The following is a 72089-nucleotide window of genomic DNA, read 5'->3' on the forward strand; positions in this document are numbered from 1 at the left end:
TGAATGAATGAATACATCCTTATTCTTTGCTTTGTCTTAAATTACATTTGATGAAATTCTAGAAAATAGAGTAATTTCTTAATAGAAGAACATGCAGCAGTTTGGTGATTCAACTAACTACAATGGGATAAGGTTATTGTGGTCCTCTGTAATTTAGATTTAAAAGGAATAGTTTTCTGAGAGATGTCAGATGAAAAGGCTAGCCCCAAAAAAGAAACCATTGTTTCTTTGGCATTTTCTGCTCTCACACTACAAAGCTTCTCTTCTGCAAATGTGGAAAATATATAAAAATGATTGTCTAACAAGGAGGCTATGGTTACTTTGCTTAAAATCATATTTTGTTGGATACATCCATGTAAGAATTTTCCAGTTAAAAATGAAGTTACATTGAATGTGGATTTAATATTGACGACCCTTAGATTTTCCTATTTATATGTTTCAAACCAATAAGACCTAACCCAAAAATAGTGTGATAGGAAAAATAATGGCCTCCCAAAAATATCCATGCCCTAATCCCCAGAATTTGTGACTACGTTCTGTTACATGACAAGGGGAGATTAAGGTTACAGCTGGAATTAAGTTTGCTAATTTGATTACTTTCAAATCAGATTATCCTTGGTTAAACCTGGTGGAACCAATGTAAATATAGGATCCTTACATGGGGAAGAAGGGGTAGAATTGTCAGAATTAGAGAGATGGGAGAGAAGGAGGCTCAGAGAAAATGACCACTTAATCTTGCTGGTGTTGAAGATAAAGGAATGTGGCCACAAGATAAGGACTAGGGGTGGCCTGTAGAAGCTGAAAAGGCAAGTAAATGAATTCTACCCTAAAGCCTCTAGAATTAATGCAGCCCTACAGGTATGGTGAGTTTAGGCAGTAAGTCCTAGTTCAGAATCCTGACATAGAAAACTGAAAGATAACAAATTTGTGTTATTTTAAGCCACTATGTTTATAGTAATTTGTTACAGCAGCAATAGAAAACTAATAACCTGGGTAGCTTATTTAATCTTAATAGTAACTATAAATGGTGAATGCAGTTAACAAATGTCACATTATGATAGGAACATATTGATGCAACTGAATTTTATTTCAATATTCTGAATGAAAAACTATGAATTCCCAACCATCAATAAAATGTATGTACATATCTCCAATCAAAATGATCAGTAAATTCCTGCTCTGACAATAATCCCCTATGTCTCAACATATAATGTTTATTTAAATGCAGTGAAGAAAAATACCTAAGACAGCTGAGCTACAGAAAGGAAAACAGAACTGTATATGACAGAAAAATTCCTACAAGAGTTGGAGATAAGATTTTAAGGTCACAGATCTCTGAGCTATAATTGTGCAGTGGTTGTGCTGGTTTGCTTCCCATGGCCAGAAACAGGATTAAAGTTAAGCTCACTGCATGAAGCCTGGATCCGATGGAGACCCACAGAAACCCTACCTCATGAAAAGAGACTGAGAAAACTCCTGCCACATACCACTTTTTTCAACCAACATGTGCCTTGGTCGACTATATACTTAGTGACAAAGAAAGACACAGACACAAAACATTTAAATCTAAACCATTCAGTTTCTCTGAGGATGGATCTCCATTTCCCAATTTGTCTTTGCATAGTGAACCTTAACATTAATTATGAGGCATCTTTCTGAGTCTGAGGCCTGAAGTGCTAAGTGAAGGCAACAACTACAGCATCAACAAAAACTATTAAAAAGCCTTGATGGTATTAGTAAAGGAATGCTTTATTTGTTGTATTCAAAGCATGGATACGTGTATAGCAATCCCAGGGCCTTTTGAGTGTTTCAGAGTTGTGGCATTAATAATAATCTCAACTCTATCTGACCTCTGAAGTTAGTTAATATAAGGTCAGTGGCAAGCAAGGAGTGGGGCCTTGATACATGGAAGGGGGATGTTTGTAAAGAATCAGATAAGATTAAAAACCGTGAGCCCCCCAGACACTTGAAACTCCTTCCTCAGCCAAATAGTCTTTGCATCACTATTGGAGGGAACTTGCCATCCCTGCATAACAACTTGCAAGGACTTCACCAGCTGCAGTTGCCACACAACCAAAACTCTTCAGGATCCCAACCCACAAGCCCTAATTACCTCCAGCCTAGAGTGTGATGTAGATCTCAAAATATCCCAGTCACATAAATACAAAACATATTATGGAAGAAGATAGTCTATAAAAATAAATTTTTAAAAAAGTTGTTTGCCCTCACCTATTTATATAGGCAAAGGTAAATTTCTCAGAAGGAAACAGATGACAAACTGAAAAGGAGTAATTTGGAGTGAATATTTCCAAAGGCATTTGAGCATCCTTGAAAAGATGTACAATTACCTCTGAGCTTACTGACTTCTGTAGGCCATAAAGGATGTTGGACGATGTTGCAATGAATTGAGTTTCCAGCTATCAATGGGAATAATGGGATCCTAGCACAGCAGAGGCCAAATGATCCTGTTAACTATGCTGCTCAAGCCTTAAATATCAGATATCATGATTCTGATACTCTTGATGTGGAAAAATCTCTTGACAAAATGCAACATTTTTTCATGATAAAAACCCTCAACAGGCTAGGTATTAAAGGGACATGACTGAAAATAATAACAGCCATCTATGACAAACCCACAGCCAACATCATACTGAATGGGCAAAAGTTAGAAGCATTATTCTTCCGAGAATTAGAACAAGACAAGAATGCCCATTTTCACCACTCTATTCAACATAGTACTGAAAGTGCTAGCCAGTGCAACCAGGAAAGAGAAAGAAATAAAAGACATCTAAATAGGAAAAGAAGACAAACTACTTCTCTTCACAGACAATATAATTCTGTACCTAGAAAACCCTAAAGACTCTGCCAAATGGCTCCTGGAATGAAGAAGTAACTTCAGTAAAGTTTCAGGATACAAACTCTATGTACAAACCAGTAGCACTTCTGTACATCAATAATATTCAAGCTAAGAATCAAATCAAGAACGCAATCCGATTTAGAATAGCCACCAAAAATACCACCTAGAAATACATCTAACCAAGGAGTTGAAAGATCTCTACAAGGAGGAAAACAAAACACTGCTGAAAGAAGTCACAGGTGATACAAACAAATAGAAAAACATTCCATGCTAGTGCTAGATATATATTCAAAAGAAAGTAAATCATTCTACCAAAAAGACACATGAACTCACATATTCATTGTAACACTATTCACAATAGCAAAGATGTGGGATCAACCTAGGTGCCCATCAACGGCAGATTGGATAAAGACAATGTGGTACATATACTCCATGGTATAACAATGAATGAAATCATGTCCTTTGCAGCAACATGGATGTAGCTGGAGGCCATTATCCTAAGTGAATGAATGCAGGAATAGAAAATAAAATACCACATATTCTCATACGTGGGAGCCAAACTTTGGGTACTCATGCATACAGAAATGGCAACAAAAAAACGGGACTACCCAGCTAATTTTTGTATTTTTAGTAGAGACGGGTCTTCACCATGTTGGACAGGCTGGTCTGGAACTCCTGACCTCAAGGGATCCACCTGTCTCGGCCTCCCAAAGTGCTGGGATTACAGGTGTGAGCCACTGTGCCCAGTGTCCTATTAATTTCTAAGGAATTTGAAGATATTTATTTGGAAATAACTCATTGAAAGAGTCTATCTTTAGAGTGAAGTGTGAATCTTACATTGTCCAGGTTCTTCAATACTCATCTTTGGAAACCTCGCTGTGCTTGTGTTAGGTCAGTCTGTGTCATCGTCTGAATCTCTGTGCTTCCCCCAAATTTATATGTTTAAACCTAATTCCCAATATGATGGTGTTAGGAGGTTGGGCCTTTAGAAGTATTTCGGTTAGAAGGCAGAGCTCTCTTGATAAGAACTATCCTTCTGTCTATTTAAATATATATGTGCTTACAGATACATGTATATGTATACATATGTGTGTATATATATATATATACACACAATATTTTTCTCATTTAATTTTTACAAAAGTTGGTGAGGTTGGTTTTATTACTTGCATTTTGCAATAAGATTAATTGTACTAGACATCATTTGTTTTGCTGATTACGTTAACACTAACTTTGGTCAGAGGGGGATTCACTTCTGTCCCTTAAGTGAAGGTGTCCTGGACATTGGATTCAGCAGTGCGTGGTGCTGTGGCTGTTCATCCCTGGAAGAATGAAAGAGATTTAGTTGTTCCCTTTGGAAATTTTGAGTTTAGCTCTTAATTTCCTGTTTCAGGCAGCTTCAAACTCTGGCAAATGCCTGGACAGGAAGACTGGCCATGTGCTTGTGGCAGAATCCCTCCCTCTGTGGGGCCTTTGCTTGCCAAGCACTATGAGACTGCAGAAAACTTCATCTTTTAGCTTCTAACCAAACTCTTCACCCACAGCCTAAAATAAGGGCTGTGTTTTGGGCAAAGGAAAATATGAGTATAAGTTTGGCCTCGTGGCTTCTATTTTCAAATGACAGCTAGCTCTGAGTGATTACCACAAGCTCTGCTGGTTTCTCTCCCTTTCAAGTGGAGTCTGTCTGGGGGCACCAGATCAGCTTACGACTAGATTCTGCAGTACTCCTAGGAACAAAATAACTGGTGATTGCCAGATCACCTAGAAAGAACTCTTCCTTCTCTGGAATTCTTGTTCATCTTGTCTTTATTGCTCCTTGACTCTTACATGCCTTCACACATCAGATTTTTTAAAATTTAATTTTTAATGTTCCTGAAACAGAGTGTTGCTCAACATTTAAACCAAATATTTTGATCTGTGATTATTTCCTTTATTGTTTTATAAGCTCCATGACATATTAATTTACCCAGCATCTTGAAGGCCATAAAATTCCTTTCTTCCGCATACTTATTTTTCTATTTTTATGGACGAAAGCGCCCCACTTTTAAATTCTGTCTTTCCTTCATTCTCCCAATCCTATAGTCTTCTTTTTTTCATTTTCTCCTTTTTCTGCCTTTGACTACATTTATATCACATCAACTATTCTATACTCCAAAGAGAAAAATTGTGTTGTGCTCCTTCACCTACAGACTGTATCAATGTTCCTAAATCTAGGTCCTCAAAACACTTTGGAAAATCAAAAGCAACATTTCGTTATGTGGGTTTGTGAAGCTTCAAGTGCATCTTATCCCATGACTTCTCATTTCATTTTAATTGCCAGTTTTCTTGTTTCTTCCTACCTTTTTCCTGTCTACTAACAATAAAATTTCACTTTTCCTCAGATATCTATCCTAACTATGTCACTGCTATTTGCAGAGAATATTGTTTTCAAGTATCCTCTCAAGTGTTTGTATGCACATGTAACCACTTACATTTTTCTTCCGTTTCTCACCTTTCAGTAAAATAATATCCTCTTTCTAGCTAAGCCTAGTCTTTTCCTTTATTTCATGAATCAAAATTTCACCTATTCCCTCAGAGACCTAACTGCATGTATTTTATTGCTTCTACCAAGAGTAATTTTCATTTCTGGATCTTTATTTTCAGTTTATAAGCATTCACAGCTCCTTGTGGTGAAAAAAAAATTGTCACCTCAGCATATGTGGGTGCATATGCACTCTTTGTTAATTTTTTTCTAAGTGAATAATGGGGAAAATAGGCTAATAGGTTTGATCTATAAATAATTATATCACAAAAACACAGGAAGAAGAAATAAAAATAAAAAATATATTTTGTAAGTCTAACAAAATGAAAGTATGTTGAAATGATAATGTATTAGTATCTATTGACCCTCATAGCTTGTCAGAAGTATTTGTTTTCAGAGCAGTATATGTAATAGGATTTTTTAAATGAGAATGTATTTCAGGAAAGATATATACAAATTGTTAGCAGTGTTTAAGTTTGAGAATAGAATTCATAATAATTTCTAATTTGTATTTTCTATATGTCTAGAGCAAACATTAATTTTTTAATTTTTGTAAGTAATAAAAAATGTATCTTATAACATCATGTTGTATACCTTAAATATACACAATAAAATTTATTTTAAAAGATACACACCCCAAAAAAGAAAAAATATAAGGAATCTTTACTGAAATCCATGTCCTTCTTAAATATAATTTGATTTTTATCTTTTTATTCTTAAATTGCTTATTCAACATTTATATCTCAAATCAAAACCTATTTCCACATCTACCACTTCTAATGAAATTATTTCTACTCATGTTGAACGTTATCTTTCAGGACATCCCTGTACTAAATGACCCTCTTTTTTAAAAAAAACTTTGGTACATCATTGTATCCTTTTCATACCATTGATCCTTCTATCCCAGTATTGTTTGTTTTTCTGTAATCATTTTTCCTTCCCTTTGCTTTTTTTGAATATCTTCCAGTTGTCTCCCTTAACCCTCCCATGTGTGGGAATCCTTCCTCTGCCCCACCCAACATTATCTTTCTTTTCCCATGATATATGCTCTTAGAGAGGCGGTTGCTGGCTGCACACTATGTTCTCCTGGAAAAAGAAGCTCTCACAGTCCCTGAACTTGTGAGTCTCCCTACCCTGCTGTTCTGTGTGCCTCAGGTCATGGAAGCAATGACTCACACATTCTGCATGGCCGCCAAGGCCTCCTTGATACCAGATGGACCAAACCTGTACCTTCCAGTATATCCCTTTTATGAGAAGTGGTTGGCCTCCCCTCAGTTTGGTATTTTGTCAGATTCCATGGTGTTGAAGGATTAAGCTTTTGCCAGACCTCATGGCTATCTGGGGAGTCTCCTGAGATTACTTGAATGAGTTCTTACACTTTGTGGATAGTATTGAACCCATGAATGTGACAGAACTCATTGAAGAGTTGCTGCTTTTCATTCCTTCTGTTTTTCATCCCATAAATGAGACTTTTCTGATCAAAGACCAGACCCAAATGACACAATTGGCCAAACCTCAGGCACCTGTCAGCGCTAGATGCCCTGGCTAACAATCAGCCCCACCTGAACATTTTTACAGATTCTCGAGCCACTGAATAAAAGTTACCTCCATTAAGGAGAAGAATTCTGGCAATCTCATTCCTTATAGAAACCAAAAATATAAATCAATATAACAAACTTCTCTACATAGGCTACATATACTAAAGCCAAAATACGAGATCTCACCAAAACATATTTGTCTATTTCAGAGTTCTAAATATTATTGCTGTGACCAAGGCACTCATTTCACTTATCGAAATACACAATGCTGAGATCTTAATAAGGCATTCAATGGGAACTTTCACCTTCCTTACTCGCCTTAGGATGCAGGCATCATAGAGCATCATATTGGCTGATTTAAACATATCCAAATTCAATTAAATGCTACATGGCATGTTACAGTCAGCAGTCAAAAAGCAAGGATGAAGCATAATAAAGAATCTGTAACCATGTATTCATAGGTGACTACTATCAGTTTTTAATTTTGCACCACCTTCTTTTCCTTGTTCCCCACATATGCACAAGCTGATGAGAAAGTCTAGGTTCTCCATCCTTTGCTGCTGATGAAAGAATCACACCATCTAAGCCCCTGCCCATGCAGAGGAACTCTTACCCCCAGTTGTACCCCTATTCATAAAAAAATCTTAAGCCATTCTTCTTTCTCTGCTCTTTCAAGACATTTTGAGAGACCTTTGTGTTCCTTCAAACTCAATTATATTTGCAGAAAACCTTTTCCTATCCTCTTGATGTGAGCATGTAGCAACATCAGTCGCAACATCTGAACTGAATTTTCAATGTAGGAGTATCCATCCTGCCTTTTCAGACTGGGCAGAACAGCATATTAACAGAATGTTGTATATATTAGATAAGTAAAATATGTGAAGCACTTAGGACAATGTCTGGCCTACAGTGAATGTTCACCCTACCATTTAAATTATTTTATTAGTAAATGCCACGCGCCACTCCTCTCCCTCCCAGTGTTTTGACATCTGAAACATTATATTAAGGTAAATATGGCTTCTGGCAAGAGGTATAAGCACTTAAAAAATGATTTTCCAACTTTGGAAGCAGTAAATCACTCCTAGGAGAATATTAAGACATAAGATTGGAGCTACAGTAGCAGCAGTAAAACACAGTCACATATCTTTTACATAGTATCCTAACACTATTTGAAAAGCATTAACGTAAATTATGTACATATGCAGATTTGTGGCCCATTATGTACAGCTCAGCCTTTTAATTCCAGTTTTCCAGCTTTTGCCATTCCAAATTTCTGAAGTAAGTCCTGACCATCAGATACATAATAGGAACTGGTACAGATATTGACCTCAGAGCAATTATTCTTTTAGGCATAAAGCAAATAAGGTAAAGAATTTCTATTTCTACTTACTGTGAGAATTTCCCTGCTCTAGCATTCTTTAGTGCCAGTGCTTAGTAAGGCTGTAATGACAGAGAAGCTTACTTTGACACAGTGCTGACATATCCAGCTGAATTACCTGTAAACTGACTCAATATGCTTTTTACTCTTTTTTTCTGAAGTGATCAGGTAAAGCAGATAATTTAGATTGGTTTGCTCAAGATTCCCTCTAACTCTCTTCCAGTATACCAGGATTCTAGATATGATTTATATTCTGTTAAGCTGTTTCACTGGTACATGACTTGAATTTGTAATTGAGTCATGGAGACAGTGAGGAAGGCAAAATGCATTAGTTTTGCTGATATGAATCAGGTCATGGTGGATGTGACTCTGGGATCAGAAGCGGTGATGACATCTTCTTATCTCAACAGGCAGCTTTTATATTCTACAGTTTCTTACACAAAGTAGGCTCCTCTATTTGATAGCTTCATTCTGTAGTGTGGCAATGGAAGAGTTTCCTGAATATTTAATTTAGTATGCATCCCTGTCCCCCAGATCTCCTAATATTAGATTAATAACTTAATTTATAATAGCAATTATGACTCCTTAAAATTAGCTAGAGTGAATTGTCTTTTCAGTACTGACAGAACTGCCTGACAGAGTCATTGTACAGTGCTATTGCAAGCTACAGATACACAAGAAAACAAAAATCTGGGTTTTTAATTTCAGAGATGGATGATTTTGAAAACAACAAGAATTTTGTTAACATTGGTATATGGCTACTGGTAGCCATTACCACGTGTTGATGTTAGGCACTTAGGTACTTATATTATCACTGTGGTTGCCTGAAATAAAGGGTATAAAAAAGGCATACTTTAGTAAAGTGTATGACCTCTGCAATAAGCCATTTCAGTAACAAAAGAAAAAATATGGGGGTCTGTGGAGTGAACTGGTGATTAGTAACACACACAATTTAAGGAAAGAAAATTACAAATGGATGATTTTAAATTTTCAGTTTAAAAATTTTCACTTGGTCAGGAAGCTTCTGTAATTTCCTTCGATCATTTAACCATAAGTCTCATAATTGCAAAAAAATCAGATGCAGAATCTGCCCCTTCAAATTGCCGTTTAAAGCCTAGATTAATTTTGCAGCTTTACAACAAATGCTATGTGACCATCAAGGTATTAATTGGAACAAGGTTGAATATGGAGAATTGGAATAGCGTTTTCAGTGAAAATTGGGAACACTATGAATAAAACAAACTAAAAAATCCTTCTGAACCTTTTGTTGACAACAAAAACAGATCTGTTCCTCTTGTCTGATGCACCTGTTATAATTTTATTTGAAACAACACATATCTTTATCCAAATCCAAGAGTATTACCTTGCAGTAGGAATTCTACACCCTCTGTCATGGTTGCATTGAGACAAATGTCCTGACCTATGATGAGAGTTAGATAAGAGTATGTCCCAGGGGAACAAAACAAAGTCTGGCACCAAAGTAGAAGAAAGAGGCTCAAGCTAAGGAGGAAATAAGTCAAACTTAGATGGAACTATCTTTTTATATGGAAGTACTTAAAATTACTCTTTAAACATATAAATTCAAGAGTGGGTATGGTGCAAATTGTTTCCTAAAGTGAATGATTAGAGTGTGTATTTCATACCTATGCTAAATGAAGTTGAGATGCCAGATATTATTTGTTAAAAGTTAGAAGGAATCTAAGACTTAAGAAGATAGAAGTAGTGAAGGACTTTTACCAAATACAAATCAACAACTTACTTCAAAATATCTGTGAAGGTGTCAGATGACACCCCCTTTCACTACGTAATGACAAATGTATTGGTGTGAAGAAAACTAGTGTCTATGAAAAGTTCTCTAGTAATTTCTTCTTTAAGTCATGGATGAAAGTGGAAGATTCTGCCATTAAAATTGTTTAAAAAATTCCAGAAATAATAATGGAAACACATTGTGGCAGAGGACAAATGACAACAGTTAATTATAAGTGGCAAGGTAGCCTACATGGTTAGGCTTTGTTTCCCTACCCAAATCTCATCTTGTATTGTAATGCCTTAATCCCCATAATCCCAATTTGTCAAGGGAAAACCCAGGTGGAGGTAATTGAATCATGGGCAGTTTCCCCCATGCTGTTTTCGTAATACTGAGTGAGTTCTCATTAGATCTGATGGTTTTATAAGGGGCTCTTCCTTTTTCATCTGGCACTCCTCCTGCCGCCGTAGGAAGAAGGAACTTTGCTTCCCCTTCATCTTCTGCCATGATTGTCAGTTTCCTGAGGCCTCCCCAGCCATGCTGTACTGTGAGTCAATTAAACTTCTTTCCTTTATATATTACTCAGTCTCAGGCAGTTGTTCATAGCAATATGAAAACAAATGAATACAGTAAATTGGTACCACAGAGAGTAGGGTGCTGCTATAAAGATACCTAGAAAGGTCAAAGCGATTTTGGAACTGGGTAACAGGCAGAAGGTGGGAACAGTTTGGAGGGCTCAGAAGAAGGCAGGAAAATGTGGAAAAGTTTGGAAATTCCTAGAGACTTGTTGAATGGCTCTGACCAAAATGCTGATGGTGATATGGACAATTAATCCAGGTTGAGGTGGTCTCAAATGGAGATGATGAACTTGTCGGGAAGTGGAACAAAGGTGACTGTTGCTATGCTTTAGCAAAGAGACTGGTGGCATTTTGCCCCTGCCCTGGAGATCTTTGGAACTTTGAACTTGTGAGAGATGATTTAGGAAGAAGTTTCTAAGAAGCAAAGCATCCAAGAAGTGACTTGGGTGCTCTTAAAAGCATTCAGTTTTATGCATTCACAAAGAGATAGTTTGGAATTGGAATGTATGTTTAAAAGGAAGCAGAGCATAAAGTTTCGAAAATTTTCAGTCTGACAATGAAATAGAAAAGAAAACCCCATTTTCTGAGGAGAAATTCAAGCAGGCTACAGAAATTTGCAAAAGTAACAAGGAGCCAAAACCTCTTTCCTTTATAAATTATCCAGTCTCAGTCAGTTCCTTATAGCAGAAAATAAATAAATAAACAAATAAATCCAAACTAAAACAGTGGCCCTGGACCACTTAATAGAAAGAAGAACTAGAGTGGTAATCAGAATGTTTTAACTAAATGGCTTCTTTTTGGTAACGAACTGATAATAGAGTCCCTGGAAATGAAATACGTAATATATTTAATTGACACCATAGAAAATAATATTGAGTTGTATAAAAAAGTCCTCACTTGAGTCTACATGGAAATATTAACACTTAAGTTAACTAATTCTATAGATGCTTATAATATCTCCTTTATAATCCCAAATAAAATAATGAAAAATACATTAAAAATAATAACCCAGAAGAATAATGAAGAACAAGAGATACGATAATAGCAACAAAATTTGAAAGCTGGTTAGTAGATGATTAAGACAGTATTATCATAGTAGTGGATAAAGTTGCAAGCCCAATTTACAATAAAGAATCCTCAGAAGGCTCCAGAAACAACACAGACAGTTATCTCTGCCATTGGTCTGTGGGAACTGTGTTAAGTAAGGAGACTTGAGTGATTTTTGATGAAAAAGAAGATAGATTCATGTGTTCCCTTTCCAGTTTATGACACTGGATGACTATATCCCACTATAGCATTCTGGAAAGTTACTTTCTAAATTATGATTCATCACATAAAAGGGAACTTCCATAAGATTATCAGTAAACTTACCAGCAAAAACATTACAGGCCAGAAGGGAGTGAAATAATATATTCAAAAAGCTGTTAGAAAAAAATAAACCTGTCAAAACATAATATTGTATCTGACTGGGCGTGGTGGCTCATGCCTGTAATCCCAGCACTTTGGGAGGCCAAGGTGGGCAGATCACGAGGTCAGGAGATCAAGACCATCCTGGCTAACATGGTGAAACCCTGTCTCTACTAAAAAAATATAAAAAATTAGATGGGCGTGGTGGCAGGCGCCTGTAGTCTCAGCTACTCAGGAGGCTGAGGCAGGAGAATGGCATGAACCTGGGAGGCGGAGCTTGCAGTGAGCGGAGATTGGGCCACTGCACTCCAGCCTGGGCAACAGAGCGAGACTCCGTCTCAAAAAAAAAAAAAAAAAAAAACTTAGACTTTTCCACATAATCAAGCCAGAAGTGTTTGTTATCATGTTACCTTCTCTAAAAGAAATGTTAAAGGGAGTCTTACAAGTTGCAATGAAAGTCCAGTGGACAGTGACACAGTCATATGAAATATAAGATTCTCTGGGAAAATTAAACAAATGGAGAAATACAGTAACCTATGCCATAGTAATTTTGGTGTATATAGTATAAATAGCAAAGCATTAAAAATGAGAAATCTATGAAAATGAGTATATAAGATGTAAAGATGTAATTTTGACATGAATAACATAGTATGTGGGGGTACATCTGTAAAAGAGTTTTTGTATGTTAATTTGTTTTCAGTTTAAAATATATTGGTATAACTTTAAGACATTTTATGTAATTGCTATGGTAACCACAAAGAAAGTGTCTTTGAACATACACAAGAGGACATGAAAAGGATATCAAAGTACAGCACTACAATAAAATCGATGAATCATAAAGGATGACAGTAAGAGATAAAAGGAGACACAAAAAGCTTATAAGATCTACAGAAAACAATTTACAAAATGGCAAGGGTAAGTCTTTCTCTAATAGTAATTAATTTAAATATAAGTGGATTAGGCTTCCCAAACAAAAATTGTGGATTGGCTGAATGGATTTAAAAAAATGAAAACAAAAACAGTATCCAAGTATATGTTGTCTACGAGAGACTCATTTTAGATCTAAAGACACACATAGCTTGAAAGCAAAAAGTTGGGAAAAATCAATCTATTTATACGATAGCCAAAAGATACCAGGAGAAGCTACATCAGACAAAAATAGACCTAAATCAAACATTTTTATAACAGACAAAATGATATTATGTAACAATAAAAGAGTCAATTCACCAAGAAGATGTAACAATTGTGAATATTTATATACTAGACCTAAATATATGAAACTATTTTGACATAACTGAAGTTGGAGATACACAGCATACTAATAGTAGGAGATTTTAATACTATACTTTCAATAGCAGATAAATAAAACAGAAGATAAAGAAAAAAAATAGGGGAATTGGGCTGGGTGCGGTGGCTCACACCTGTAATCCCAGCACTTTGGGAGGGCGAGATGGGTGGATCACGAGGTCAGGAGTTCAAGACCAGCCTGGCCAAGATGCTGAAACCCCGTCTTTACTAAAAACACAAAACAATTAGGCGGGCATGGTGGCATGTGCCTGTAATCTCAACTACTTGGGAGGCTGGTGCAGGAGAATCACTTGAACCTGGGTGGCAGAAGTTGCAGTGAGCCAAGATCACACCACTGCACTCCAACCTAGGTGACAGAACAGGACTCTATCTCAAAAAATAAACAAATAAATAAAAATTAAAAAAGAAAAAATAGGGGAATTGAACAATACTACAGTCAAATTGGATATAACACCGATACACAGAACACTCCTCTAAACACCACCAAAATAGACATTCTTCTCAAGTGCCTATGGAACAATCTTCAGGAGAGAGCACATGTTAGGCCACAACACAAGTCTTCACAAATTCAAAAGAAATTGAAATCATATAAAGTATCTTTGACAATAATTATAAAATAAAACTAAAAGTCAATATCATAAAGAAAATGGGAAAATCCACAAATATGTAGAAATTAAACAACATACTCTTCAATGACCAAAAAGTCAAGGAAAAAGACATAAGGAAAGTTGTAAAATATATCAATTGTTCTATCTTCTTGGTGAATTAGTCAAATGAGAAGGAAAATGCAACATAGTAAATTACGGAATGAAGTAAAAATAGTACTAAGAGGGAAGTTTATAACTGTAAATGTATACAAAAAGGGAAAGGGCTTATATCAATAACCTAAATTTACTCTTTAAGAAACTAGAAAAAGAGGAATAAACTGAACCCAAAACTTCCAAAAATCAGAAGGAAGGGAACAATAAAGATCAGAGATTAACAAAGTTGAGAGTAGAAAAACAATTAAAAATTCAATGACGCTAAGAGTTTTTAAAAATATAAACATAATTGACAAAACTTTAGTTAGAATAACTAAGAAAAAAGGAGAGAAGACTCAAATAAAAAACTCAGAAATGAAAGAGGAGATAATACAACAGATGCCACCAAAATAAAAAGGACAAACAATTGTATGCCAATAATTTGAATAGCCGAAGATAAATGAGTATATTCCTAGAAACAGTCAACCTACCAAGACTGTATCAAGAAGAAATAAAAAATCTGGACAGACCAATAATGTGTAAGGAGATTGAATCAATGGCCAAAGATCTCCCTACAAAGAAAAGCCAGGACCAGATGGCTCTACTGAATAATTTTATCAAACATTTAAGGAAGAATTAACATCAATTCTCCTCAAACTCTTCAAAAAGTTTAAACAGAAACACTATCGAGTTCATTATATAAGGTCAGAATTACCTTGATACCAAAGCCCAAGACACTGTAAGCAAAGAAAACTAGAGACAAGTATTCCTTAGAAATACTGTTGCAAAAATCCTCAATAAAATGTTAGCAAGCCCAATTTAGCAGCACATTACATGGATTATACACCGTGACCAAGTGGGATTTATTCTTGGAATGAACAGATATTTCAAGACACGAAAATCAATCACTGTAATACACATAAACATAATGAAGAAAAATAATCCGCATCATAATGTCAATTAATGCAGAAAAAGCATTTGACAAGATTCAACACCCTTTCGTGATAAGAACCAACTACAAATAGCTGGAAACAATTTCCACAGGATGAAGGCCGTTTATGAAAAGCCCACAACTGTCATACTCAATGGGAAAGACTGAAGGATTTTCCTCTAACATTAGGTACAAGGCAAGAATACCCACTCTGCCACTTCTATTCAACATACTATGGGAAATTCTAGCCATAACAATTAGACAAGAAAAAGAAATAAAAGACATCTAAACTGGAAAGGAAGAAGTAAAATTATCTCTGTTCATAGATAGCACAATCTTACAAGTAGGAAATTAGAAAGACACACTCCTCCCCAACAACAATGACAACAACAACAACAACAAAAACTGTTAAAACTAATAAACAAATATAGTAACATTGCCAGGTGCAAAATCAACATGAAGAAATCGGTTGCATTTCTGTACATGAATAGTCATCAATCAGTAAAGGAAATTAATAAAACTATTGTATTGTAATAGAGCAACAGAGAAAAAAATACTTACATGTAAATCTAACCAAGAAGGTGAAAGACTTGTGCACTGAAATCTACAAAATATTTTTAAAAGAAATTACAGAAGCCACAAATATATAGAAAGATATACCAGGTTCATGGCTTGAAACACTAATATAGTTAAGATGTCCATAGTATCCCAAGCAATCTAGAGAATGAATACAACCTCAATCAATTTCTCAACACCATTTTTTTGCAAAAAAGGAAAAAGTTAACCAAAAATTTATTTGGAATTTTGTGGGGCCCAAATTAGCCAAAACAACAAAAAGAGTAACTAAGCTGGAGTACTCATATTTCCTGATTTCAAAACATGTTATGAAGCTGCAGTAATCAAAAAGGTATTGTACTGACATAAAGACAAATAGACCAATAGAATAAAACAGAAAGCCCAGAAATAAAGCCACTTGCACGTGGTAAAATCATTTGACAAAGGTACCAAGACTATTCAATAGGGAAAGGAAAATCTATTGATGAATTAGTGTTGGAAAAACTGTATACTACATGTAAAAGAATGAAGTTGGACTCTTCCTTCACATCATATACCAAATTTAATTCAAAATAAATTAAAACCCTAAACATAAAAATTAAAACTATGAAATTTCTAGGGGAAAAGCTCCTTAACATTAGACTTGGCAGTGATTTCTCAGATATAGCACCAAAAGCTCCAGCAATAAAAATAAAAATAGACAAATGGACCTCCACTAAACTTTTGTGTGTCAACGATAGAATTAACAGAATAAAAGATAATCTATGGAATGAGAGAAAGTATTTACAAATCATACATCTGCTCAGGGACTAATATTCAGAATTTGTTAGAAACAGCATCTCAACAATAAAAAACTGAAGTAACCCAATTAAAAAAATGGTGGTTCAAAAACCCGAATAAGCATTTCTCTGAAGATGATATGCAAATAATCAACAAGTATATGAGAAAATGTTCAACGTCATTAATCTTCAGAGAAATGCAAACCAAAATCACAATGACATAGCACTTCATATCCATTAGGATATCTACTATCAGAATAAGAAACAAAAGCCAAACAAAACAAAAGAAAAATCCAGAAAAAAAAATTGGCAAGAATGTGGAGCAATTAGTACACTTGTGTACTCTTGATGGGATTGCACAATGGTGCAACTGCTATGAAAAACAACATGGAGTTTTCTCAAAATACTTAAAATAGAACTACTATATGAAACAGCAATCTTACTTCTGGGCATATATCCAAAACAGTTTTGAAAGCATGGTCTCAAAGTATATTTGCACACCCATATTAATGATAACACTAGTAACAATAGCCAAGTGATAGAAGCAACTCAAATGTTGATTAGCAGATGACTGGATAAACAAAATGTGGTATATGCATATAACAGAATACTATCAAGCCTTAAAAACAAAGGAAATCTTGTCAGATGCTACAGCATGGATGAATCTTAAAAACGTTATGCTAAGTGAATTAAGTAAATCACAAAAAGACAAATACTGTATAATTCCACATATATGAGATATCTAAAGTAGTCAAATATATAGAGACAGAAAGGAGAATGTTGGTTACCAGTGACTGGAGAAAGAGGGGAAAGGTGAGTTGTTTATTCTTAAAGCATATAAAGTTTCAGATTTTCAAGCTAAAATAATTGCAGACAACTATTTCACAGTAATTTGCATATACTTAACACCACTGAACTGTGCACTTTAGAAAAGTCAAGATGATACATTTTATGTTATGAATTTTTTAAGCAAATAAAAATTTCTGAAGAGAAATTCTTTACAATTTATTGTTTTAAACTCATCTGTACTATCAATCAATCAGCTGAGAGTGTAGAATAAAGGCTTTATTATTATTATTATTATTATTATTTTGAGACGGAGTCTCGCTCCGTTGCCCAGGCTAGAGTGCAGTGGCACGATCTTGGCTCACTGCAAGCTCTGCCTCCCAGGTTCATGCCATTCTCCTGCCTCAGCCTCTCCAGTAGCAGGAACTACAGGCGCCCACCACCACGCCCGTCTGATTTGTTGTATTTTTAGTAGAGACAGGTTTTCACTGTGTTAGCCAAGATGGTCTCGATCTTCTGACCTCGTGATCCACCCGTCTCGGCCTTCCAAAGTGCTGGGATTACAGGCTTGAGCCACTGCGCCCAGCGGAATAAAGGCTTCTTATACATGATCACACACAAATTAATTCAAACAGATCCTTTCAGAGCAAGCTCTTGGAAGATTTATTTTCGAAGACAGGTATGAAACAGAATACACAACACCCCAAAATGGAACCTCTAATACAGGAGTTAGAAAATAGGAATCCTCAGACTGATAGAGAAGGTATATGTCTTTATGATAGCTATGTACTAAGATTAAAGAGGTCAAAAACTTTGTAATCAAAACCAGAGCATGGCTCACAAGATGTTTCTAGTTCCTCCAACAATGGGCTATGACGAAGAGTTCTAAGATGGGGATTTGAAGTGGTCCACATTTCTGTGAACATCTAGAATGCCAAAGAAAAACTAATAAATAAAAGTGAGCAATTTTATTTTGAAGGAAAATGAGCTTGACAAAGACAGTAAATCTGCATTCATCTTCCCCACAATAAAATCCTTTTAAGAGTGGTAGGAGGAACTTGAATATGAATTCACATGATCAATTTACATACTTACTGCATTAAAAGAAAATAAACTTTGTGACAGCACTTTTGTATGACTAGAATAAAAACAGTAAGAAGAGAAGCAGGCACTCCAAATCAAACACTATATAATTCAACAGAATTATCTGGGCTTTGGCCAAGTAGAACACGAACACAGTATGTTGATCATTTTGTTAGCTTGATTTTGAAAATGATTTCTTTCATCACACTCAGGACCAGCCTGCCTACTAACTTCACAAATATCAGCAGGTACTAAGGGTGCTAATGTTTGGCTATTTTTTTTAATATGCAACCTACAGAGGTTTGCTGTTTTTGTTATTTTCAAGAATGCTTTCTAAAAATATGTATTTATCCTATATCCAAAAGTGGAGTAAAAGTGATGGTGAGTTGAGATTTGTAAAGAACAAAACGAGCAAACATCCTGATGTGCATTAAAAACAGTGATTCAGAGTCATTATTTTGTTTGATATTTGCTATAAGAATATAGTAGCTAATACTAAATTCAACTGATTGTGACAGATCCCTTTAGATTAGTTGCATACAGGTTATTTCGAGTCATCTCCCTTACATTTTTTCCTTTAACAACTTTCTTTTTGCCCTTATTTTGACAAGATGGATGGCATATTATGATCTCTTTCCAGTTCCTAAGCTCCAGCAGGACGCCTGCTAGCAGCTGGAATTAGTAATGTGCTGATGCATCCCAGGACTTTCTTCAGTTACATGTGGCACTTCAAAGGATGTTCAAAAAGACCAATAGAAAGGATCCTGGGACAGCATCAGAATGGCAAAGAGATCAACATGTGAGGTGCTGCCTTTGAAGAAACACATGTAGCAGTAGACGTCAGAGCTTTGGTACATGTGGTATATTTTACTTGAAGAGTCAATTTAACGTACAAAGAGGAACCTGGGAAGAATTAGAGTCCCAAAGAGCCTGCTTCATTTAGATGGAAAATAATTTTCTTTGTTATTTAAATGTATACAGCAGAACACATTATGATATTTACATTTAGGAAATATAGCACAAAAAAAGAAAGACAAAAAGAGAATAAAGAGAAAGTGATTCTGGAAAAATGGCTGAGAGCATATACTCTTCATTTTTAAATAAATAGGCTCTTTTCATTCCCAAATACAGTAGTGCCAATAATACCAAAAATAGCTTTATTATTTACATGAAAATAAAGCATTGTATCATAGGCTGTATTCTCTATAATGTCTATATTATTTTCTGGTAAGTATTTAATGGGGAAAAGGTGGATTAATCTTCCTGGGCCACTAACCAGAATTTCACCCACTATAACTAAATTTTTACACGTCTGCACCTCGTTCCTGACACTTAGTAATCATACCCTGTCTGTAGAAGACCATAACACCAAATCTGCTCAAAAAGAGATGTGTTCAAACCAATTACCTGGCTTTGGACAATTAAGCAAGTCATTGCTTTTTATCAGTAGATTTGTTTAGATTAAATAGTGTAAACAGTGCCTTTGGAGAAATATTAGCTCAATCTGCGTGAGAGTTCATAAACTGAAAAGTTTTAGTGAAGCATAGGCTATGGTACAAAGGATGAACTATGGACTGAAAACTATGTTTTCAGTTTTTTAAAAAATGAAATACATGACATAGACATATTGATAATGATAGCACATTAATTTACATTTATTAATAAAACATATATTTATTTTCCCACTATCTACCTTAAAATATAATACATCCTTGTAATCACCCAAGCTGCCCATGAGTTACTCATCTGTATCTCATCTTCCCTTCCCTCTAGGAAGTAACTATTACTCTCAATTGGTGTTCTTGTTTAACTTTGGTATGCTTTGTAGGCTTGTTATAAATGCATTTATCCCTAAGCAATGCAATCCTACTTTTAAGTTTGCTACAAATATCTTATGTTTTCTGATGACTCCATTTCTTCTATTCTGATTCCAAACACTTCCTCAGAAAAATAGTCTCGCGTGTTGTTATATACACGTGTGTGTGTGAGCATGCACGTGTGTGTATATTCCTTTTTCAGATCTTAATCTTGTGGCACATTGTTTCTTTCTAAGTTATGAATAGCCTTCCTATTTTTTAGCCTATAATATTTCAACATCTCCAGAATTAAGCCAATTAATACTACTCCAAACACTCACATATTTGGAATCACATTGTTTTGAGAGCATACTTTGTATGACAAGTGAGAACATTGAGGTAGAGCTGTAATAAATGGTTTGTAAAAATGACACAGACACAGAGTCCTAGTATTTTGGATACATTGATTCAGCTCACTTTATGACCACCATCACTTCTGTATTACTATCAGCTTTATTTACTATTCTTTCTACTATGAGATTAAGATTTGGGAAGATAAGACACAAAGACAAATGTCAAGACAATAATATTTCTCTATGAAATTAAAACCTATTCTACACTTCTCCCCTGCTTTATATAATATGTTCATGGGGAATCTGGAGTGAATTTGCATATAATATATAATATTTATTTGAGAAATTAATGCCCTCAGAAAAGGAACCCTCTCATTTTAACCAAATTAAATCATCGATCTTACTGGAGTCTACATCTAAGCTTCCTCTCCACAGATACAGTGGAAGAATTATCTTTACTTCTGACACAAGATTTTTTTGGTGCCCCTTCGCCAGCCAGAGACTTCAGTGGCCGGCAATGCCCCTCCCTGGGCCTCAGTCAGCCCTGGGCTTGCCACAGGAGGCACCCTGCCCAGTTGGCCCAAAGCACTGCACCTGGCTTACACTTCTGCCCAGATCCCATGCTTACTACAGAATCTGCACTCAGCCAGCAGCTGAGCCAGGCATGCCCCAACCTGCCTCTGCCCTGTGCACCAGCATCTAGATGAGGGAATCACGTGGTGGCTGAACAGGGATGCCAGCACTCCAAAGCTCCAAAGGAGGTGTTACAGCATGTTCACAGCCCTTTCAGTCCCACCATTTTCAGCCTGGCTAATGGGGGTGTGCTAATAGCTCTTTCAGTCCTGTGGCCCCCACTCCAGCCTGCAGCTCTGGGGCTGGCCCAGCCTCACTGTAGCTTCCCATTACATGGGGTGGCTGCCAAGCACCAATGGAGGGCAGAGGACTACAGTGTTACTGTCTTTTTCATACCTGCATTCTATGGGTCCTGAGTTCTTGTCTGTCATCCAAGAAGAATGAGGTTATGCTGATAGCTGAAGGGTGAACAGGGCAGAGAGTTTTACTGAGCAACAACTCTCAGCAGAGAGGGGATATGGAGACGGCAACCTCCTACTCCACCTTAAGTCAGGTAGCTGCCCCCATTGCTTGAAGGCAGGCAATTCCAAAGTGTGGCTGAGTCCAGGGCTTTTATAGGCTCAGAATGGGAGAATGCAGGCTGATTGATAGGTTTGTGAGAATGCAAAAAAGGCTAAAACAAAGGCACCACTCAGAGGTAGGCATGACTGTGTAAAAAAACAATTAAGGAAGGGTAGGTGCATGTAAAATTGGTGAAAGGTGGGGATCAATCAGAGGAAAGTGCACCAAATGGGAAGAGAGGTTGTCAACTTGCTCTGTGGATTTATCTGAGATTTGTAACTTAGCATTCAGGCTTTAAACTGTCTTTGGGTTGTAGGTGGGGTTTCACAGAGGGCCCATCCCTATCTACCTAGGGTTTGTCTGCTTCTGCTGCTATCAGTTCTAAGACCAGTCCCCCACTATAGATAAAAGTATTTTTTGCTCACATAACATCTTAATTTAGAAAATCCCACTTAGATATTTTAAGTTGATATGGGTTTAAATAGTTGAGAAAGTGATATTTATGAGATATTAACAATATTGATATATTTTTTAAAAGTAAATATCTTTTAAAAATGTTCAGTGCAATTTCAGTGATATGATAATTTTATACTAATTATTATATATTTGAAAACTGTATGAGGCATTTTCTTTAACATTCCTATATTTTGCACCATTTTTTCTCATAAAACTTATATATATACATGTCACTTTCACTTTCTCAATGGAATTCTATACTTTTTCAACAAATTAATTTGTATACGTGTATTTACAAGGAATATGGTATGTGAACATAAAATATTTTCCCATGTAACATATAAGTTGAATGAATATAAGTTGAAAATTTGTGAATTGATTTGTCTTTTTTACCTCAAGGTTGAGGTAAAAAGATGTATTGATTTATTCTTATTAACTCACAATTTATCAAAACAGCATAGCTAAATTGCAATTTAGTAAACAGTTGTTAAACATAATATTTTATTGGAAATTCACATTGTAGAAAGATGAATGTGGTTATTATTTTCCAATTGGTTCATGTTTCATGCATCCTTAGAATAATATGACACTGCCATTGATAAAACTGTTACAATTTATGATCTATTTTTCAATATCTATAAATGTTAACAAACTGTATACATGTCACAAACATATATTTCTATACACATATACATAATTAAACAAGGGGCTATGTATTATATGAATGTTAGTAATTTAAATACACTTTTTAGTTATACAATAAAATTCACATGGTGATCTATCATCAAATGTTATTTCTAATGTTCTATCAGCTTATGACATAGTTAGGTCCTTAATTTTTTTGAATGCAAATAATTAGACACCATTTCACCTCAAAGGCTTTTTTTTTTTTTTAATGATTAGAGTTATCCTCTTTTAGGAATTCTGGAAAATTTGCTGAACTGATTTACTGAGATTTTCGAAATGTTTTTTATGTAGTTCTGTCACTCAAAGGTGCACGTTGAAACCAATCAACAATAAATTTTAGTTCTACTGAAATATTTTGTGCTACATTACATACTATTAAAATCTTTTATTAAATATTATTGTATTTTGTGTGCTATAAATATACTTTTATCAAACCTGGAATTTTCTGTTTAACCCATTCAACATATGGGCCATAGCTACCAAACCTCAAACACTTCATCTAAAACAAAGCTTCTTTCTAACACAAAATAACTAAATTGATTGATTGATTGATTGATATATAGTCTTGCTGTTTCGCCCAGGCAAGAGTGTAGTGGTACAATCACAGCTCACTGAAGCCTCAACCTGCTGGGCTCAAGTGGTACCCCCACCTCAGCCTCTTGAGTAGCTGGGACGACAGGCATGCAAACACCACCATGATCAGCTAATTTTGTTTTTCTTTTGTAGAGATGGGGTTCTACCATGTTTCTTAGGTTGGTCTGGAATTCCTGGGCTCATATTATCCATCTGCCATGCCATCCCAAAGTGCTGGGATTACAGGAGTCAGCCATCATGCCCAGCCCAATTAATTTATTTTAATAAACTTATTATATTATGGAGAAGGCAACGCCCTACTCTACCTGAAGTCGGGTAGCTGCCCCCATTGCCCGAAGGCAGGCAATCCCAAAGTGCGACTGAGTCCAGGGCTTTTATAGGCTTGGCATGGGGGAGTGCATGTTGATTGACTGGTTTGTGAGTACGCAAAAAAGACTAAAACAAAGGCACCACTCAAAGGTGGGCATGACATTGAAAAAAACACAATTAAGGAAGGGTAGGCCCATTTTAAAAGGAGCTTATTAAAAACAAGAAATGAATTCTAGAGCAAAAACTATATGATGAATAATTAAAATCTAGCAATATTGAAACCACTTAGACACAATATAAATAATAATTCTAGTAATGTTTTACATAAACCTGAGAAATATTTTGTTTGTCATTATTAAAACAAATAATTTTGCATGAAGTGTGCCTAAAATGAGAAAAGAGAGATAAGATTAAAGTCACTGATTGTTTTTCTATATGTATATATTTGTGCACACATCATTACTTGAGCATATATTTAATCTGTTTCTAATTTTGGAAGTAATTAAATAGTAGGCAAAAAATCATATTTTTCTATAGATAAAATTAGACTTATAATAAACTTTTCCTATAGATGTATTGAATGAGAAAGATATATTTACTTAGGAAAAAATCAATATACTGCTAATCTATAAATGCTTGTGATATTTGTTTCTTAATGAGGTAGAATTTAATAAATATTTTTCCAAGAAAAATAAATTAACTGAAAGTAAAATAGACATTTTATTGTTTTGTATAGTATAAAATGCTTTAAATCCCTTAGTGAAAAATATTCAGTGACATCTAAACTTATTACAGTCCTCCCCTCGCACACCATACATTGGTAATTGTCCCACGTAGCTTGAAATTTTTGTAGTCTTGAAAACCTTTAGTTATTTCTAAAAAATCAGTATCACTTTTAGATCTTTGGGGGAGCTTTTCTTTCAGGTTAATAACACATTCTAGGGCTGAACATTGAGAATACATAAAAAGAGTAGGTTTTGCTCAGGCACAGGAATAAAACCATTTTTAACATTCGTTGTCCCTTACAGATATTTTTTGTTGCACTAGTCAAACTCTCAAGGAAATATTTCTCAAACATGATTCATATCACACTATCTGATATTTTTCTTCTTAAATTGAAATAGTTGTAAAGGAATCAATAGTTGGAGAATATAAAATCCATTTAAGGAAAGTGTTCTGCACTTTATTCCTACCTTTACCTTAACTCACAACATCTCGACATGGATGAATATGCTACTTTTCTAAATGCCAGGCTTCACTTTACTAGAGATAGATCAGATAGATGATAGAAAGGTAAATAGAGAGAGAGAGAGAGAGAGAGACAGAGAGAGACAAATGTAGATGGAACATGAAGAATGAGAAACTTTAGACTGAAATATTGAATTATCATTAGATAGCCTTGCTATTTGTTACTCCAGAAGTAATCCACCACAGGATAATGCACTACATTAAAATTTTGAATGATGCCATTCTTTTGGGAACAAAAAAGTGTATCCTGAGTATAGATAAATTTTTCAGCGACATAGTTTTAGAAAAGTTCACATGAAAATTGAGTTGCTGAAAATTGATTCCTTTAAAACTGTCGATGCTAAAATTCTCCTTGGCAATCTTTTAACCACCCACAGGAAAATGAGTTCCCTAATGTACAGAAGCATACTGAAACCCATCTTTTTGCCACTGTAAGAATTTTCACTTTATCAGATCTCTATGTGTCTTCTGCATCATCCATCCCTTTTCTCTTCTGGCTCATATTAATCAGCACAAATAGATAGATCTTCTAATATAGGAATATAACAAGTCTTCCTCAACTTCCAAATCAGAAAAACTGATAAGATCAAAAAAGGAAAAAAAAAAAAAGCTTTCAAACCAGAGCTGAATTAATGCAAAGTCACTTACAGTCTTTATCTTACTTAGAACGAATATCTTTACATTTTGTTGCTGAAATATTAATACATTTTATTAGAGTGTTACTTTAGATTCATTAAAGGTGTTTCATGACACACAGTTTATAAAGCATATTATTAACTTGACACCCGACCAGTTCAAGTTTCTGAATTATATCTATCCCAAGGATTTCAGAAAAGCATTGTGAACCTGCATTGCATAAAAAGTAAGCACACAAACTAAAATACATCTTTTGAGTCCTTATAACACTCTGAATTGAATTATGTTCTCTGTTATTCAAATATGATATATTTTTTTTCTGCATCCTTTCTCTACTTCTTAATTTTATTTAACTATGCAAGTGTCCAAATTTTGGTTTCTTTTCCCTCATGTCTTTTTGGGCACAAGTTGTTGTTTGTTTTACTTTTACATATGTGTGTATGTTACACACATTACATATATACACACACAGATGTGTGTACATACATCTGTGTGTATATTACACACATAAATATACGTATGCATATGTATGTATGTATGTACATATGTGTGTATATGCCACAATTTTTCTAACTATTCTTGCTATAATTATTCTAATACATTTTTACATTTTGAATGCAATCAACATGCTCAAAGGTCTCGCCTGACAGTTCAAACTTCTGCTTCGGACTTCCAATATAGTTTTCAAATTTAACAATTCCAAACTGACCCTTTGCATGGCTCTGTTCTTTTCTTCACACATTTCACGGCTGGATGTTTGGTTGCCCTCATTTTTCAACTTGTGTCTCATTTTGTCAGAGAGGCATTCCCAGGCCACCCTAAAAACATTCCCTCTGTCATATTCAAATAGAGCATTCTAAAAAAAAATCCATTATAGCATTATACTATTTGCATCTATGTTATTTATTTTGCTCATGCCTTTACTCCCATGAGTTCAGGAAACATGTCTGTTCTGTTTAATATTACATCTACTTGATACATTACTGGAAGATAAGGAGGTGTTCTATAAATGTTTCTTAAAGGCTGGGCACAGTGGCTCACACTTGTAATCAATCACAGCACTTTGTGAGGCCAAGGTGGGAGGACCACTTGCTCCCAGGGGTTTGAGACCAGTCTGGGCAAAATGGCAAGACTCCATCTCCACCAAAAAAAAAAGAAGAAGAAGAAGAAAGAAAAATATAAAAGAAAAGAAAATTAGCCAGGCATGGTGGCAGCATGTGCCTGTAGTCCCAGCTACTCAGGAGGATGCAGTCAGAGGATAACTTGAGCCCAGAAGGTCAAAGCTGCAGTGATCCACGATCATGCCACTGCACTCCAACCTGGACAAGAGAGTAACATCCTGTCTCAAAAAATAAATGAATCTAAAAATAAATAAATATTGGTTAAATGCTAAATAGTTGTTGAAGAAATGGAAGAAATGTATCAATATAAACAGTACTGTTTGGTGCCTTTATACTTAAGGAAATATTTCAAAAATAGTCATTTTTATAAAATTTAGTATCGTTTACACCTTAAAAAATTCACTTTGCTCATTTTTTTGAAGACATTGAATATTTGTAAGACTTTAAAAAAAATTGTGGGCCTCTAAAAATAATTTTTCTTAGGTGATACCCTCACTAATGCTCTAAAATTTAAGTAAATGTAGAAGCCTACTTTTATATTTTGTTATATAAAATTGACTTTTTATGGCTAATTTTGTCACTTGCTACTTTAGAATCACATAATTAATTTTATTTAATTATAGCAGTTAAATTTAATAGCTAATTATAACATCATATCTTTTCACATTTTTCTACTTAATTGGAAGTAACAACCTTCTTAAGCCTTTGGAGTGGAGACACACACATATTCAAGCAGAAATACACACTTGAATGATGTACTTCTGAAAGCTATTTCTAATAATAAAACAGCACTAAATCTGATAATTTTTTACTTCTGCATGTCATGTCATAGATGTTGAAGATGATTCAGGAAATTGAAATTGCAACTTAACTGAAATGTCCAATTAGATGCAATTAAATCAGGGTGTTTACATCAAAAGACATGAAAAGAGTAGATTCTTTCCTACTTACTCTGCATTCCAGAGAGGAGAAAGATATATCAAAATGATTGGTGTATTACAGAGATCTATACATTCTGTATCTTCTCCACAGATTCTTCCTAACATTATTTCCCATGGAAGACTTTGGCTAAAGAACTCCCCAAAGATGGAATAGCCTTTAAAAAGAGGCAGAGGGCCTGTAAACATTATTTTTAAAACAGGAAAAATACAAAAATACTAATGAATAATTATTCAGAAGCAATAAGTAATACACATTTGGAAATTGGAGTTAACAGGTATTTCTGCAAACTCTACATTAAGAGAAACACATTATTCATGAGTTTTTCTTTTTCATACATTTAGAATAGTATTTTCTTGTTACATCTTTAATATTAGTATTTTCTATGCAGGCAAATGATCTTTGAAATAATGTATTTATTTCCTTATGCACTGTGCATAGAAATACGTAGAATTGTTAAATAGAATATATATTTTAGAAAAACAAAAGTACAGAATGAATATTAAAGTTAATTAGGAAATAAGCTCTTTTTTTAAAAAGTTTTACTTCTTAATAGGAAAGTAGCTATATTCTAGATTTATTTGTATAGTATTAAGTTGATGCAAAAGTAATTGCAGTTTCTGCCATTACTCTCAATGGCAAAAACTGAAATTACTTTTACATCAACCTAAAACTTGTCAGCATAGGCTGTATGAACAGTGTTATTAGACTGAATGAAATTCTTCATGTATAAGCACAGTGTATGTGTGTGATTTATTTTTCATTTCCAGCCCAAACGTTTTTACATTTTTTTTTTGTAAATAAAAATACCCTGGTACCCTGGTTAGATTCATGCTGCAAACCATCCACTGACAAACCACACTTCCCTGGGGCCACGGTCTGAAATATTTAAACTCAATACTTGTATATAAACCAACCATGCTGCCTAGGCCTGTATTCAACAAGTGGTCCATTTTGCTGGCTATATTGCTTGCAATATGCTTTCTTAAATTGGCCATTCCTCTACAGAGCTCCTCAAACATGTTCCAGGAATGCACCCTCAGCAGTAAGGAGGGGGGAATGGAAAGCTAGCACAGCACAATATGGTCTACCTTACCTGCTTAGAGTGCAAAGTCAAAACATAATTAGATCTTCATAACTCATTCTTAACATTTATGCACATGTACTCTCTATGTCCTACTTTGTTTTAATGTTCAGTGTTTCTCCCAAAAATCTTTGAGTAAACTTGATGTTCTGAACAGTTATGTCACAGTAAGTTTAATACAATCCCAGTTATTACTATCAGCAACATTTAAAAATGGTTGTGGGGTGGGGAGAGGGGGGAGGGATAGCATTAGGAGATATACCTAATGTTAAATGACCAGTTAATGGGTGCAGCACACCAACATGGCACATGTATACATATATACATATGTAACTAACCTGCACGTTGTGCACATGTACCCTAAAACATAAAGTATAATAAAAAAAATCCAGTAAAAGATATTTTAATGAAAATATGAACTACTGATAGATTTTTGTAATGGTTGTTTAAAATAGATGATTGCTTGCCCTAGATATTAAAGTAAAAAATACCCAAATATTAGTATTAGCAATTCCTTGAATCTCTTTGCAAAAATAAATAAATAAATAAAGAACTATTTTTAACTGCTAGCTTAGAGCAGGGAGCTGCTTCTATGTGATAATTAATTTTGACACTAAATTATTTAGTATAAGTTAGAAAAAGTTTTGAGACAGCTTAAAATAGTATATATAGTTGATGTGTCCAGTACTTCTATTCATCAGCCTTAGTTTAATATATAACATTTATACACACTCTATGTACCAAGCAGCGTTGTTTATGTGAACATAGAGAGGAGAAGGGCATGAGGGAGAACTGGTCATAGAAAAGCGCTGAAATGGGTGGAGACCAACACTCTCTATGCAGCTATTACATGAACTTCTTTCAATAAATTGGATCTTTTACACTGTCAAATTTGCTTGGCAAGGAAAACATTCTTTTTATCAAAAAATAGCACAAAATAAATCACTGGAAATTTACTCAATTAAAGAAAAAAATCCGATATACCTTTTTATCAATCTCCATTTTCATTCAGCCACAATTACTTAGGATGTAAATGGCCAGTGTATTTTGTCATTGCAAGGACACAATTTTATGCCTTCCAGCAGTAATATTAAAAATGCTAGTATTAAGACCTGAAAATGTTCAGAACGATGCAGAATTAACACATTCCCAAATACCCAAGCATAAAGGAAAAGAAAACCATCTGCAGAAAAGCAGAAAATGATGCAGGGATAGGGATGATGGCATTCATTGCACCCCAGTTTTTTCTTCCTACATACACACACACACACACACACACACACACACACACATTTCCTAGTAATGGTTCATGCTGACAGTAAGGTCATAACTATATATTTATTAAAAGATTATTAAATGTATGCTGTTCCATACTAGTGTACCAGACACAAGTAGAAACAAAGGTAAATACAGTGCAACTGAGGAGCTGGAGAATATTTTTTTTTCTACCAGAAATTCTTTTAAAAAATTTATTTTATTGTTAAAAAATTATCCTACTCTTTTGATACAGTGTCTGCCTATACTTGAAAAACAGAATTGAGTGAAGATGTGCTAAATGCCATGGCATATAAACCATTGGCACACTTGATCCTAGCTGTAATAGCAGTCCAAACACTAATGGTGATGGATGTGGGTAGGTAGAAATTTCCATCATTTATCACTGGAGTCTCTTAGTGTGTGTAATGTTCAGGAAAAAAATATTTTAAACTGATAGTTGGGGGATAGTGTAACTTTGAAAACAGATCAGGCATGTTTATGAGAGCAAAGAGGTCCTTAAAGGCAATGGAGAAGCCACATCATATTATTTGGAATTAATTATGTGTGTATACATATATATCCACAGCATATATACACACATAATTAATTCCCAATAACACCATTTATGGTGTTATATGTATTATGGTATAATATATAATGATTATGGAATTATATATAATACCTATATGGTATATTGCAATAATTGTGCAATAGGTATGCTTATTGCTGTTAGGCCCTCTCAGATGACAGAGCTACAATATATATGTATATAACTCTTGTATATACATGCATGTATAAATATTTCTATATGTACTTATCTGTATCTATATTAAGCTCAGAATGAGTTTAATTGCTTCCAATTCTAACCCTTTACCACACAGATCATTCAAAACTTCTCCCATTTCAAAGCTATAGCTATAGCTTTGGAAAAAGGGATTCTTGGAGAAATGGCTTAATCTAGGATGGGGCAAGACTGTACAAGATGAGCATTTTATAGTGACATAAAGTGAGACTTACTCAAAATAAAATGGATAAAGTTATATCAACAAGACACAGAAACCAACCAACAGAGCCCCCAGTGTCCAAAATTGGAACAATTTGAGCATGAAAATAAATAATATTTAATAATACACCAAGTCATATAAATAAATATCCATGAGTTAGTAGTAAAATGAATACATATTTTAAATAAATAAATAAGGAAGAATGGACAACTCTCTATTACAGAAATCAGAAATATTCCAAATTATATATTCATATACTCTGCCCAAAATAAGTGAACAAATAACTCTACACTCCTTAATTGTTGGTTGTTCATAGTGACTTTTTTACAGAGTGAAATCAAAAGGGATAACCAGAAAGAGAACCTGCTTCACACATCCGTTATCCACCTTTCTCAGAGAATGCAGCCAACAACTTACTGTCACTGAGTCAGATGACTGCCAATGAATGCATAAAGGACAGAAAAATGGACAAATTCTGGGTGTACTTCACGCACTAGACCTGCCCATGGGTGGATTCAGGCAAGTAAGACCTCATTCTTGCTTAGATATTTGCATCTTTTCTATCCTACTACTTCTACTCCTTGTGCCCAGACAGCACTTAAAAAATATCTTGCACAAGGATACTCATTTCTGGCCATGGTTCTAAAAACCCAAACTAAATCATAAGAAAAAACTCTGGCCCATTCTTAAAAGCAGAAGTTAATGAAGTTTAAAATTCAGAGCCCCTCACTTGTACATGTCCCTTCAGTCCTATGAGAGGGACACTAGTAATGTGTTAAAGTGATTGTATGGTTATATAAAAATCTATAATAAAAGTATAATAATTATACAATATTGGGTAAAAATGCATTGTCTTTTCACTCTAACTTCATTGACAGTATCCTCTCATCACATAAGGGAACCTACTGCATTTTTGAGAACCAAGGTATTACTACTATTACCACACATTGCACCAACTCACTTAGCATTGCATTGTGTAAGTAAGGGGTATAGGTTGGAAGGTGACATAAATGGGTTCTTTTGCACTGGCGTTGCAAGTGGAAATATGTCAGTATAAAGGGAAAACAGTGTTTAAAATGTATAAAACCAGCACTAACCTGTGGAGAATTCTTCTAACTATAAAACTGCAAGAATTTGGAACTTTGTCAAAGGCTAGTGATTAAAAAAAGCTCCATTCTCAGCCTGGATAATATAGCAAGACTCCATCTTTACATTTTTTTAATTAGTCAGGCATGGTGGCATGAGCCACCAGCTGGGCATGTAGTCCCAGCTACTCAGGAGGCTGAGGCAGAAGGACTGAGCCCAGGAGATTGAGGCTGCAGTAAGACAACCTGCCACTACAGCACCCCAGCCTGAGCAACAGAACAAAGCCCAGTCTCTAAAAAAAAAAACAAAAAAACCCTCTATTCTGTTGGGTCAATGTTCAATAATAATGGTGCATGGCATTATAACACCATATATGCGTGTGTGTGTGTGTGTGTGTGTGTATACATATTTACTTTCTTTCTTTTTTTTTGATGGAATCTCATTACAATGATTAGAATTTTGTATACGTGCAGTGCAAACTTGCTCCATTCCTAAAAACTGGAAGGACGTCAGTAAGTCACAGATTTCGCCTATCCCAACTATTTAGAATAAAAACAAATTTCAATCAACCATGCTAAAGGAAATACTAAGTTACTTTTCTTCTACAGATCATAATATTAAAAATAAACACCAACTGAAAATGAGATTGAAGAGTATTCAGGAATAAAACATTAGAAAAAGAGTACTGTAGAATTGTGTTGAGAAGATTATTTAAAGCTTATTTTCCTAGACTTTGTGATTTTGTAGCACTAGTGGAATTAAAAATTTATAATGGGCTGAGGAGTGCTTTACTTCCAACTATGTGGTCAATTTTGGAATAAGTGCAATATGGTGCTGAGAAGAACATTCCTCAGCAAATGTAAAAGAACAGAAATTGTAACAAACTGTCTCTCAGACCACAGGGCAATCAAACTAGAACTCGAGATTAAGAAACTCACTCAAAACCACTCAACTACACAGAAACTGAACAACCTGCTCCTGAATGACTACTGGGTACATAACAAAATGAAGGCAGAAATAAAGATGTTCTTTGAAAACAATGAGAACAAAGACACAACATACCAGAATCTCTGGGACACATTTAAAGCAGTGTGTAGAGGGAAATTCATAGCACTAAATGCCCACAAGAGAAAGCAGGAAAGATCTAAAATTGATATCCTAACATCAGGATTAAAAGAACTAGAGAAGCAAGAGCAAACACATTCAAAAGCTAGCAGAAAGCAAGAAATAACTAAGAACAGAGCAGAACTGAAGGAGATAGAGACACAAAAAACCATTCAAAAAAATCAATGAATCCGGGAGCTGGTTTTTTGAAAAGATCAACAAAATTGATAGACCGCTAGCAAGACTAATAAAGAAGAAAAGAGAGAAGAATCAAATAGACGCAATAAAAAATGATAAAGGGGATATCACCACTGATCCCACAGAAATACAAACTACCATCAGAGAATACTATAAGCACCTCTAGGCAAATAAACTAGAAAAATCTAGAAGAAATGGATAAATTCATGGACACATACACCCTCCCAAGACTAAACCAGGAAGAAGTTGACTCTCTGAATGGACCAATAACAGGCTCTGAAATGGAGGCAATAATTAATAGCCTACCAACCAAAAAAAGTCCAGGACCAGACGGATTCACAGCAGAATTCTACCAGAAGTACAAGCGGGAGCTGGTACCATTCCTTCAGAAACTATTCCAATCGATAGAAAAAGAGGGAATCCTTCCTAACTCATTTTATGAGGCCAGCATCACTCAATAGATGCAGAATAGGCCTTTGACAAAATTCAACAACCCTTCATGCTAAAAACTCTCAATAAATTAGGTATTGATGGGATGTATCTCAAAATAATAAGAGCTATCTATGATAAAACCACAGCCAATATCATACTGAATGGGCAAAAACTGGAAGCATTCCCTTTGAAAACTGGCACAAGACAGGGATGCCCTCTCTCACCACTCCTATTCAACATAGTGTTGGAAGTTCTGGCCAGGGCAATCAGGCAAGAGAAAGAAATAAAGGGTATTCAATTAGGAAAAGAGGAAGTCAAATTGTCTCTGTTTGCAGATGACATGATTGTATATTTAGAAAACCCCATCGTCCCAGCCCAAAATCTCCTTAAGCTGATAAGCAACTTCAGCAAAGTCTCAGGATACAAAATCAATGTGTAAAAATCACAAACATTCTTATACATCAATAACAGACAGAGTGCCAAATCATGAGTGAACTCCCATTCACAATTGCTTCAAAGAGAATAAAATACCTAGGAAGCCAACTTACAAGGGATGTGAAGGACCTCTTCAAGGAGAAACTACAAACCACTGCTCAATGAAATAAAAGAGGACACAAACAAATGGAAGAACTTTCCATGCACATGGGTAGGAAGAATCAATATCGTGAAAATGGCCATACTGCCCAAGGTAATTTATAGATTCAATGCCATCCCCATCAAGCTACCAATGATTTTCTTCACAGAATTGGAAAAAACTACTTTAAAGTTCATATGGAACCATAAAAGGGCCCGCATTGCCAAGACAATCCTAAGTCAAAAGAACAAAGCTGGAGGCATCATGCTACCTGACTTCAAACTATACTACAAGGCTACAGTAACCAAAGCAGCATGGTACTGGTACCACAACAGAGATATAGACAAATGGAACAGAAAAGAGCCCTCAGAAATAATACCACACATCTACAACCATCTGATCTTTGACAAACCTGACAAAAACAAGAAATGGGGAAAGGATTCCCTATTTAATAAGTGGTGCTGGGAAAACTGGCTAGCCATATGTAGAAAGCCGAAACTGGATCCTTTCCTTACACCTTATACAAAAATTAATTAAAGATGAATTAAAGACTTACATGTTAGACCTAAAACCATAAAAACCCTAGAAGAAAACCTAGGCAATACCATTCAGGACATAGGCGTGGGCAAAGACTTCATGTCTAAAACACCAAAAGCAATGGCAACAAAAGCCAAAATTGACAAATGGGATCTAATTACACTGAAGAGCTTCTGCACAGCAAAAGAAACTACCATCAGAGTGAACAGGCAACCTACAGAATGGGAGAAAATTTTTGCAATCTACTCTTCTGACAAAGGGCTAATATCCAGAATCTACAAAGAACTCAAACAAATTTACAAGAAAAAAACAAACAACCCCATCAAAAAGTGGGCAAAGGATATGAACAGACACTTCTCAAAAGAAGACATTTATGCAGCCAAAAGACACATGAAAAAATCACTGGCCATCAGAGAAATGCAAATCAAAACCACAATGAGATACCATCTCATACCAGTTAGAATGGCGATCATTAAAAAATCAGGAAACAACAAGTGCTGGAGAGGATGTGGAGAAATAGGAACACTTTTACACTGTTGGTGCGACGTAAACTAGTTCAACCATTGTGGAAGACAGTGTGGCGATTCCTCAAGGATCTAGAACCAGAAATACCATTTGACCCAGCCATCCCATTACTGGGTATATATCCAAAGGATTATAAGTCATGCTGCTATAAAGACACATGCACACTTATGTTTATTGTGGCACTATTCACAATAGCAAAGACTTGGAACCAACCCAAATGTCCATCAACGATAGACTGGATTAAGAAAATGTGGCACATATACACCATGGAATACTATGCAGCCATAAAAAATGATGAGTTCATGTCCTTTGTAGTGACATGGATGAAGCTGGAAACCATCATTCTCAGTAAACTATTGCAAGGACAAAAAAACCAAACACCGCATGTTCTCACTCATAGGCGGGAATTGAACAATGATAACACTTGGACACAGGAAGGGGAACATCACACACTGGGGCCTGTCATGGGTTGAGGGGAGGGGAGAGGGATAGCATTAGGAGATATACCTAATGTAAATGACGAGTTAATGGGTGCAGCACACCAACATGGCACATGTGTACATATGTAACAAATCTGCACATTGTGCACATGTACCCTAGAACTTAAAGTATAATAATAGTAAAAAATTTATAATGGGGCCAGACATGTTGGCTCACACCTATAATCTCAGCACAATGGAGGCCGAAGCAGGCAGATCACTTGAGGCCAGGAGTTCAAGACCAGCCTGCCCAACATGGCGAAACCCTGTCTTTACTAAAAATACAAAAATTAGCTGGGTATGGTGGTGTGCACCTGTAATCCCAGCTTACTCAAGAGGCTGAGGCATGAGAATTGCTTGAACCTGGGAGGTGGAGATTGCAGTGAGCCATGATTGTGCCACTGCACTCCAACCTGGGTGACAGAGCGACTCTCTCACAAAAAATATGTATAATGGTGTGCTTTTAAAAATTTAAAATAGAAAATGTAACAAAGAACAGTAGAGGTAAATAGAAAACAAATAGTGAAATGGTAGATGAAAATGAAAACATATTAATAGTTGCATAGAACTTCAAAGGCCTCCTGTTTTGTCCAACATGGTAGCCATCAGCCTTATGTGGCTATTTCAATTTAAAATAATTGAAATTTTAAAATCATTAAAAATTCAAGTCTTCATCAATATTAGCTACATTTGAAGTTTGCAATAGTGACCTGTGGCCAGTGGCTATCATGTAGTAACACAGTGCAGAATAGAACATTTCCATCAACCCAGAAAGTTCTATTAAACCATATTTTCTGAATACCCCAATTAAAAGGCAGAGATTATCAGATTGGGTAAGACAGCAATATGAAACTATATGTAAGAGACCTTCTTTGAATATAAAGGCACAAATAAGTTAAAATTAAAATATGGACACAAACATCCACAGACTTAATCCCTTGCCCCTTCAATCAAATTCCATCTCATTGAGGTCTATTTTAACAAATACATATAAAATTGCATTCTTTCACTCCCATAGTCTGATCTGTACCAGTGCCTGTATCCTTGTATCTTTCACCTTGTTGATTTTATTTCTATAGTACTTTCAACAGCACTTCAAAATTACATGCATATAAAATTTTCTGTCTCTCCTCTCTAACAGGTAAATTCTATTAGAGTAGGTATCTTTACCCTTTTGTTTCAATCACATATACTAAGGGGCCAGAACAGAGGCTAGAGAATAGTAGACACTCAATAAATATCTGTTACATCAACTAATTAATTTTCACACCTGAAGTTCAGCATATCATGTTGTTGGAGAAAAATATAGCTGTAATTTGAAGTATACATGAAGAATGCAATGAGAAATATGGCTGAATTAAGGCCTAATATGTCATGCAAATATATATTTTCTCTGTAGTAAAAATTTCATTTTCCTAGAAAGTTATATATTAAATATATTTATTAGAAAAAAACACCTGAATTTTTTTAAAGATGCATTAAAAAAACAAGATATAAGTAAAGGTTTAGTAGATTTTCAATGGGAATTTACAGACTCAGGGGTAAAAAGAAGAGTGGAAATAGCAGTGAGGCATGAGTGTGTGACCATCTCTTTGCCTTTAGAACTCTTGAGACTCCTTAGAGATGGAGCTATTGGCAAGGGCTGAAAATAAAAATATATTGTATTTTTCTAAATAAATTATCAGATCAGAATTGGAGATCCTCACTACAAACAACATAAACGGATGGTAACCTGAAGGTAACACCTCAAAGCCTACTTTGAGTCCACTGGAGTCATCCAGTAAGCCATTGAGTCAGGGAGGATTGCGGGTACTGCTTGCTGTCTCGAGTGTCAGTGTCTATTCACTGTGAGAAGGCAGTTTAAAGGCTTAATTATGATGGAAAGTTTACTTGACAGAGATATATCTTCTTTCTTTTTGCCCATCGACAAATAAAAATAGAGGGGGAGATTAAAAGATCTATGAGTTTGTGGGATTTTTTGCCTTTTTCATCTGATGAAATTTGTTTCTTTCCTATTGAACAAATAAAATGTCCCTGAAAAACCATCTGTCATCCATGAAAAAGAATAATGATAATGTCTTTGAAAAATTCTAATGAAATGATTAGCAAATACAACAGGAGAATTAACAGAGACAGCAGCATCAGAAATGTGGAGGACGAACTGTAAAAAAACTCAAGCACTCTTCGCTATTGCTCCTCCACCAGTGGGGGTGATGACCATTGTTACTTGCCCAGAAAGTTATTTGCCAAGCATCAACTTGTCAAGTTGTTCTAATCTCTGTTTTTATCATGATTCATTAAAGTTTCAAGTGGCTGGGAAGAACTACACAGATGTGGAGATAAAATCTCAAACTTGGAAAGAGAAGACAACAAAATAGTGACTGAGATTTTCAAATGAAAACCCTTCATCTAGGAGTTTATTTGGTGTTGTTCATGGAGAAGGTGGCCTCTTGCCATGAAGAACCAAACTGTATATTCAGATAGAACTGTCAAGGAGGAATACTGGGCTGTTCCTTTACAGGACATAAAGAGTTGACTTCAAAATAATGCTGCCTCCTGCTGCTGGGAATTTCTTAACAACTACAATCTGTTTTGCACACACAGAAAATGATAGCTGAATAGCAAAGTATGGACAAGTCCTAATGGAATTAAGTTTTTAGTTGTGTGTGTGTGTGTGTGTGTGTAAGACAGAAAACTAAAATTATGATCTGAGAAATAAGAGCAAGATTTTATTTCTCATATAATACTGAAGTATGAAAAGAGACATATTGAAACTTGGTAGTTGTTTTTTTCTTAACTGGCATGACTGTTGTTTATCAAATCTTTTTTTTTCCTTTTTCTTTGCTATTGTTCTCCAACCTCCAGTAAAGATAAAACATACCCTATATTAATATAATTTATTTTAGCATTTAAAATAATTTAAATTCTCATTAAAGTCTACAATAAGCTAATTATTATAGTGTTAATGAAAACAAAGAAATTGAAGCTATTATTCCTTCTAGGTCCCACAGTTACCTAGGGGGGAACATCTAAATATAAGTACATGTCATTATATTTAAAATTTAGCATTATTTTCTCATGAGAAGAAAATAGATAGCTAAGTCCTCCATTCACTGATTTATTAATTTTACAAATATTTGTTGTGCCTTGACTAGGAGACAGGCATAGTTCTAGGGACTTGGAGAATACATCGGTAAACAAAATGATTGAAGATTGCTTGTTTTATAGAGTTTATATCCTAGTGTGAAGAATATGAAATAAAGAACGTAATAAATACATGACAAGTTTAGTGAGGTAGCGTTTCAAGAGCTGGGGAGGGGTGGGAAAAGGAGAGAGAAAAGTAGCTGCACAGAGCATTATGGAAATAGCAATGCAGGAGGTGCTGGGGCTTGTTATGACCTAGGATAAAAGATACATGAATCCTAGTGACTTCAAGACTGATAGTAGTGGCAAGGTTTATGTGTTGGGGGCAGGGAAGATTGTTTTCTGGGACTGCTCCTTCTCATTTGATGATGGAGGCAAAAGATCTAGTTAAGTCTTACCTCGGTGCACAGGCCCTCCCTTGACCCTGTGGTGGTAGAAGGCTTAAGGTTCGTGTTGCTTTATACTCAGAGCAATACTCAGACTCATTTATTTTTACTCATTGGCAGACAAGTGTCTTTAGCCTGAGTGTGTGTGCTTTATCTTGACCACTGTTTATAGGCTGAGAGAATTCTGTAGAAGCAGCCTTCTATACCAAGAGAAAGTACTGCACCTTCACATGTTTACTTCTTCTTTTTATGGGTGGAGTGAAAAGTGCCAGCACCTCTGAATTATTAAGCTATTAATAAAGCATCATAGTGTTCAGAATATTTCATTATATACCATGATGTTTGGAGATAGATGGAATGCTTTAATTTAGATTATAATCTTGATACCCATGCTTGATCAAGATATTTGCCTCAATTATAGAGCTTTATTAGTCCATTCTCACACTTCTATAAAGACATACTTGAGACTTGAAGGGTCCAGCCCTATGGGGCTTAGTAGGTGTTCTCCCCATGTGCGGAGACAGAGATGAGAGATCGTAAGAAATAAAGACACAAGACAAAGAGATAAAGAGAAAACAGCTGGGCCCGGGGGACCACTACCACCAAGATGCGGAGACTGGTAGCGGCCCCGAATGGCTGGGTGCACTCATATTTATTGCATACAAGACAAGGGGGCAGGGTAAGGAGGGTGAGTCATCTAAGTGATTGATAAGGTCAAGAAAGTCATGTGATCATGGGACAAGGGGCCCTTCCCTTTTAGGTAGCTGAAGCAGAGGGAAGGCAACATATGTCAGCATTTTCTTCTATGCACTTATCGGAAAGATCAAAGACTTTAAGACTTTTACTATTTCTTCTACCGCTATCTTCTAAGAACTTTAAAGAGGAACCAGGAGTATGGGAGGAACATGAAAGTGGACAAGGAGCATGACCATTGAAGTACAGCACCACAGGGAGAGGTTTAGGCCTCTGGATGACTGCGGGCAGGCCTGGATAATATACAGCCTCCCACAAGAAGCTGGTGGAACAGAGTGTTCTCTGACTCCAAGGGAGACTCCCTTTTACGGTCTGTTAAGTAACAGGTGCCTTACCAGGCACTGGCGTTACCGCTTGACCAAGGAGCCCTCAAGTGGCCCTTATGTGGGCATGACAGAGGGCTCACCTCTTGCCTTTTTGGTCACTTTTCATGATGTCCCTTTAGCACCTGACCCTATACTCGCTGGTTATTCCTTGGTAATATGAGCAATACAACAAAGAGTAATATTAAAATCTAATGATTAATAATGTTTATACTAATGATTGATAATGCCCATGATCATCTCTATATCTAATTTGTATTATAACTATTCATTCTAACTATTTTCTTTATTATACTGAAACAGTTTGTGTCTTCAGCCTCTTGCCTTGGCACCCACAGACACTGGGTAATTTACAAAGAAAAGAGGTTTAATTGGTTTCTGGTTCTGCAGGTGATATGGGCTTCTGCTTCTGGGAAGGCCTCAGGAAACTGACAATCATAGTTGACCGTGAGTAGGAAATGGGCACGTCTTCACATGGCCAGCAGGAGAGAAACAGGGAGAGGAGGGAGGTGCTACACACTTGTTTTTCATTTATTTATTTATTTATTTATTGAGACAGGGTCTCTCTCTGTCACCAAGGCTGGAGTGCAGTGGTGCGATCACAGCCTACTAAAGCCTCAAACTTTTGTGCTCAAGTGATCAATCCTCCCACCTCAGCTTCCTGACTAGCTGGGACCACAGGTGCATGCCACTGTACCTGACTAATTTTTTGTGTTTGCAGAGACGAGGTTTTGCCATGTTGCCCAGGCTGGTCTTGAACTCCTGGGTTCAAGCAATTCACCCAATTCAGCCTCTCAAAATGCTGGGATTACAGACATGCACCACTGCACCCAGCCACTGCACACTTTCAAACAACCAGATCTTGTCAGAACTCACTCACAAAAGAGCAGTAAGGGGGAAGTCGGCCCCCATGGTCCAATCACCTCCCACCAGGCCCTTTCTCCAACACTGGCGATTACAATTTGACATAAGATTTGGGTAGGGGTACAGAGCCAAACCATATCAAGAGCCTAGCAGAATGGAGATCTTTTTCTTTCTTGTTAAACATTCCTAACTTCTAAAGTCATAAGGTATTGTATTAGTTTCCTAAGTGTGCTCTAACAAATTACCACAAATTTGGTCATTAAAACAGAAATGTATTGTCTTACAGTTCTGGAGGCCACGAAATCCAGCATGCCCAGGTCCCCTCTGGCGGATCCAGGGAAAAATCTGATTTTTTGTTCGTTTGTTTTTTTTTTACTTATTTTTTGCTTCTTTTAGATTGTAGTGGTTGCCCTGGCATTCTTGGGCTTGTAGCCTCATCACTCCAATCTCTGACACCATCTTCACATTGCCTTCTCTGTATGTGTCTGCATGCAATCACCCTTCACATTTCTCTTATAAGCACACTTGTTATGCCATTTAGGATCTACCTCAATAATCCAGGATACTCCAGGATTTAGCTCTTTCTGTTTAGTTTATTTATTTTTCATTTTTTTTTTTATTTTCTTTTATGAGACGGAATCTTGCTCTGTCACCCAGCCTGAAGTGCAATGGCACAATCTTGGCTCATTGCAACCTCCACCTCCCAGGGTGAACTGATCCTCCCACCTCAGCCTCCTGAGTAGTTGGGTCTACAGGTGCCAGCCGTCATGCCCAGCTAACTTTTGTAATTTTTGTAGAGATAGGGTTTCACCATATTTCTCAGGCTGATCTCACATCCCTGGACTGAAGTGATCTGCCCGCTTCGGCCTCCCAAAGTAGCCCTCTCCTCAGACTTTTAACCTAATCACACCTTTCACCTTACAAGACACATTCACAGGTTTTATAAATTTGATGTGGATATCTGGGGGAGGGGCCATTTTTCTTTCTGACACAGGTAGGATAAAAACAAAATCCACTTACTGGAAGAAACTTAGATGTTACTACTTTGACAAGAGAAAATGGAATTATCTTGTTAATTTTGGTTGATCAAAACTCAATACAGTTCAAAATTACTCCCTGTATCTTCCCTCATCCCAGTTTCCCTGTAGCATAGTGGCGAAGCAAAGGCTATAGAAGACATTGAGGAGCTTTTCAGCAGACAAACTACCAGTGTTCCCTTTGCCCTTTGTAGTCAGACTTTCAGGATCTTATCTTTACTAGCTTTTGGAATTAAATATATTTACATCTTTCCATAAACCATTAAGAATGCTGAAAATAACAGATTCTTGAACCGTGATGTCAAACCATAAAACAGCTAAGTGTATACATGAGATAGGAAAAAAATTACATTGCTTTCTTCATTATAAGTCTTATTTAAATATTTATATTTGATAAAACTAAGCCCCATGTAATTATGTTCCATTATATCATTTTGGCAAAAATATGCTAATATATTTTGAAAGATATTATGTGCAAGACACTATTCTTAGAATCTTCGTGTATTAAGCCATGAAATACACTCAGCAACTCAATGAGGAAGGATGTTATTATCCTCATTTTTCACATGAGGATCCTAATATGGAGAGATGCTGGGGGTGGGGAGTAATGATACATTCAAGTCAATTTGCACAAAGTCCTACAAGATTTTCTAAAACTCAGGCTTCTGAGTCTGCCCTCTTGATTACTGCACTAGACTAAGGGTGAAGTTACTGAGACCAGTAAAATGAGACATATTTCTTTAATAGAAACATTTTAACGTATTTATTTGGAAAGAAATGGATGTAGCAACAGCATTATACTGATTTGTCAGTAAAAGACCTCTTGCCTCCCCAATTCTAAACAGTGAATAAATCTAGTCATTCTATTTTCTTCAATTTTACTGTTAACTCTATATAAAAATTAGATTGAAACGTTGTCATAATTTTACACAGTATTTATTACATTTTACTTAAGTAATTTGCAGGACCTATCAACATCATAAAATAACTTTAAAATTTTAGAATGTAATGTATTCATTTTAAAAACTGATTTGTTTTAATATTACATATTGCTTATGTCTTATAATGATGTAAAATGTATTCATATGCAAAACAGTGATTATGAACCATATGATATATGAAATTAAATAAGGAAGAAAAGTAATTGTTACTGGGTTCCTATTATATGCCAGGCACTTTTCACTGTAAGGTAGAGTGGATGAAGTAGTCATTTTATAATCTAATATACATACATATACATATATATTAAAAGGGAATATATATAATAAAAAATATGCATATATACACATACATATATAACACATACACACACACCCATACATATGTGTGTACATAAATATGTTTTTAGACATATAAATACACATATACACATATATAGACATATATACATACATATACATGTATATACATATCTATGTCTAAGCCTGTAGAAAAAACATATATATGGGTGTTTTATATATACCATATATATATGTTTTTTCTACTGGTTTGCTTTCTATGGAGATCCCTGACTGATATAATAATTTAGCTTGCTATGTAAATCGTATACAAAAATACATATGTGTGGATATATACATATACATATGTGTGGATATACACATATACATGTGTGTATATGCAAAATATCTGATGTGGGTCGGCATAAGAATATCTCTCTATATATATATATAATACACATATGTACATACACACATATGTATAGGTGTGTGTATATGTCGTGTGTGTGTGTGTGTGTATACTTACATATATAGAGAGAGAGTGATTGATTTTGTTTATCTAGTGAAGGGTGGCAAGTTCAAAATCTGTAGATCACTCCAGCAGTCTGGACACTCTAAGTCAGCTGATATTGCAGAAATTCTTCTTTCTCAGGGAGCCTAAGTTTTGTTTTCTAGACTTTTAACTAATTGGATGAGACCCATACACATTATCCAGACAATCCCCTTTATTTAAGTCAATTGATTGTGGAAGTTAATCATATCTACAAAATACCTCAATGCAAGACCAAATGAGTGTTTGAATGAATAAATGGGCACTATAACTTACCATGTTCATAGATTCAAGTAATGACCACACCCATTTTTCTTTATATGGAGGGAATACATTTATTTATTTAAAACTATGTGCTCTCTTCTACCATCATATTTCCATCACACCTTTGCTACACACTAAAAAGAAAACAAACTGGTGAAATACTTTTACAAATTAGTATCAGTTTTCCTTTTCTATTTCATATTCTTCTTTAATAATTTTCTAATGTGATTTCTTCTCTTCCTTTAGAGCAATAGCTTGCAAATCAAAGCTTGCAATCAAAGCTTCTGTTAAAAGAACTAAGCCACAGCAATTCTTTTGTAATTCTAAGGAAAAAAAATGACAAGGATTTTGACAATTTTACAAAAAGGCACATTACACCTTGTTCAGGCATCCTTATTTTTTCTTCTTAGATTAAACATAATTGGGACATTATTGCTTTAAACCATGCTTTTCTTGTCATATAACATTTAGGACTAGGCTGCTGTCTTTGTTCAGCAAGCTTTAAACATACAAAGATAAGATGTGATCTGCTCCATAATGACTAATTTTAACAATGAACTGTGGGAGGGTTAAATATAGGCATCAGCATGCCATTATATATAATCAGTAACAGTGGGTACAGTAAGAACATGGAAAATAGCTGGAGGATAGGTTTATTATAAGCATTGTGGCTTGAACAAAGCTGAAAGAATGTAATGTTTTGACTGATGGAGTCTCTCTATAAAGTGCCTATGGAGATAAAAAAGCTAAATTAGTTTCAATCTTTTCTACATCTTTAGTAGACATGTACACAGCTTTAGGGTTTGCCACAATAGAAAATAAAAGAAGAAACAACCTTCTAAATGTTATGAATAAAGTTGTTTTTTTGTAAGACAAATAAATATGCTATTCATGTTGGAACATGATGTCTTTGAAGCAATAATATTTGATAATATTCACAACCAAGTAAGGGTCATTCCCAGATTATGTTCATTTAAGTTTGAATTGTCTTTTCATTTGACATATAAGAATTGGATTCTCTTTAAATCTTTTTTGCAAAAATAATTGGCCAGCAAGTCTAAAAGTTTTAAGCATTCCTAGTAATTTTGTTAATTCTTTCTTCCCTCAAAAAAAAAAATAAAACTAAGATAACTTTCAAAGAAACATATATTTTTGAAGAAAACCGAAACAAACAAACAAAAAAGAGCAACATTCTGTATTTCTGTCACCTTAGCACCACTAGGCCTGCAGATAGTTCTGATGCTTAACACATGTTCTTTCTTCTGCATATCCTTGTGAAAGTCAATGACAGAGAAAGCTGCCTGATCTCTAATTCAACCCCCATGTCTATTGAATGATAGTCTTCCCTTTGGGTTTTGTAACTAACATTATGCTTTTACTTGGTACCCTTGCTTCAACATTTTCTAGCCAGGTGACCTTGGGAAGATTATTCAAGCACACTCTGCCTTAATGTCATAATTTATAGAACAGAGAAATTTATAAACTCTAGCCACATAGAGTTTTTTGGAGTAGTATTTTCTTCGTACCTTGAATTTATTCCATTTTAAGTTCCTTTAAGGTATTAAATATGTTTGCTCTTTTAAGCAGTCCTAAATCCTTAGGAAAGTAGGTGCATTGTAAATCATAGATGGCCTATTTCAGACTAGCTCTCTTCAAATCTGTGGATTAAGGCCATTCTTAGTTAGAGTCCTATCAGCTGTTTTTTTCTGCTTTCTTGAAGTAGCTGCTTCTTCACTATTTTATGTCAATATTGTTAAATAATAGCTAATACCTTCTAACAGTTATTATGTGATGGGCATCATTCTAAGAACTTTTTCCCATCTTATAATAAACATATGAGTAAATACCTTTTTATCAGTTTTTTAAAGATGAAGCAACTAATGCTTATATGCTAATACCACTGGCCTAAAGTCACATGGTTAATAAATTGAAGAAAGAAAATTTTATTCAAGCCAATCAGGCTCTGCAACTTCCTGTCTTTAAAAGATTCTGCGGCAAAGTCTTCATAGTTGTTTATGACATTATATATTTCCTCGTCTTCTTTTATAATAAAATGTTTTATTTTTGTCTGGGCTAATGGTGACCTAAAATAACACTCCCCACTTCCATCTTGCATATCGAATGGTCATGTGACAAGTTCCGCCCTGTTAGACAAAAGCAGACATGTCATGTGATATCAATCAAATTTTTCAACAGAGAAGTGTTAAAATCTTACCTTCCTCTGACTTTCTGTCTGTGCTATGTAATAAAGTTTTGTGATCCTAAATGTATCAAAATGGAGTCACTTATGACAAGTGACTCAGCCCACAGTGGAACTGCTGACCCCTCAAAGTGAAAAACATGAATAATGGACTGAGGTGATGATAATGCCTGCTGTGCCCAGGCACCCCCAAGACCAAGTAAGAAAGTGAAGCTAAAAGGTGGCTTACATAATGACCATGGACATTCCTGTGGAGGGCCATAACACATTAAAGAAACCGATCATGGCCAGGATGCCTGCAGAAGCTCTGCCCATGAAAACTCTGAGGCCTCCTCTCCTCAGATGCTACAGAAAACTCTTCTTTGAAAGAGCAGTGAACCCCCTCCCCAAGCCCTGTCAGCATGTCATGGGAAATCCAGAGCTGCCCAGCTCATCACTCAGTGTGCTGGTCTCCCATGCTACTTGCTGGGGCTTGTTACCCCTCCTCTTATTACTGACTGTGTGTGGGGTGAATGTGTGCATGATTGGTGGTGCGTAAAAGCCGTTCAATAAACCTTTAATTCTAAAGCATTTCATTGGCAACTGATACGGTTTGGCTCTGTGTCCCCTCCCCACCCAAATCTCACCTTGAATGATAATAATCCTCGCATGTCATGGGAGGGACCCTGTGGGAGGGAATTGAATCATGGGGGCGAGTTTTTCGTGTTCTGTTTTCATGATAGTGAATGAGTCTCACGAGATCTGATAGTTATATAAAAGGGCAGCTCCCCTGCTCACGCACTCTTGCCTGCGACCATGTAGGACATACCTTTGATCCTCTTTCACCTTCTGCCATTATTTTGAGGCCTCCCCAGCCATGTAGAACTGTAAGTCAATTAAACCTCTGTTTCATTATAAATTACCCAAGTCTTGGGTATGTCTTTACTAGCAGCATGAAAATGGACTAATATAACATCTGAGTCATTGTGAGGAGTTACCACAACCAGGCTGATTGAAACCTGACAGGATAGTCTGGAACAAGAATGCAACGGGTGGAGCTTTAGGATTGTTAACCAAAAAGTAACAAAGCCAGATGCCTCGAATGAAAGAGGTTTGTTTAGTCAAAGACTGACGACGCACTGGGGAAAACACAAGTTCAGGAGCCTCTGTGACCTGTGCTTTTTCCAAAGAGGTTTTTAGGGACTTCCATATTAAAAGGGGAAAGAGTAGGCAGGAGGGCAAAAAAGAAGGAAAGGTAGGCAGTGAGGCAAATGGTTACATTATTGTGAGGTTCTGATTAGGGATCAGTAAATCTGCAATTTACATGTGAAAAGAGGGAGCAGAGGAAAAAATCAATTATGCATTTGTCTGGTACTCAGTACATCTACATTTTACATAAGATAAGGATGGGAAAAGAGGGAGTAGAGGAAAGTCAGTCATGCATTCCTCTCAGTGTAGTTGGAAGGATGATTTCTGGTCTTGTCTTGTCCTGTACCTATGAAGATAAGCTAGTAATTGACATCGTCAGGGTGAAATTCAACAGAACTCAGCTTCAGGGCTAGTTTATAGGTGGGATATGGATCTTGAAAGATTTGTGAGGGAGGGCATCGAGGGAGATATGTGGCCTTCTATTATTGTGGGAACCTGGCTTATGGATGAGGCTATGAAACACATGAGGCTAACAACACAAAGGTTGTTAAATGACAGCTATCTGTCTGGGAACAAAAGGAAGGTAGTACTGCGTGACTCAGTTCCCAAGCTTAACTTTCCCTTTGGTATATGTGAGTCTGTGTCCCCAAAGATTCAATTTTCTTTCACAGTATTTATCTTGGCCCATAAGGTGGGAGCCAGTGTTTAGGAATGTCAGAGTAAAAGAGATGGAAGGAAACAAATTATATGGAACTTAATGTCATCGTCTACCTGTATGAAGATTCTCTTTATGTGAAAAAATAAGATATTGTTAATTAATAACTACTAACTATATTTATCCATTACATGCCACAAGGTGGGAGCCACTGTTTAGGAATGTCAGACTAAAACAGATGGAAGGAAACAAATTATATGAAACTTATTATCATCATCTACCTATATGAAGATTCTCTTTATGTGAAAAAATAAGATATTGTTAATTAATAACTACTGACTTTATCTATTACATGCAATCTAATAAAGTTCTGATAGAATGCTTTACATTTGGTCTGAAAAAAATTAGATCTGACAAAGCACATATGAACTGCAGACATGCTTTGCTTGGGCCAGATGCTCTTTTTAAAAAAAAAGTATTTCACATAAAGTTCTAGATTTTAGGCTACTCCTGGGATATTATATCCAGCAACACTGAGATAGGCATGCATTCTTTTGTGCAGCCCTGTGCGCCAGCTTTCTGTGTCTTTCATTCACTGGCCTTTCTCTTAAGCCTTGAAAGAGTCTGCCCATTGAACACAGCTGTCATTGGTGTATCAGCATGGGGTCACTTCTTTGTGCAACTTGCTTTAATGTGCTACTTTGGATTAATACCCCCAAATAGTGCTAACTAAAAATAATCTCTCAGAATACTAATGATTTCAAAATATGGAATAGAGTGCATTTGTTTGTTCAAGAAAATCTAATATAGATAAAATATTCCTCAAAAGTGAAAAGTGTGAGTAAAAATTGCAGGGATATAAAATGCCTCCACTTTTCTTTGAAAAGTAAATCATTATTTCTATGCACTATGCCTACGTATTGGGCTCACAGCAGTCCAGTAGGAGTTGTATCTAATTAGATTTTCTATATGCATAAAACGCATTTCAAAAACCTGTGGCATAAGACATATCCCACTAACTTGTAACCATGCTATAGAAAGACAATGATTCATTAAGAATATAGCACATAAATTGCTTTAATTATACTTAGAAGCAGCATGATACACAAGTTCTAAAAAGGAAAAAGGATCAGTGTCTTAGAATAAAATTCAAATATGATTAACTTCTTCAAGACTCATTCATAGTTGTGTCTACTCTTGTTTTCAGATACTCTTTAAGAAAAGTTAACTTCCCCCTAACCACTCTCATTTAACTGCTCTTCCTGGTAGCTGTTACTAATTTGATAATAGGGACTCCAACTCTATGCAAACCATTTCCATACTATGTTTTAGATAACAAGGGAATAATTTGCATAGGTTCAAAAATTTGTGAAGTGCTTTCACAAGCATTAATGCCTTTGGTTGTCATAAAAATAGTGAGTACTTGGAAGTGTTTATTTCTCATGATAAGGAAATATTTCCGTAAACATAGTCCCTTCTCAACTGGCTTTGATTTACTCTTTAACATGCTAGACAAAAATTTCCTTCAAATGCCATTATCATATAGCTCACCACTTAGAGTACTTCAATATAATTGCATCTCAAGAGTGAAGGGCTTTTAGTGATTTATGTTTAAGAATTAGCTATGGGGAAAATTTTCTTATTTGAACACATATTAAAGCTAGAACATAGCTTTTTCCTTTTGTGGGCTGAGTTTCTTTCTTGCAGCCAACTAATGAGGCACTTTTTTATAAAGACTACATCAATCTTTAATATAGCTTATCTTGATACTAGAGGTGAAGATAAAAAGACATTAAGTGCTTCAACCAGCTTATGTATTATAGCTCTAAATTTAAGAAAATGCATGTTGCCATAAAAAGGAACAAGGAAAATAACCTTACATTTGTGAAAGTATATTGAGTTGCCACAAAATAAGAACTCAGCGTGGGCTGATGATAACATAAATGATTTGAGGTTTACAATGGAGGTACAGCTTTTACATGGTACAAGGTTTATCATAGAATAAGACAAAACATATCCTAAAGCCCACTACTTTTGGAGAAAGGTAATACAAAGCCATTATCATTCACTGGCAATAAGCAATGAGCATTTGATTGTAATGATACACTCAAGTCATCCAAAAGAAAAGTAAAAACATGAAAATAAATTGAAAGGGACAAAAAAATTGAAAGAATAGTTGAGACATTAAAAACAAGCAGAGAAGAGAAAAAGACTGAGAATAGATGTAGATGTTTTAGAGTAAGGGTTAGCCAAGCCATTGAAAAGAGCCACTGAATATTAGAACTATGCATTTAGTTCATATTTTGTGAAAGTTTTGAAATACACATTTTAAAAAGCATGCAATCTTTTCAAAAACAGTGGTTATTTTTCACTGAATAAAGTAATAGTACATGTGTAATTTTTCTAAAATTATAGGAAAACTTTCCCAAAACATTATTTATTTATTTTTATTATTTATTTATTGATTTTGAGATGGAGTCTCGCTCTGTTGCCCAAGCTGGAGTGCAGTGGTGTGATCTCAGCTCACTGCAACCTCAGCCTCCTGGGTTCAAGTGGTTCTCCTGCCTCAGTCTCCTGAGTAGCTTGGGCTACAGGTGCATGCAACCACACCCAGCTAATTTTTGTATTTTGGTGGAGACAGGATTTAACCATGTTGGGAAGGCTGGTCCCCAACTCCTGACCTCAAGTCATCTGCCCACCTTGGCCTCCCAAAGTCCTAGGATTATAGGCGTGAGCCACCATGCCCAGCCTATTTATTTTTGAACATTGGAAAAAATATAATGTGATGATAGAGTTCTGTAAAGCAGGGTTTGGAGGTTAATGGAGTTGTGGATATCCTGTTAAGCAAACAGAATGTATCATATTTTCAATTCATACATACAAATAATAGATGTAAATGGACTAAACTTATGAGCAAAGGGATAGACTAATAGAGTAGAAGAGATTCAAAAATGTTGAGAATTAGCGAGATGGCTGTACTTTAAGAGATGTCTGTTCTATCTAAGGCACCACTATGCTCAAAATGACTTTATATCTATACACAAACTGATGGTGAGCATGATAATAATGAAGATTCAAATGACTGAGTTATAGAGACTATTCATTTATTTATACATTCAACCAGCTAACCATTCTAGAGTCTATTTTTTCCTCATATGAAGCAAAGGATGATCACTGCTGTTCTAATTCAAAGAATAAAAATTATAATTACATTTATAAGGAGCAGATAATCCAGCTCTGATTAAATTCTTAGAACTACAATCCTCCTTTGGTAACTGTGGGGAATTGTTTCCAGGATATTCTGCACATACCCAAATCTGCAGATACTCTAGTTCCTGCTATAAAATAGCATCATATTTGCATATAACCTATGCATATCTTTCTGTATACTTTAAATAATTTTTAGATTACTTATAACATCTAATACAAGGTAAATATTAATAGTTGTTATACTGTATTGTTTAGGAAATAATGACAAAAAAATAATCTGTATTTTCAGATTATATATTTCAGATATATACAGATTGTATATATATATATATATTTCAGATATATATAGATTGTGTATATTCAGTACAGACACAATTTTTTGAACATATACATGTATTTTTAGATTCAGGGAATATATGTATGGATTTGTTACATGAATATTTTGTGTAATCCTTGGGTTTGGACTTCTGTTGAGCACATCAGCCAAATAGTAAACATAATACCCAGTAGGTAGTTTTTAGTCCTTGTCCCCCTTCTTCTTTACTGCTTTTTGGAGTCTCTACTGTTGATTAGTGGTTGATTAAATCCATACACGGGGAATCCACAAACCCAAAAGGCAAACTGTATTCTAAAAGAGAATATTGTATTAGCAAGAATAAACGACTTGCTCATGTAAATGCCTCTCACCGCTCAAAGATCAAATGTGAAACTCAAATATACCTGTTTTTGGTGTCATAATAAACATACTCTCATACTTAAGATTTTGAATTTGGCATAGAAATTATATCAATCATGATGTCAAGATTTAATATTTAATATTAAGTAAAATAAATTATGAATTACCATATATGATTCTGTACTTAAGAAAATGTTGCTTCTTTTCAAAATTTGATATTAAAATTTGATAAAATAAAGTATTAAAATTTGATAAAATAAAAAATAAACTGAATTGAAATACTTTATTCAATATGTTTTTGAACAGAAATATATTTCATAAATAAAATGTTTCAAAATACTACATCAAAATATCTTCATAGTATTTCTATTAAGAGAACAATTTTTATGGAATTTTACCGTATAGCATAATTTCAAAGAGATTATCTGTAATTTATCTTTGGTCCAAACATACAGATTTTTCTGACTGTAAAATATATATATTTTGTGAGATGGAGTCTCACTCTGTTGCCAGCCTGGAGTGCAGTGGCGCGATCTTGGCTCACTGCAACCTCTGCATCCCAAGTTCAAGTGATTCTCCTGCCTCAGTCTCCCGAGCAGCTGGGACTACAGGCGTCCACCACCACACCTGGATAATTTTTGTATTTTTAGTAGAGACAGGGTTTCACCATGGTGGCAAGGATGGTCTCAATCTCTTGACCTTGTGATCTCCCAGCCTTGGCCTCCCAAAGTGCTGGGATTACAGGTCTGAGCCACTGCCCCTGGCTGTAGTTCAATTTTTTTTTTGCATAACAATTATCTGCTAAAAAATTCAATGAATTCTATTGAGCCATATTATGATTTTAGAGACTAATGTCATAGCAACATTTTAAAATGATACTTATTTTCATTGATTTTACAATATGCTAACACAAATATTGTTTGGATTTGTGGTTGCAACAGATTCTTTTATAAAGAAGTTTCTGTTCATAGATGTTCACACGATCCTGCCCATTTAATAGTGAATTTAGTTAATTAAAATTATGTACTCTTACTCTTTTAGTTATGTTCAATAACTGGTTCAAACATCTGTAAAATGTTAATTAAGTTTGACATGTTTTTGAAGTAACTATGCTGATAAGTTTAGAGCACTTTTTAATTCTAATAGAGAACTTACTGATTGTACATAAATGATGGAATTAACCTAGGAACAATCTGAGTTATTTGCTTACAATTTATTTTTTTGCTATATACTGTTTCATTAAATTTTAACAACAGTAACTCTGAGAGGTAGTTATGATTCACTCCATTTCCAACTGATAGTTAAATGTCAAGGCTGTGTCCTCAGTCAGCCTTATATCTGGGAACAGGAACAGAGACCTCCAGTCTCCAATCCAGTATTTCTCGACTTCACTTTGCTTATACAGTGAAACTGATTAAATGATATATGCATGATTTTCTGTCTTTAAAAAGTTGCACTTAATTAAGCAATAAAATATCTTCATAAGAAACAAAAGACTATCATCGAGTGTACAAAATTGTTACATTGTCCAATAAGTCAGTAGTTACCCAAATTTTTAATTATTTGCATCACATCAGAGCATGAAAATGATACATCATTTATTAGAGAATACACTCCTCCAACACGCACACAAATACTTGCAAAAATAAAGATATTTTTATTCTGTTAAAGTTTAATATTGATTTCTGTTTCATGACTTCGAAATTTTTTGTCTAAAAAGAAAGTAATAAAATATTCAATCTATCATTCAACATATGTGAGTGTTTATGCAGAGAAAGAAAATGAGCACACAGTAACTTGTGAACAAATCCAAGCAACTGCCTTACATACAAAATTAAATTCACCAGGGTAAAGTAGAATGGAGAGTTAAATATGGTAATATAATCTTTCTCTCTTTCTCTCCTTTCTCCACACTCCCTTCTCCTATCCTGTCATCCTTTCTTCCTTTCTTTGTTCTTTGTCCTTCCTTTCTTCCTTTTTTCTTGCCTTCATTATTTCCTTCTTTTCTTTTTTTATTATTCTTACTTTTGCAGGTGTTTTGAAAAGCAAATGTATTTGCTTCTACTTTTTACATGTTTCAATTCTATAACTTCTTTAAAATAAAATGTTACCTGCTTCTCATTAAAGTAAATTTAATTTTTATTATATTAATTTTATTTATTTATTTATTTTTGAGACAGAGTCCTGCTCTGTCGCCTGGGCTGGAGTGCAGTGGCGTGATCTCGGCTCACTGCAAGCTCCGCCTCCTGGGTTCATGCCATTCTCCTGCCTCAGCCTCCCTAGTAGCTAGGACTACAGGCGCCCGCCACCACACCCGGCTAATTTTTTATATTTTTAGTAGAGATAGGATTTCACCATGTTAGCCAGAATGGTCTTGATCTCGACCTTGTGATCCCTCCACCTCAGCCTCCCAAAGTGCTGGGATTACAGGAGTGAGCCACCGTGTCTGGCCATATATTAATTTTAATTAAGTAAAAGCTAAAGTTAAAAAAAAAAAAAGCACCTGCCATCTCAGAACCTGTAGATAAACATTTTATATATATATACATGCGTAGACAGATTCATGGATAGGATACACAAATAGTGAGTAATGAAAAGAGGATCATACATTATTTCATTACTCTGTAATTTGTTTTTATCTATATTAATAGAAACTATTCTAAACATCACTTAAAATAGCAATGCTAAGTATGCAGCCATTTAACTGATCCATTATTGCAAAAATTCAAAATGATTCTTCTTGTTAATCTTAACCACATTGTGATGGTCATTACTATAATTATATATATATGCACATGCATTCTCATGTCTTTAAAGACCTAACAATAGACAGTTTCGGTCAGATTAAAATAAAATGTGGTATTTAATATCTATTTTCAGATTGGTATCCTGAAAGTTGTACCAATTTGCCATCTCTGTCATTCATGAGAATGTCCAACTAAAAACTGTTCAGAATTTTGAGTGGTATTATCACATACTATATTCTCACTAAATATGTCACAGTGGCGCGCAGGTTCTGAGACAGTCCTCAGTGATCCCTCTCCTGGTATTCAGGCAAGATGGATAATCCCCACCCCTTCAGTGTGGGCTACATGTAGTGACCCACTTCTGTGGAATAGAATAGTGCAAAAGTGATTGTACGTGACTTATTAGGTTACAAAAACACCATGGCTCTCATCTTGCTAGCATTTTCTTACACATTCTGGTTCTCTCTTGCTTGCTGTGCTGAACCAAGCTGCCATGTGTTTCCTGCCCTATGGAGAGGTACATGCTGTAAAGAACTAGGACAGCCAGCAAGGATTTCAGGCCTTTGTTCCAACAACCCAAAATGGAATCTTGCCAACAAATGCATGAGTGAGCTTGGAAGCTAATCCTCCCTGGGTAAGCTTGAGCTGACTGCAGTCCTGGCTGACACCTCGACTGCAGCCTGTGAGACCCCGAACAAGAGGACCAAGGTAAGTCACACTCAGATTCCTCACCCAAAGAAACTATGACATCATGTTTGTTATTTTAGCGTCTAAGTCCTGGGGGTTATTTGTTACACAGAAATAGATAAATAATACAGTTGTCAAAAAACAGAAACATTTTTTTTAAATGATTTTGAGATTTATTTAAAAGTTTTAACTTTTATACATGTTTCTTTTTATTTCTGATTTACTAATAAATTTTCATAGTTCTGCTTTCATGGATTAATTTATAAAATGAATAATTTCTACTATATTTTCAACTACGTTTCTGATATTTCACCTACATCATAAAATGTTTCTCCCAGCATTTATTATCATAATAAAATATCTTAGCTATAATTTCAACAATGTGAAACTGCATGCAAATTTCAGTTACATAGAAAATTTATTTGTAATTTAATAACGTGGCTTAATGAATTTTGTAATTTAATGTTTAATTTATTACTGTTTACATATTTAAAATTTTAATTTTATGAATTATTACATGTTAAATTCATGTGCTGTTAAGAAACATTTTAAAATGTGTTTGCATATGTATTTGTATGTATATAATTGTCACAATTGCATAAACAAATAATTAGCGGGAGAATGTGAACAGTGTTTGTATATACCTGGATGGTCAGATTGTGAATGATGTTATATTTTTTGTCCATTTTTAATGTCTACTTTTAATATTTTGACAATATGTACGCAATGTGTCAGACCAAAAAACATCATAACAACAAAATTAAAATGTAAATAAGGAATGCTACAAACAATCTGTTTATTTTGTTTTATATTTTATTTTATTTATTTTTTTCCAGTCAGGGTCTTGCTCTGTTTCCCAGGCTGTGCAGTGGTGTGATCTTGGCTTACTGCAGCCTCAACCTCCCAGGCTCAAGCAATCCTCCCACCTCAGCCTCCCAAGTAACAGGGATTACAGGCCTGTGCTGCCATGCCCAGCTGATTTTTTTTTTTATTTTTTTTTTTGCAGAGATGGGGTTTTACCATGTTGCCCAGGCTGGTCATGAACTCCTGAGCTCAAGCGATCCGCCCACCTCAGCCTCTCAAACTGCTGGGGTTACAGGCGTGAGCCACCCACCCAGCCAGACAATCATTTTAAAATTTCGTATTAAATCATATCTGTTTTCATATAATTTTCCTATAAATGATTCCTACAAAAGTATTTCCAGAGTCCAAGTTATAAATATGTATGGAACTGTAATTTAATGTCTGATGTATTAAAAGATGTGTATTCCAGAATACATATGTGCATATATATCTATGTATATTTCTTTTTAAATTTTTTTTTAACTGAAGTGACTAATTTTTTGTTTATTAGTTTGTGTTTTAGAGATAGGAGTCTCACTATGTTGCCCAAGCTGGACTCAAGCTTCTGGGCTCCACCAATTCTCCTTCCTCAGCCCCCCTAGACACTGGGTCTACTGAGCTGAGTAATCTTAGCTACAGTAAATATACTCCTCATTAGAGCACAAACTTAAAATTTAAGGCATTAAACATGCTTTTTAAAATCTTAGATATTTTCATGTAAGAGAAAGAATTCACATTATTATTTTAAGTCACATTTATATGACCACTTATGATTTATAACATATTTTTAAAACTTTTTGGCCATATTTCCTTTTTTTCTTGCCCAAATATATATTAAGTATCTAGTAGGCTATTTTAATATGTATTCCATTAGAGTCATTTTAGGATTTTTAATTTTAGCATTGTTATTCAAGTGATAGTTTTATTATTGTTTTTCTATTAATTTCTTCAATCTTTAGAGTCACACATTGAATATTTTAATACATGAACTGAATATATGTTTCTTTCTTTTCCTAGAATCTTGAACGATATAAAAACTCAAATTATTTTTGAATTTAGTTTTTGATATTTCAATTAATACAAGATTACTGATCTGTTTGTTTTTCTGCTTTGTTTCTGTAACCCTTTAGTTATTTCTGCATCTTACGAAGATGTATAATATATACATTTATTTTTTAATGCTTTATTTCATCTTATGGTTGTCATTTTGTTTGTGTTTATATTTGAGTTTTTAGATTTTTTTTTCCTGTCTTATCCACTCTTACCTCCCATCATTTCTATTTGGAAATGTGCCATGGCTTTCCTATTTTGCTGCAAATTGGAAAGCATAGCTAGGGGTTTTCATTATTTTTGATGCTTCCGTTTTGTTTTAACTTGGGTTAGCAGAATTTAATTATAAGCTATGTTCCAATATTGCGTATGTAAGATGTTTAAATTAAAAAAATGCTTCTTACAATTATTAAAAAATTGCTTCTTACAATTATATTAGACTATAGAATTTTTCTACTAACATTGTCATCCACCTTATTCTTTATCTTGTGGCATTTATTATTTTCGAAGGGAAATATGAGGCAAGTTTAATGCTTATTTTTCTACAAGTATACTTTTTTATAACTTCTATTATTTTAGAATAATTTTAACATTATTTACATGAAATTTATATGCCATTTCAATAATGGTTTCACAAAGACGATTATTTAATGGTTGACTCAGACCTATTGTTAGGTGTTAATAATAGAAATATTTTACCAAGCACATATTATTTTTTAGGTATTGTATTACACCAGTCATGTTCCAGATGTGTTCCACTGACCATCACTGGTCCATGATCTTTGTTTTGGTCAATGAAAGTGTATGCACAAAAATTGAATATAACATTTGAAAATTGTACAGAAACTTGGCCAGCTTGGTGGCTCACTCCTGTAATGCCAGCACTTTGAGAATCTGAGGCAGGTGGATCACTTGAGCCCAGGAATTTGACACCAGCCTGGCCAACATGGCGAAACCTCGTCTCTACTAAAAACGCAGAAATTAGCTGGGCATGGTGTGGGGAGCCTGTTAATACCAGCAACTCCAGAGGCTGAGGCAGCAGAATCGATCGAACCAGGGAGGGGAGGTTGCAGGGAGCCGAGATTGTGCCAATGCACTCCAGTCTGGGTGACAGAGTGAGACTCTGTATCAAAAAATAATAATAATAAAATAAAATACTTAAAAAATTGTTTGGAAACTTGACACAAAAAAATTACAAATTGAATATTTAAATAATCTTTAGATAACAAAACAACAGATTTAGAAAAAATTTGTTCTACTTCCATCTCATATTTCTTTTCCATTGTCATAGTACTGTCTTAGACTTATGCTTATACATAAAATATAAAGTTATTATGTGTCCACATTAGGTAGGTCACTGGAAATCCAAAGATAATTTAGAATGCCTGTGTAAGTAATCTCCTGTCTGCATGCTTCTCGCTTCTTTTTTTTATTTGCCTTGAACTCTTACGCCCCGTTAATATATGACTCTGCTCTCTTTCCTCAAAGTGCTTGTGTTCAATATTAAATACTTTCAATAAAATATTTTTCGTTAAAATAATAAATTTTCATAAGATTTTAATTGACCAAATTGACTTTAAACCTTATTTTTAGTAGGGAAATTTCTTTTTCAAACAAAACCTCCAATTAATCTCTAGTAAGAAGCTGAAGTGCATTCATCTATCAAGTTACAGTACTGGTGATGAGCCCTTTCTTTCTTCCTTCCTTCCTTCCTTCCTTTCCTTCCTTCCTTTCTTCCTTCCTACTTCCTTCCTTCCTTCCTTTCCTTCCTTCCTACTTCCTTCCTTCCTTCCTCCCTCCCTTCCTTTCTCCTTCCTTCCTTCTTCCTTCCTTCCTTTTTTTTGCTCTGTTGCCTAGGCTGAAGCAAGCTATCCTCCTCCCTCAGCCTCTGAAGTAGCTAGGACCACAGGAATGCACCACCACGCCTGGCTAATTTTTAATGTTTTTTGTTGTTGTTGTTGTTTTGTTTGTTTTTGTTTTGTGGACATGGGTTCTAACTATGTTTCTCAGGCTGATGTCTCAAACTGCCTGACTCAAGCAATCCTCCCACCTTGGCCTCTAAATTGCTGGGATTACAGGTAGAAGCCATGATTCCCAGCCTCAACATTTCTGCTTTATTAGTTTTTCTTTATTTTCCTTGCCAAAGAAACACTCACAAAATCACACCACTTCATACATACTCTGTTTCCATACATACAACACCACCAGCACCACTAACAACATCTAGGACTCTGGAAACTGTTTCTAAACAGTTTTTACTTTACTATATATGATATACTCTCAACCTCTAGGGGTAAGTTGCATGTGGTGGTGATGTAGGACCATGAAACATGAATGGGACCACAGACCAGGTTTGCCACAAACAACCATATTCTGCATTTGTACACAGTCTGCTAAAATTACTTTATTTACAATATTTTGAGATTATTCAAATTTATAAATATGTGAAAATTCTAGGCAGATATTAGGTGGTCAAATACGAAGATGACTTGTGAAGATTAGCATAATAAAATATCTGTGGCTTTAAATAAACTTTTAATTTAAAAGTCTTACGTTTGATGGAAAATTGCAAAAATAGTACAGAAAGTATCTATACAATACATACCCAGTTATTTTTAATGACTATTATCATTATTGATATTTTACATCCATTATTAATATCTCATATTAGCATGGTATGCTTGTTACAATTAATGAACCAGTATTGAAATATTAGCAGTAATTAGTGCCTCTACTGTATCAGATATCCTTAAGATTTACCTAATGTCATTTTACTGACCCAGTATCCCATTCAGGACACTATATGACATTTAGTTGCCTTGATTCCTCAAGTTTATACTGGGTATAACAGCTTCTCAGAATTGCTTATTTTTGGTGATCTTGACAGTTTTATGAAATTCTGGAGAGATAATCTGTAGAATGCCCCTCAAATGGAATTTATCCAATGTTTTCCTCATGATTAAATTGAGCTTACGTGTTTTGAGAAGGCAGACCACAAAAGTGACGTGTTCTTTTATCACATTGTATCAAAAATATTAATACCTATTATCACCAAAACTTATCACTATTTATGTTAACCTTCGTCATCTTCAATCTGGTTGCTGTAGTGTTTCTTTGTTAGATGTCCCGCTGCTAATTACACGTGTGATTCTTCCCATTTCCATATATTCTTTGAATGCAAGTCACTATACATGCCCATAGTTAAGGAATCGGGAGTTATCTTTGCTGGCAGAGTATCTCTTTGATGGCAGAGTATCTACCTAAAGTATTTGGAGTATTTCTGCACTGAAGACGTGTCTCTTCTTCATATATTTATTCAATAATTTACATCAGTGTGGATTCATGGACATTTATACTTTTTACTTAATCCAGTATTACTTTGTTTTGCTGCTCAAAATTCATCCGGCTTCCACCATTGACAGCTTTCTTTTGGCTCCTGTGCCCTTTTGACGTATCCGTATCATTGTATGTATATGTTTGTTTTGTTTTGTTTTCTAAGAAGTTTCTGCTTCATGACATGAGAAGATGCTCCAGGATCATTCTGTATATTACTTGCACTACTCTGAGTCTGCCATTTCTCTATAGAGTCCTATGTCTCCTCATTGGATAATGGTACAATAAATCAAGATCCTGGCATCAGGTTTGTTGCTACCGCGTTCCCATTGTTGCTAGCCCCTCTCACCTAACAGAGCAAGGAATAGATTTTCACACACACACACACACACACACACACACACACACAGACATAAACATATCCACACACACGTATGAAAATGTGTGTGTAGAATATATGTACATAAGTTTGTGTGTATAAATATATATATGAACATGCACACACACATACATATTTAGGTATTTATGTATTAACCCATGTTTATACCCATATTTATAGGAACATGCAAATCTATTTCTACATGTAATTATGTATATTTATGTTAAGTTTAACGTAGTTCATATTAAAATCTCCATTTCTAATCAATTTCCAAATCATTCTAGCCTTCTCAATTTTGTCTATCATCTTTCACTTCAACAGTAAAAAACCTGGTTCTCACCATCCACCATCCATTAACTTAAACGTTCAGCTTCAGTATAGATGCATAGCAGTATCAGAACTGTTAACCCTTTTCCTTGGGGGAGATAACTTTACCAAATAGAATGCTTATGTACAATTCCTTTTGTATTTAATATTATATATGCCACTCGTTTCAAAGTCACTTAGGTGAGTGCCTTTTTCCCCATTTCTTTTAGTGAGGCCATTTCACATACTTACAGTTTTTTTTTTTTTTTAACTCTAAATGTCATCCTGGAATCCCTTCTATCTAAACTTCTTTTAAAATTTGTATGAATTAAGATGTTCTTTGAGCTGTAATATTTTATTTGTTTTGTCTAATGTATCATATCATGTATCCACTATTATAGTGTCATACGGAATAGCTGTATTACCCTTAAAAAATACCCTATACTTCCTGTGTTCAACTTTACTACCCCCTAATAATCTCTGATATTTTAATGTTCTTTTTAAAAATCATATACTACGAATGATTAATTATGTAATTTTTTTCAGTCTGGATTCTTTCACTCCCTAATATTTGTTTAAGATTCACCCATACCGTTGTGTTGTTAGATAGCTCATTTCTTTTTATAGTTGAGCAGCATTACATTGTAATGTATCTGTTTTGTTTTGTTTATTCACTTAGTTCCCTGATGCATCCCCCCAAAAGTAATCTATTTTCAGTTTGTTTAGCTTTTTCTTATTGTAAGAATGGAAATGGCAGCTTCCAAGCTCTTTCCATGTTGGAGGTAAAAACAGAAGTCATATATACTTGTTCCGTGTGTGTGTGTTTCAATAGAAAATCTAGATAATACAGAAAAAAACTAAGATATAAAAAGCACAGAATCAAATTCTGTTCTGATATTATCACATTATTCCAAAGTTATCATAATAAAAGGAATACACAGACATATATATGACTTCAAAAATAAACTCCTACTATTGTTAACAGGAGGAGAAATGTAGATTATAAAGAAGTTTCATCTCAGACAGTGCACCAAAACAGTATAAAGAAGCAAGTTTATTTTAGCACTTTAAAGAATAGTTATGTTAAAGCCACAAATACAGGTTTCTTTCCAACTAGCCATCCACAAACATGTATTTCTTTTTGCAACCCAGGTAATCAATGTTTTGAAATAGTACCTTTCTGTGGATTTTTTTATTCCAGTAACTCTAATAATATGTTTCGTAAAATAAGCTAGATGACTCTTGTCAGTATAAGTAACATAATAATACAGATAAGAAGATTAATTGCCAGTAAATGCATAAGTTAAATAAATCAATAATTATCTGTAGATTTAACATATCCACTGAAAAACCTGTCAAATATTATAAATCTTTAAAATACATTCTGCTTTTTGAGTCCTGAATTCCAACCATGGGACTGATTATCTTTTTTCTCGAAATTCTCCATCGGTACATATTATTTAGAGCACACTCAAGCTCTCTGTTCAAAATTTGAGAGCTCTTTGAGTTTTTTTTTTTTTTTTTTTTTTTTTTAGACAGAGTTTCGCTCTTGTTGCCCAGGCTGGAGTGCAACGGCGCGATCTCAGCTCACTGCAACCTCCATGTCCCAGGTTCAAGCGATTCTCCAGTCTTAGCCACCGAGTAGCTGGGATTACAGATACCTACCACCATGCCTGGGTAATTTTTTTTGTATTTTTAGTAGAGACGGGATTTCACCATGTTGGCCAGGCTAATCTCAAACTCCTGACCTCAAATGATTGCCTGCCTCGGCCTCCCAAAGTGTTGGGATTACAGGCGTGAGCCACTGTGCGTGGCCAACTCTATTGACATACCTTCACAATATAACTTTTTTTGTACTATTGCTTGTCCCTTTCTGTTATTCTCTATTCTGTTCTTCATGGACATGGAAGAGAAGAAAATATGTACAGATGTATTAATATATGCATATGTATAGTCTATGTATATTTTACCTATTGCAAATATCTATCAAAATTCCCCAAAATTAGTTAGCACTGTCTTTAATTTTAAGCCAATAACTTCTGCCACATTTATCCAGTTATAAAAAGTTATATATAAACAAAATTTTAAATATTCTGTATAAACTGCAGCCATGAGCTGCATAACAACGTTCTGGTCAATGACAGTCTGCATATTTGATCGTTCCATAAGATTATAAGACTATATTTTGACTGTACCTTTTCTACGTTTGTACATGTTTAGATGCACAACTACTTACAATTGTGTTAGACTTGCCTATAGTATTCAATAGAAGAACATGCGGTATAGCTTAATAGTCTAGCAGCAATAGGCTCTTCCATAAAGTCTAGGTGTGTAGTAGGTTCTACCACCTTGGCTTATGTAAGTACACTCTATGATGATCACACAATGAAAAAATTGCCTAATGATGCATTTCTCAGAATGCGTCCCCATCCTTAAGCAATACATGACTGTATTCAAATAGCAAATGAAATAGGATTAAATCATTAACAAGCCAAATATCCTTTTGTTAAGATAAAACCACAGGTGGCTTTTCTATTTCAGTGCAAAACTAGCTTGTTCAAAAAATAAGATTAAACCAAGTGCCAATTTCACAATGCTTACCCAGCTTAATGTTCCAAAATCTGTAGAAAATTTATGGTAAATTTCATACACCAACTTATTTTCTTCCATATAATTTAGCAAGGCCAAGTAGTTTTATTTAATTTGCCTTTATCAAAACTTCTATTCACTTAAAGTAATAGAAATATTACTCAGATTGATACGGAATTTTAATGTAATCCATTAAAATTGCTTGTTCTTTATCTACTTTACTAAAACAGGCAGTTCAAGGTGTACAACTGTTACTGAAAATGCAAAGGTAAAAGCATGCTTCTCTGGGTCTCTGTTCTGTGTAACTGTGCATTTCTCTTTTTGCTCTTTCTCTCTCACACACACCCACACACACACACACTCACATATAAAAACCTGCATGTATACACATATATTTTTCTGCTCAATTAATATAGATGGGGCAGTCTAGAATAAATGACAAAGTTTGCGTTGAATATAAATAAAGCAAATACATATATTTACTTTACAGCCCAGAAACAGCCATGATGTAGATATAGTCAATTGTTGGAGCAGTAATTGCTGTTTGTTGTTAGACATTTATCAGAGTCTTAATATGTTAGAATAGAAAGGCATCTAATCATGCTGAAAAAAGTGCACACACAAACACCCGTGTACCATATATATAATAACAATGATGCACAATAATTCAAATATTCCTTTCTTTATTAGCATTCACTGTGGACTGAACACAAGTACAAAATGCTTTTGAATCTGATGCTCTTTCAACTTTTAATATCTTGCATCTGTGACCCTCTTCTATATAGAAGTCAATGTCATATTATATTGAGACTTCTCGGACCAGTGCAGGGGGAAATAATTGTTTTTTTCTCTGCATCCCCACACCACTCATAGTCTGTATAGATTATAACATGAATCATTACCATGCCGAAATACAATTTTTCGTTTACTTCCCTCTTTCATCATAATGTTAGGTCCTTCGTGGAAGGATCTTAGTTTATTACCCCTCTGATTACATTATATTTTTCCTACAGCCTAATAAAATTCATTAATATTTTTGTTTCTGTTTCTATAAATGACATAAAATTCAATTTTTTATTTCTTTAAATATTCTTTCTAACTATACATGATGTTTTAACCATTTTTAGTATGTATTCAGCATTTCAGGTAATTATTTTCCCCTCGTTTTTTGGCTTCCTATTGCAGCAGATCTCACCCTGGGAAATACTGCATAGGTATCTGAGTGTTATAATTACCTGAAGTAGTGTCATGGTAATGAATAATTTGATTATGAATGGTAGACATGGGCTGCAATTTTCATGTACATATTGTCATTCTTTATATATTAGATGAAGTTTCTACATTGAATTTTCTTTTTTAAAAATATTTTATTTATTTTTGAAACATTTAATTGAAAAATATAGATTATACATATTCAAAGTGTACAATGTGATGACTTGACACATATACACTATGCAATGATTACCACAACCAAATTAATTGACACATCCATGACCATCCATGCTGTACCTTAGATACTCAGAACTTGTTCATCTTTTAACTGAAAGGTTGTACCATTTGACTAATATCTTCCTGTTTCCCCCATTTCCCAGTGGGGGACATATCTTGGCAACATCAATATGTTTCCATATCTTGGCAACATCACTATTACTTCAATGAAAATGAGGGGTGCAGGGGGTGCAGATAGTTCTCTGATATATTTATTTCATTTCCATTGACTGTGTTTCCAAAAGTGAGACTGCTAGAACATACGATGCTTCTATTTTTAATGTAAGAAAAATCTTCCATACTGTTTTCATAATGGTTATGTCAATATACATCCTCACCAAGGGTGTACAGGGTTCCCTATTCTCTATTCAAGCCTTTGCTCATTTTTTAATTGGAGTGTGTGTGTGTGTGTCTGTGTGTTTGTTATTGAGTTGTGGGAGTTCCTTACATATTTTGAATATTAACACCTTATCAGATATACAGTTTGCAAGTTTTTTACCCATTCCATAGGCTGCCTTTTTATTTTGTGTATTTTTTCCCTTTGCTTGCAAAAGCTTTTTAGTTTGACATGGTCTCACTTCATTTTTCCTTTTGTTCCATGTGCTTTTGATGTCACATCCAAAAAAAAAAAAAAAAAAAAAAAACAGTGCCAAATCCAATGTCAGGGAGGTTTTTTTTTCCTATGTTTTCAAAGTTCCAAGGTATAAAATCAACATACAAATCAGTTGCATTTCTTTATAGTAGCTAGACACTATTAGAAAATTAAGAAAATTATTCCATCTACAATAGCGTCAGACAGAAAAAAATATTTATGAATAAATTTAACCAAGGAGGTAAAAGATCTATACCAAAAAAAACTATAAGACATGAATGAATGAATTTGAAAAAGACATAAATGAATGGAAAGATTTCTCTTGCACATGGAGTGGAAGAATTGATATTGTTAAAATGACCATATTACCTAAAGCAATGTACAGATTCAATACAACTCCTATTGATACAGAAGTGGGACAGAGAAGTGCTGAGTAGAGAAAGGCGGCTCCCTGGCTAGGGGTCTACCCCCAGGCCTGTGTCCACGGACCTAGGTGAGGACAAGCACTCCTGCCTTCATAACCAAATGTTGCGTTTTCCAAGACCACCCTGGCCCGCCACGCCCCCATCCTGTGCCTATAGAAACCCCAAGACCCTAGCAGGCAAAGACACAGCTGCTGGACGTCTAGAGGAACACATCAACGAAGAAGACACAAGCAGCTGAATGTTGAGGGGAGCACACCTGTGGAAGAGCACACCAACACACCGGCAGGCCATCCACCCATGGAATGATGCGGAGTTTGGCCCGGGCAGTCAGAGGAGAGTCGGGGCAGCTGAGCAGCTCGACTCTAGGGGAAAACTATATCCTCTCTGGCTCCCCCATCTGCTGAGAGCTACTTCCACTCTATAAAACCTTGCACTCATTCCCCAAGCGCACGTGTGATCCAGTTCTTCCAGTACACCAAGACAAGAACCTGGGATACGGAAAGCCCTCTGTTCTTGAGATAAGGCAGGGGTCTAATTGAGCTGACACAAGCCGCCTACAGATGGCTAAACTATATTTAAATATAATTTACAGTGTTCACAGAGGTAATATTTGTAGCAAATGAATTGATCAATAGATTACACAGTTAGTTTCCCTGGCTTACTATGAATAGACAATGAAGAAGGATAGTGGAGAAGCTTTATTTAAAGCTGTAACACAATGTTGAAGTAGGTCAGATGCTTATATAGCCATGAATATTTTGTTCCAGTTTCACTAACATATTGAAGCCTCATGTAAAACTAGTCTTCAGATGACTGTCAAAAAGTTACTAAGCATTACTAATTCCTACCATACAAAAAATAAATGCTAGGAAGGAAAACTCTAAACTTATGCCCAAAAGGATTTATTTCATTTTCACTGTATTTCTGTATTGGCTATCATTAGAAAGTTAGTACGTGCACTAAACTTTGTTGTTTCTATTTTAGAAACAACAAGCTATGTTTCTCAGGCCAAAATACTTAGGGAAATATATAATGGCTACCTTAAAACCCAAATAAGTCTACCCAGTGGTCATATTTAAGAACAAAATAATAAAAATATCCAGAAGGTTTAACATCCCAAACATAGGCGATTTCTCAGATGAAGAGATTAGACAGTTGATTTTCTAGAAGATTACTATCTGAATTGGAAGAAGAGTGGAGAACCTTGCTAAAATAACTATTGAACCTAACGTCAGACTCTCTTGTTTGTGGATAAACCTAGCTCCTTAACACATTTAAAAATATTCTACATGATATGTGTTCCAAAATTGTTTAGGAAGTTTTGTAAATAGTTAGCATTTTGTTATACTCTAATAAAACTTGTTTATATTTTGGTTAAATAAACTTGTTTAAACTTGTTTATATTTTGGTTAAATAACGTCAGGATATTTATTCATAGTTGCAAGACTATAGCTAAATTGTTCCCTGATTATTCAATTATTTTTTATATTCAACTGAATGAATTCAGTTAGAAATGGTTTAATGTGCATAATGAAGCATTGTAATTAACATCAAGACCATTCTAATCTAAATAGCCTCTTTTTATGTTCTTCTCAACAATAAAAATGTTCTAGTCAGATAATGCAGTTTGAATTGAGCTGGCTGATAATAATTAATTAAATCAATATAAATATTTAGAATTCGTTGACTGAATCAGAGAAAATAAAATTTGAAAAGTGATTTTAAATGTTTTCCTTACTGCAAACATATGCATTTAAAATATTTTTTATTTGGCTGGGCATGGTGGCTCACGCTTGTAATCCCAGCACTTTGGGAGGCCGAGGCGGGCGGATCACGAGGTCAGGAGATCGAGACCACGGTGAAACCCGTCTCTAATAAAAATACAAAAAAAAATTAGCCGGGCGTGGTGGCGGGCGTCTGTAGTCCCAGTTACTCTGAGAGGCTGAGGCAGGAGAATGGAGTGAACCCGGGAGGCGGAGCTTGCAGTGAGCCGAGATTGCACCACTGCACTCCAGCCTGGGCAACAGAGCGAGACTCCATCTCAAAAAATATATATATATTTTTTATTCAAATACCAATATTTTAATCTTTAGTTACACAAACACATGTGTAGTCAAGCTTCCCTTCCTTTTCACTTCATTTTAGTTATGGAAAATATTCCAAAGTAGGCAAAGTTTCTCTTTAGGGAATTGCTATCTGAGCTACAACTTCAAATATTACATTCACACTTAATGCTCCTATGTTATCACTGCCAGTCCCTCTCCCACCTCTCCTGCTACCTGCATGGGCTAGGTACTTCATGTTCATCTCACTCACATATTCACCATTTTAACAAAGACTTGAGTGGTTACAAATGTATTTGGTGTGGGGAAGGAAAAGTTATAAACTTTGTTGCATCTTCCCAAAAATCTAGCCTAGTTTAGTGATGTGTTGATGTCTGTAGATTTCTATAATAAAATAAGAAAAACATGGTTAGTGTTCTAAAAATGAAGTACCATGGACTTTCAGCAGGGTGATGGGTCTCTTCTTATTGATATATAAAACATATCCCTCACCATAATTGTATTAAAGTAGAAGAATATTTACTTCTACTAGAAGTCAGGTTAGAAGGCAGAGCACCAATAGTACCTACCAGTATTATTATAGAAAAAGATCATGTAGTTTTTTTAGATCATAAAAATGCTTAATTTCTGAGGTATAATCAGTTTACATATGAAACATTATATAAATCAGTTTATATATGAAAAATTAGAGATTGAAAAACAAATTCATCACCATTTATGTTATTCTTTAAATTTATTAATTTTAAAATGAATTAAAACAAAAAATTAAACAATATGTCCAAGATTTAGATTGATACAGACAAAAGTTTTATGGACTTTGATGTAGATAAGAATTAGTAAAATAGGTATTGAATATATACTCGGCTAGGTGTAATATAAGAAAAGATAAAAAATAGATTAGTTTTAATCCAATAGCTCTAAAAATATTATTATTAAAATGTATCTATTTGAGATGTCTTCACCATAAACTGAGAGATTACTTCTAAAAGTTATAATGAATAAAGCTGGACAAAATAAGTTTTTTCTTTATATTTTCATACTTAATAATTATTGGTTATTAAGTGCTGTACATGGGCTACTAAGTTGTATTAGGCTTTTTTGCATTGCTATAAAGGAATAACTGAGACTGGGTAATTTATAAAGAAAAAAATCTTCAATTAGCTCATGGATCTGCAAGCTTTACAGAAAGTATGATGCCAGCATCTGCTTCTAGCAAGGCCTCAAGAAGCTTACAATCATGGCAGAAGCATCAGAAGGAGCAGACACATCACACAGTGAAAGCAGAAGCAAGAGAGAGAGGCAAGGTTCCATACTCTTTTAAATAACCAGCTCTCATGTGAACTAACAGTGAGAATGCAGTAATTATCATGAGGACTGCACAAAGTCACTCATGAAGGACCCACTTCCATGACTGAAACACCTGTCACCAGGCCCCACTTTCAACATTGATGATTATGTTCCCACATGAGATTTGGTGGGACAAACATCCAAACCATGTTATTCAACCCAGACCCCCTAAATCTTATGTCCTTTTCACATTGCAAAATACAATATCTCCTCCCAATAGTTCAGTACATTCTTAACTTGTTTCAGCATTAAGTCCAACATCCTAAGTCTCATCTGAGAATCATTGCCTTCTGCTATAAGTGTGTAAAGTAAAAATAAGTTATTTACTTCCAAGATAAGATGGTGGAAATGTTTGCCCACCAGGCATTGGGCAAATGTTTCCATTCCAAAGAGGAGGAGTCACCCAAAAGAAAGGGTCAAACAGGCCCCATGCAAGTCTGAAACTCAGCACAGCAGCCATTAAACTCTAAAGCTCCAAAATAATCTCCTTTGACTCCATGTCCCACATCCAGGACACACTGGTGAAAAGGGTGGGCTCCCAAGGCTTGACCAGGTCCACTTCTTTGGCTGTACAGGGTACAATCCCCATGGCTGCTGTCATGGGTTGGACTTGAGTGCCTGCAGATTTTCCATGCTTAGGTTGCCAGCTGCCAGTGACTCTACCATTCTTGGGTCTGGAAGGTGGCATCCCCTTCCCATAGCTCCACTAGAAAGTGCCCTGTGGGGACTCCAACTTCACATTTCCCCTCTGCACTGCCATAGTAGAGATTCTCTGTGAGGGCTCCAGCCCTGTGGCAGGATTCTGCTTGGACACCCAGGCTTTCTTATACATCCTCTGAAATCTAGGTGGAGCTGCCAATCTCGCATTCTGTGTGCCTTCAGGCTTAACAAAACACGGAAGCAGCCAATGTTTACAGTTTGTGCCTTTTAGAGCAGTGGCCAGAGATGTTTCTGGGACACTTTGAACTGAGGCTGGAGCCAGCGTAGCCTCAACGCAGGGATCAATGGCCCAAGGCTGCACAGGGCAGCAGGGCCCTCAGTCTGGCCTCCCAAATTATTCTTTAGGCCTCTGGGACACGGATGGGAAGGGATGCTTGAAGCCTCCTGAAATGCCTTTGAGTCCTTTTTCCCATTGTCTTGGATAGTAGTATTTGGCTCTCTTTTAGTCATGCTAATCTCTCTAGCAAGTGGTTGCTCCATAGCCTCCTTAGATTTCTTCTCTGCCACAGGGCCAGGCTGCAAATTGTCTAAATTTTTACACTCTGCTTTCCTTTTAATTATAAATTCCAACTTTAAGTCATTCCTTTGCTCCTGGGTATCTAACTGTAGATTATTAGAAGCTGCCCAGGTCGCCCCTTGAAGACTTTGCTGCTTAGAAATTTATTCTTCCAGATACCCTATGTCATTACTCTTAAGTTCAACTCTACACAGATCCCTAGGATGTGGACACAATGCAGCAAAGATCTTTACTATGGCATACTACAGGTGACTTTTACTCCAGTTCCCAATAAATTCTTCATTTTCATCTGAGACCTCATTAGCCCAGCCATCACTGTACATATTACTATCAGCATTTTCTTCACAATCATTTAACCAGTCTCTAAGAAATTCCAAACTTTCTCTCATCTTTCTGTCTTTTTCTGAGTCCTCAAAACTCTTCTAGCCTCTGCTCATTACCCAGTTCCAAAGCCAGCTCCACATTTTCAGGTATCTTTATAGCAATGCCTCACTCCTTGACACCAATGTTCTGTATTAGTCTGCTTTTGCATTGCTGTAAAGGAATACCTGAGCCTGGGTAATTGGCTCACAGTTCTGTAGGCTTTACAGTTAGAATGGTGCCAGTGTCTGCTTCTTGTGAGCCTCAGGAAGCTTACAATCATGGCAGAGAGCATATGGGAGCAGGCACATCATAGGAAGCAAGAGAGAGAGTGGGGAAGTGCCACAATCTTTTAAACAACCAGCTTTCATGTGAAATAACAGTAAGAACACACTTACTATTATGAGGACAGGACCAAGACATTCATGATGGACCTGTCCCCATGATCCAAACACCTTCCACCAGGCTCCACCTC

Source organism: Nomascus leucogenys, chromosome 5 (genome assembly GCF_006542625.1).
Source record: "Nomascus leucogenys isolate Asia chromosome 5, Asia_NLE_v1, whole genome shotgun sequence".
NCBI classification, from domain to species: domain Eukaryota; kingdom Metazoa; phylum Chordata; class Mammalia; order Primates; family Hylobatidae; genus Nomascus; species Nomascus leucogenys.